Below are 72089 nucleotides of genomic sequence, written 5' to 3' on the forward strand. Positions count from 1 at the left end.
GGTAGTTAAAGAGATGTAATGTCCCTTCCCATATTTATTTGTCCACATATCAGTTGTGATGCACACCTTGTGACTAATGCCATTGCATAGTGCACAACTTATTCGTTGCACATCCTGTTGGTGCAGAGCTAGAATATCCAGCCCAGAAAAGTAGTGGCGCCACTGCGGTAAGTTTTTTAAAGCTGTCTGCAATAGTAGCTTCAAGCGCCAACAATTTTGGTCACAGGACTATTGAGTGAGATGAGACAAACTCCTGCTTCTTGTTTGGGGGAATATAAAGCTGAACACTTTCTGTTGTGGGGAGACAGGTGGCCTTGTCACTCGGCAGGCAGTGGTAGAGGCATAGACATCTGTAGTTGAAGAGGCAGTCCCAGGTGTTTCCATGTGCAAATAACATGTGTTTTGTCTTCTGAAAATTGCTTGCAAAAATGCTTTACCGGGGAGATCCCCTGGGCATGGAGGGTGGTAGCAGGTGACGTTGTGCCTATGGACTGCCTGATGTGCCTTTGTACCCTTCTATTGGCTACCGAGGGCTTTGTGACCACCACCTCTTCCTTGAAACTATCATTGCCTTTGATCCGTCATCATCACGCCTCAGATCTGCTTTGACCAAGTTCTTACCACTACCACCTTGTTAGTCTCTACATTGCACAAAGTCAGAGAAGTTGGTCTCATCATCATGGTAGATGTAAAGCAATGATATGCAGTCCACATCCTCATCCACCAACACAAGTTGTTGGGTATCTGGGAACTTTATTTTTGCTGGTGGATGCCCATGAAATCCCAGGAAATTTATCATAAAGCATTAGTGACTGCTTCATGACCTGTGGCTGAGATATTCTTGCTGTTTTGAACCAGGTTGAGGTCGAGGGCTCTGCACAGAAGAGTTGGAGTGGGATGCAGACAATCCGATGGAACTTGAGGCACTCTTTGCAATACAATTGACCAATGTCTCAACTTTGTCTGGCCTTTCCAATCTGAGAATACCACACAGTACTTCACACTACCTTGAAAAGGACAATTATTTAAAATTTCTTTCTGCCCCACACTGTCCTTATAGCTGCCTCCTTTTCCACAAACAGTGCTGGTCAGATTGGCACATCAATACCCATACCGTTTTTCTAGTGCAGTGACATTTTAGAATTTTTTTTATTTATTTGATTACTTATTTTGTTTTTTATTTGCTATGTTATTATTTTAAGTAATTTTCCTAGGCATTTTTGTCACATCCTCTTCCATGTTATTACAACTATTTTCAGCCCTCTACACCATAATACCTCCATTTTTGGTATCAAATTTCGGCCCTCAGTGACTTCATTGGGGTTAATATTTGGAGGCAAGTTTCGGGTCAAGTCCAGGTTCAGAACCAAATTTTTCACATTGTTCAGAGAATCTCGACAAACTCGAAATTCGACCAACCCACTAATGATTACTAAGGACTAAAAAAAACTCTGAAGCCTTTTATACACAGGTGTATTATGAAAATTTCTAAAGCTTAGCTTTCGTTTAAAAAAAATAAAAAAAAAGTCCAGTCTATCTGCATAGGGAATTACGCTGTTCATGGTCATTCTATGGATTGCATATTTCTATTGCTAGTTGCTCTCATCTATACAGGTCTTATTTCTGACCTGCTGCTGTTGTGGGGCTGATGGGTAGACATCTAGGTACTTCAAACCTCATTTCTGTATTGATCTATCTAATCTGACCCACAGAGAACTTTAGTCTTGTTGTATGTAAGATGGACTTTACTGTAATTAAATAGATGTAGAAGCAAGGAGGGAGTAAGATAGCATCAAATAATTGTAGAATGACCACATATGTGATAAAAAACTACAAGCAATCCAAAAATTAAGGGGAAGGCAGTGCTACTTTTATTTAATAATGCAGGAAAGTTTGTTTTAGCAATTATATGGTGTTTCTTATAATATGTAGTGTCTATGAAATAACAACTCATTTTCCAATTACATTAAAGTTCATTAAAAAGTACATATTTTACAGTGATAATTTGTACCTATTTAGAAATATGTCATAAGCTTGTGATTACATTGTAACATATACCCAACATTATTACAATACAGTTCATATATATATTAAAACATGTACATATATAATTAATATCCCCATGAGCTGGGCTTGAATGAAACCTAAAGTGTACCATTAGGAGATGCTATTCCACAAGGAAAATACTGTAGAGACATATTTTCTCTTTTTAGTTTTCTAGTTGTCTTGTTTCTTTTTTGTCTAGTTTCTTAGTCTAATTATTTAGTCTAAATCTCCCTGTATTAAATTGCATCTATGGCAGTTAGTCTAAGGCAGTGGTGGCGAACCTATGGCACTGGTTCCAGAGGTGGCACTCGGAGCCCTTTCTGTGGGCACTCAGGCCTTCACTCCAACACAGAGTTTGGGTTTTGAGTTTTGGTTGTATCTTGGGTGCTCTGTCTCCAATAGGATCGCCATCACTGGTCTAAGGCTTCATTCACACGCGGTATGCCCGCCGTGCTGGCATACCGCTGTGTGCTGGAGAGGAGGAGGTGACCCCTCCTCCCCCTATAGGAAATAGCGGCGCACGGCCGGACACCAGGGAAAAGATAGAGCATGTTCTATCTTTTCCTGCTGTGGAATCATACCGCCGCCGGGCGGCCATTGCGGTCTATGGGGACGTACATGCGGCCGCAAATTTGCGGCCACATAGACGTCCCCGCAGACAGCCGCAGAATGAGCCCTAACATTGCTCCCTAGTGTGGAGAATGCAAGGTTTTTTTTTAAAACAACAAAATTTTTGCACAAAAGTCTCACAGTCAGCTTTCTGAAAAATCTCCCCCTTTCTTGCTTTTAGTTACTGTATATTGTCTGCAAATTGCAGCCAAAATACAGTTTAATGACAGTTTTCTTTGTTTAAAAATAAAAATGTCTTTCCCAAAAAAAAATGCACTCAGCATGTTTAGTCTATTTGTTAAAATTTGCACAACTTTTGATGTATCTTAATAAAGCATTTTAGATTCAAAATATTTTTTTCATGCATTTTTCATGCATTTCTGTCTAAAATGAACTTTTAAATTTTTTTAACCTGAATCTTTTTACAAGGTGGTGAAGTTAGACAGGTCAGTGCTGTGTAGCATTTGCGCTTTTTTGCAATCTTTTAAAAAGTCCCACTTGGCGAATATATCTAACTTTAGTCTAAACACCTGGATTTGTTAGATAAATGCAACGAATCCATAAAAAAACAGTGCACCACGAGTTGTGGTGCGGATGTGGCAACGTCACAAAAAGGTCACAAAAACGGTACTGTGCAAAAATCTGCAACTTTTTTGTTCTAACATTTAGAAGAAAGGTAGTGATAAAACTCCCCCGTGGTGTATTTGCCATTATAACGCACAGGTAGGTGGAAATCCAGGATAGTAGAGTTCAATCCAAAGTGTTATCCAAAATGGGTGTGTAGAGAAGAAGAATGAGCAGATACAAGTGACATTTGAGCTTGGCAACCAGGAATAAACATTTTTGCAATTAGTTTTTTGTCCAATAAGTACAAACCTAGCTTGAAAAGGATGCAATGGATGAAATGGCTATAGTGAGGCAGCTCTTCAATCTGTTGTAGACCAGTTCTTTTATAGACATTAACAATAGTTTAATGCATTGAAAAATATTACTGTTTTCATGGTTTACCATTTGTATATTTTTCAAATGCAGTTACCAAGGCAATATCCTCTCCCAGGATGACCTGCTACTATACTTTAGTCCTTGTAACTTACACCTTACACATATTACACTAATGTAATTTGGAATTGGACTCTCACATTGGAATATGGATATTAATTTGAATATTTAATTCTTTAAATAGAAACCACATTTCCTCACACAATATGGTTTCTGTTAGGAATTATTTGGAAATAATTACACTTTCTTGACACTTTCCGTTATGAACTTAACATCCTTGTCAGCAAGGGGAGGAAACACTTTCATGTATGAAACATTTCTACCAAGGGAATTAAAGGTTGTGGCAGCTTCTATCCCTGGTATTGTTTCCATTTCATTCTTGAAAGCATAGGCCACTGATCTGTTCTCCAAGCGATGAATCATCTTTCTTTTAACTGGCTCTTATGGTTCAAATGACTTTCCCTTGTAGCCAGATCTATGAAGTGTTGCTGCTGAATCTGTCAAAGCATCTCGGGATTATGTGAGTGCTAAAGAACAGCATTGAGTACTATTCTGAAATCTTGCATAAAATACATTTTTATATATTCTTTTATTATAAAAGAAACTGTGTAGATATTTTATTGGAAATCAGAACAAAACAATTTTAGAAACATTTTCTTAATCTGAATAAAAAATTATTTTTTTATCAAGGGCAGTCAATTCTTACCACCTTCCATGGAGAAAAAACATCATTTCTTATCTAGAAATGCCCTCTTGTTTCACTTTATTTTTTTAATAACTTTGTATCAATCAAGTTTATAATTCACATCCCTCATTGTACTAACTTTAGATTACTGGAGTCCAAAGTAATCTTGATTCTATAATGCTACCAGGGTGGTTCCTGGAGTCCCTCCATGGTGCAGATTCACAGGCTGTTACAGTGTGTAAGGATCACTTCCCCCTCCCAATACGTGCTGAAACTTTCTCTGCCGAGACTACATCAGACAGAGGGAGGGGGAAGTGCCAAGCAGAAACACAGGGGAGGCTCTGGTACCTGCCCAAGTAGGCTTTAAAGCTAACTAGCATAATTTTAAAAGCTGATTTTAGAAGAAAGGAGGCCATGGATAACACATATAAAAAGATTCCCGCAGTCATAGTGCCTGGATATATGAGTAAGTGTCTCTGGTTTATCCTTGCTTGATTTTGATGGTAGATTTCCTTTAAGGACACCTGGCTTACTGACTAGACGAACATATGCTCACCCGCGCCGTAGTGCTGCTCATCCCTCCCCTCTCCATTGAGAAGCGAGTGGCCAGCACTGTAATAGGGTAAATGTAGGACATGTCCTATTTTTTTCCGTGCACGGTCATGGTGCCGTGAGACAACGTGTGTTCACCGCACCGTGACCGGGTGCCATAGGTGTTGCAAGTGGCATTTAAACTACTGCGGCTGTGCATGCACTGGCGCTTACACACCAGCAGCACACCACCATTTGATAGTTGTCACTTCCAGCAGCATTTAAAGAGTTAAAGAGTTTATAAGTTGAGCCAAACCCGGCCATGAACTTCTAATGAATTTCAGGGTTGGGGCCAGGGGACCCAAACTCAAAAAGTTCGGATTTGCAGAGCCACATTAGTGATCATCATAGTGCAGTGCAGTATTACCACTGTCAGCCATTGCATATGCCTTACTATGCTGCCATGAAGACAGAGAGGGACTTAAAGGGGGTTGGGTGTTTATTAATAGCATGGATGACAGGGATATAAATCACAGTGGCATACAAGGGGTTCTTATTCACACTCAGTGGGGTTCCACTTAAAGCTGGCATGACACTTTTTGAGAACTCCTTACAAGCCATGTTTCTCCAATCCTAAATATTCCTTTAATGACAAAAACTATGATTAAAACAAATTTATCATGATCACTGCCTGGCTAGTGGTTTTAATGACATTTCAATCTGTTTAACAAATGTTACCCATTACGACTATATATTATACATATATCTATAGATCTCCTAGGACATATTTGAAAAAATTCTAAAATAATTGTAAAGATACCATCAACATCCATAAAGTAAATGTAGAAGGCAGCTATGAGCTTGTACTTAATATTTCATCCTCCAATTTATACAAAGAGAAAGCAACGTTGGGTATTTCATTCACTCAGTTAATCAAGATATGAATTATTTCCCCAGATTGCTCCCTATGGTCTCTGTCCAGTGTTTGACTTCCCCAAGCTGTCACGAGCTGTCATGTGAGACAACTGTATGGTATATCTTTACACAAAGGTAGTATTTCTGTTCCTGGAAAGTATGTTTCCCATTTACATTTTATACTGCTGTAAAATACAATGAAGTCAAGATGCAGTATATTTGGAGCCTCAGCACCATCCCATGAGCTTTGTATTGTGTTGTGCTAAACTGATGTTCTTCTCACTAACCTTCACTTAGGTCCATCACACAACTATCTGTAGTTTTGACCATACAAAGCTACATTAGTAGGCATCAGTCCTGGAGATCTGTGTAATACTGTGAGTTGTTTTCTTTTATCACTCAACGTTGAAAGTGACACAGATTTTTGGAGACATCCTCTCTATGGGCATATAGTCATTTTAGATTGTTGGAGATCAATGGGATAGGAGGCAGAAGATATCCTTAGTGTTTTCAAGGTCATCAGAGACTGAATACTATGATCCATAGGTCACTGTGGATTAGATTTTAAGGATATGCATTTAAGCATATGTTTAATGTACACAAAGGACTTTCCTTACATAGACACCATCTTCACACAATGGAACACTTATATTTAACAGACAACTATAGGTCTTAAGTTCATTTCCTAAATTCACTTCAAATTTGCAGCTGTTGTATCACCTAAGGATGAAGCATCTCTCAACCAGAAAGCTGGAGATTCCCATCACAGCAGTCCAGGTTTCCTCTTTTCCTGTTATTTAAAAATGTCATTTTAATTGTTTTACACATGTTTATTGGTGTGTCATATATGGGGATATAATGATATGGTATAACTATTCTACTGTATAATCACATTCACATTGATAATAGGATACGAATTGTTTTATATTAAGAAATACTCTGATTTTTACAAACTCCTATGGGAACAATGATGTTGAGTGTGTCCTTTTTTTCGTCTTGCAGGAGACCACATAAAGATATCTACCACCAAGATAAAGGACTGTAAACAAAGCACACTGACATTCTGATGTGTGTCCCCTCTGGCAGGATCTGCTCTTCTCTCTTAGCTTCTTATACCTGTCTTTTAAAATGATGTGTTAATGGAGCTTGGAGCCCCTCAGGCTCATTTTGAACTTAAAATCCAAGGGCATAAGAAGCTTAACCCCTTAACGCTCTGCGCCGTAGCTCTACGGCGCAGAGGTATAAGGGATGTATGAAGAGGGCTCACGGGCTGAGTCCTCTTCATACAGAGGTGGGGGTTTTTGCATTTTGCACAAAACCCCCACCGCTAATAACCGCGGTCGGTGCCTGCACCGATCGCGGCTATTAACCCCCTAAACGCCGCCGGCAAAGTCGCCGGCGGCGTGTAAAAGACGGCGGCGCGCGGGCGCCGCCATCTTTTTTTCGATCGCCACGCCCCCGAACGTCATCGGGGGGCGGCGATCGGTTGCCATGGTAGCCTCGTGTCTTCTTTTGACACGAGGCTATCTGGCAGCTGCATATTCGTTACAATGAGCCAGTGGCTCATTGTAATGAATGTGCTGCAAAAATGCCATATATTGCAATACTGTAGTATTGCAGTATATGGTAGCAGCGATCTGACTATCTAGGGTTAATGTACCCTAGATGGTCTAAAAGATAGTGAAAAAAAAAAGAAAAAAAAAAGTTTAAAAAATAAAAAAAATCAATAAAATATTAAAAGTTCAAATCACCCCCCTTTCCCTAGAACGGATATAAAACATAACAAACAGTAAAAATCACAAACATATTAGGTATCGCCGCGTCCCAAAATGCCCGATCTATCAAAATATAAAAACGGTTACGGCCGGCGGTGACCTCCGAGGCGGGAAATGGCGCCCAAATGTCCGAAATGCGACTTTTACACCTTTTTACATAACATAAAAAATGAAATAAAAAATGATCAAAATGTCGCACAGACCTAAAAATGGTAGCAATGAAAACGTCGCCTCATTTCGCAAAAAATGACCCCTCACACATCTCCGTGCGCCAAAGTATGAAAAAGTTATTAGCGTCAGAAGATGGCAAAAAAAAATTTTTCTTTTTTGTACACATTCGTTTAATTTTTGAAAATGTATTAAAACACAATAAAACCTGTATAAATTTGGTATCACCGCGATCGCACCGAACCAAAGAATAAAGTAGGCATGTTATTTGGAGCGAAGAGTGAAAGTCGTAAAAACTGAGCCCACAAGAACGTGACGCACGTGCGGTTTTTTTTCAATTTTTCCACATTTGGAATTTTTTTTCAGCTTCGCAGTACACGGCATGTTAAAATAAATAACATTGCGGGAAAGTAAAATTCGTTACGCACAAAATAAGCCCTCACACAGGTCTGTACACGGAAAAATGAAAAAGTTAGGGATTTTTGAAGTTGGAGAGCGAGAAATGAGGCGAAAAACCCTCCGTCCTTAAGGGGTTAAAGAAGAGCAGCTCCTGCCAGAGGCGGTACACACCAGTATGTCTGTGTGTTTGGTTTACAATCCTAGATCCTGGTGGTAGATTTCCTTTAAGGGTACTGAGTCTCTTGCCACCCTCTCCTTGGGTAGGTAGTGAGGAATGTTGGGTGGGATAAGAAATATTAATGCTGTTTTGTAATTTGGATGCATATATGATGTCTATATTTATTAAAAATCTTTGAATAAAGTTTCTTTTTAAAAAAAGGGAGATACACTTAGTCATAACCTTGTTAGGAAGTTATTTGGAAATATGCGTTGCACTGCTTAACCCCTTATCTCTGTACATGTCTTCCAGGTTAATACCCAGACCATTTTTAAGTTTTTTTCAGTCAATGTTTTCTACAAGCTCTAACTTTTTTATTTTTATGTCACTGTAGCTGTATGGGGTCTTGTTTTTTTTTCAGGACAAAATGTAATTTTTAATAGCAGAACTTTGAGTTCCATGTATCTTCCTGGTAAAATTTTATTAACCCTTTGTGTGCTGCATACTTAGACACAAACGTGAATCTGATATAAACATATTTACATATATTTATATAACCGCCTTCCAACTTTTGAAACTTTTTGTAAATTTGGCTGTGTGAAGGCTTACTTTTTGCAAAAAGACCTCTAGATTTTATCCATACACACTAGGGGTTCATAAAGCGTTTTTGTGTAATAGATGATTAAAAAAGAAAGGTTTTAGGGCACTATCAGTATTATAAAAGGAGATTTTTGAAGTTCATCATCAAGAGGGCAAGCAACCAGAATAAACTTCAGGCTGAGAGAGGCTTGAGAAAGGCTCTAAATTGTAAGTGACGGAAGTGAGAATAAAAGTAACCTTTTTCTTGGATTGAAACCTTGGAGTGTTTCCATTTTTGTTGATACTATTCCTATGGATGGGCTTTGTATGAGTTCTGGCCTTTTTCGGAACATTTTTTGCACATGTGCCGCTTGTTTTTATATTATATATATATATATATATATATATATATATATATAATGATATATACAATAAACTATAGAAATTTACGGTTACATTAGAAATAGTGGATGCAGAGACCTTGCAAACTGCTAGAAAGTGAATATTTCCAACTCTTGCAAATACTTGGCATATAGTAAATACTTATAGAGCATAAAACCATAAAACACACTAGGGTTTTTAAATGTCAGAATGTAGGTAGGTTTAAGGAGCAGTGAGAGCTATAATTTTAATTGTATTCAACATTTTTAAAAGAACATATTTTTTTTATCTTATTTTTTTACTTATGGCTCAGGGGCCTGAGTGTCCCCCTAATGCTGAATGTCACATTGCGCTTCCCTTTGCAGGTAGCTTCAGGGGACTCGATGGATAAAAACAATTAGTGTCATTTACCACTTCAATCTTCTCCTTTTCTCATACACTTCACTCTATCTAATGATGTTCAGAGAATATAGGCAGCGGCAGGCTCATCTTGGTGACAGAGCACCAGTTTTGTGAGAGCTTGGAGGTTTTTACTTGGTCTGTCAGCCCAAATAATGGCAAATATCACTGCTAGTGTGATTCTTTTCACCTGTAATTAGGTTTTCACAGCAACCCCAGTTATAGTAGAAAAGTAAAATGTAAAAAAAAAATAAAAAAACAAAGTTCCAAAATATATATTCTGACCCTTCTTAGAATGTAAGAATAAAAAACTGAATGAAAAAAAGAATAGTGTATAACCCAAAAATGTGTTTTCCCCTTCCATTACTAATAACACTGCGTATGACACCTAATTACCCTAAAACATACATGAATAGAGGGAAAGTAAATGAAACTTCTTCTCTCCAGGGTCCCCTGCAGCTGCCTGCGGGTGTGGGTACGGCATTCTTCTGCTTGCTGAGTGTATATAGATCTCTCTGCTCAGTGTATAAAGATGTATATTTGACGCAGAGATCCCAGTATTTATCTATATTAATCATGGGAATAATAAATGTGAATTAGAACATTTTGTAGATATGTAAAATTATTTGGTCAGAGATGGTTGGAGGAATATATAGAGCCATTGTTATCTGGAGGATTCATTTGGCTCACATGGGGGAGGAGGAAATGGAGGAGACCCCCTTTACTATCAGAAAGGGGATCACATCGTCAGTGCCCCCTTTTATACTACTGAAAAGTGGAGAAAGTCATTGGTCCACATTTTTCAAAAGCAGTGAAAACTGTTTTGTCAAACACTTCATGATAAATGGGGCGCACGGTCTGACTCTGCATCTAAACTCCCCTTACAGTGCAGAGTTTTGTGTTGGGTATAGTGTAGCTGGGAGATAAATGTGTCATGGACACTTTATAAACACATGTGCAAGCAGTTTCCACTGCAATGGATGTGCAAAGTCAGAAAAAAACTGTTGTAGGAACTGTAATAAATGTGGCCCATTGCCTTTATCTGAGTGCACTAATCGGCATTCAGCATTCCTTATCACATTTCATATCCAAAAACTATTTGTTTCTTTGTGCAATCACTCCAGCAGCTGTGGTCGTATCCAAAGAAAATAAACTTGTTTTTAAGAGACCATATGGCTACATTTATGGGATATTAATAAGATTATATTTCAGAAGGAAAAGACTATGGGTATGGGGTGAATGTGTCCTACTGATCATGTCATCTCTTCACTGGCAGTGGGGAAGAATTGATGATTGACTGATAAACACCAGCCAATTACTTGAGCCCAAGTCTCATAGACTGTAAGCTCTTGTGAGCAGGGCCCTCACCCTTATTGTTCCATATGACTGTTTGTACTCTGTAATGTATTATTCTATGTGTATATGTCCCCACATGATTTGTAAAGCGCTACCGGATAAGATGGCGATATATAAATAAAGAATATCATCATAAAAAAACAAGACATACAGGGAAATAAAAAAATGACTAATTATAAATGTCTTCCCTTTTTTTCACTTGCCACCATTTTTGAGATCTTTGCCTTAACGGGCTTTCAAGGAATTCAGGAAAAGCCCACAAGGTTCAAGGCAAGCATAAGTGTAAAATAGTATATTCAGCATCAGACAGGGGTACCTAGGGCCCAACAGTAGAATTTATTCTGGGGGGCCCACCTATTGCATTATATAAATGCCAGCACACAAGCACCAGATCAATTTAGATGTTGCAGGTGACTTTACCAGCAGCAAGACTTGCATTCGGTCACTGTCCATTTAGAACAGGGGTCTCAAACTCGCGGCCCGCGGGCCAACTGCGGCCCGCGGGACAACATTTTGCGGCCCCCACCTGGAAAAGCACCGCCCGCCGTGTATTCACGGCGGCGGTCGGGTCGCGCTGCATGGAGAGGGCTCACGGGCTGAGCCCTCTCTATAGCCGGTAAGTCTTTGCTGCATATTGCAGCAAAGGCTTACCAGTAACACCCGCAATCGGTGCCAGCACCGATCGCGGGTGCTTTCACAGCGATGGCTGCCGGCAATGCTGCCGGCAGCCTCAAAAAGATAGCGGCGCATGGGCGCCGCCATCTTACCTGGGATCGCCGCTCCCCTTGACGTCATCGGGGGGGGGCGGCGATCTGTCTCCATGGTAGCCTCGGGTCTTCCGAAGACCCGAGGCTATTTCGTTTTAACCCCTTCATTACAATGTGCTGATAGCACATTGTAATGAATGAGGAGGAAAATCCCCATATACTGCCATGCTGTAGTATGGCAGTATATGATAGGATCGATCAGACAACCTAGGGTTAAAGTACCCTAGGGAGTCTGAAAAATAGTATAAATAAAAATAAAAAAGTTAAAAAAAAAAAATTATAATAAAAAAACATTAAATTTCAAATCACCCCCCTTTCCCTAGAACTGACATAAATATAAATAAACAGTAAAAATCATAAACACATCAGGTATCTACACGTCCGAAAATGCCCGATCTATCAAAATATGATAACGTTTTTTACAATGCGATTAACCCCGTTACGGAAAATAGCGACCAAAGTCGAAAATGGCACTTTTTTGCCATTTTGAAAAATATAAGAAAATCTATAAAAAGTGATCAAAAGGTCGTACAGTCCTAAAAATGATATCATTGAACATATTATTAAATTTCGCAAAAAATGACACCACCCACAGCTCCGTACACCAAAGTATAAAAAAGTTATTAGCGCCAGAAGTTGGCAAAATCAAAAAAAATAATTTTTGTACAGGAGGTTTTAATTTTTGTAAATGTATGAAAACATTATAAAACCTATACAAATTTGGTATCCCCTTAATCGTACCGACCCAAAGAATAAAGTAGACATGTCATTTGGGGCGCTCAGTGAAAGACGTAATATCCAAGCCCACAAGAAAATGGCACGAATGCATTTTCATTGCATTTGGAATTTTTTTCCCGCTTCCGAGTACATGGCATGTAATATTTAATACCATCATTATGAAGTGCAATTTGTTACGCAGAAAACAAGCCCTCACACAGCTCTTTACGTGTAAAAATAAAAAAGTTATAGATTTTTGAAGGTGGGGAGTGAAAAATGGACATGAAAAAACAGGAAAGGGCCCGTAACCGGTTAATCCCCTTCCCTCCGGTACTTGAAGAAGATGAAGTCGCCGCTCTGAACGCACTTGGTGCAGGTCAGAGCGGCGACTTCATCTTCTTCGATGGGAGGGACACGGGGAGGCAAGTACCGGGGGGGAGGGGGTGATGGAGTGTCCCTGACTGGGCTCAGTGCGGTAGGAGCTTGGGACCCCTCGGTGCACAGGACACGTTCATAGAGAAAACACGTCTCCCCGCTCGGGGCTTTCCTTGCGCTGGGAGACGCCATGACATTTGAATCTGAATAATGATATTTTGTAAGCGCATTTTGTGTGGAAAACTTGATGCGGCCCAGCCTTACCCAGAATCTACCTCCAGCGGCCCCCAGGTAAATTGAGTTTGAGACCCCTGATTTAGAACATCCATTTGCAGTCAAGATGTAACTTAAAGTCTGATGTCTTGAGATGTTTCTTCAGTATTGCCAGAAAATGTTCTTTCCTTATGATGCCATCTATTTTGGGAATTGCACCAGTCCATCCTGCAGCAAACCCTCCCCCACCCCTGCAACATGATGCTGCTCCCCCCCCCCTGTGTTTTACCGTTGTGATGATGTTCTCAGGCTTGCAAGCGTCTCCCTTTATTTCCAAATGTAACAATGGTAATTTTGGCCAAACTGTTCAACTTTAGTTTTGTCAGACTAAAGGACATGTCTCCAAAAATCTACTTCTTTGTTCCTGTGTGCATTTTCAAACATTTAAGAGAACCTGTCATCAAGAAGAACATTTTTACATGATGACAGGTTCAAATAGCCTCTGGCATATTGATTTAAAAATGCCTTTTTTGTATATCTGAATAATTTCAATGCTTTTTAATCATTTCTTTAACACTACTTGGCTCCCTGCCAGCAGTGTGTGGTGAGTCCTGGTGAGGGGAGTTCAAAGAAGAATTGCATACGGCAGAGAGCTGACATAAGTGGGGGTGGGAGCAGTGGAGTGACTGAGGGAAGGGGAGGGAGATGAGTGAGGAGGAGGGAGGAGGCAGCAAGGAGAAGAGTGCCATTTGAACTGCCAAACCTCCACCTCCCTCCCCCCCAGACTCACCACATGAAATCAACATGCCAAAGGCTACTGGAACCTGTCATCATATAAAGAAGTCTACCTGTCTACATATTGAGAAGTAAGGGGGGAGCAAAGTGAAACATGCTACCATGAATTAGAGGTCTCAGATAACCACTTACATGCCTCAGGGGTTTCTCTGGCAGGAATATTTTATACCTTAAGGGGAGCTTTTAAGAAATATAATTATGGGTACAGTTGCCAGTAAGCTACAAGCACCTATGACTTGGTTGACAAGTGAAAAACTGATGACAGGTTCTCTTTAAGGTACTCATGATTATAACATTTATTTTTTAGTTTATTTATTCAACAATAATGTTGACTTTTTCTGGAAAGAAAATTTTGTGCTGATATAATAACAGCCTTTCCTCTCATTTGCACACAAATACAAGTTGAAGTTTTCATATTTGATAAACACTGCCATGAACTATCCCCATGATTGCCAACCTTTTGAGTTTGGTGTGTAATTATTTGTTTAAAATAATGAGCATAACTTGGGTGGTGTGGCACTTTTACAAAAAATCTATAATTTTGTGATGTTTGTAGCTCTAATAACAAAAAGTTCTGTTCACCCACTATTGCAGAGCAGTAACTGTGGTGAGTATAGCCCCGATCCCCTGATGATGCTGGTGCTCCGGCGAAACATGTCAGGGGGGCTCGTGTTTGGTTTTTAGAGAATCATAGTTGTGGCTGTTAATGAGTAGGGTCGCTGCAGAGATCCACTATTCCAGACAATACGATTGAGTAGATATTCATCCTGTGATATTTACATACGAAAAATAGCAGCCCAACATGTGAGTTGAGTGTGATTATTTAATCATTTAATAAAAGTTACGTTTGAGGTAATATTAAAGTAGCAATTAAAAAGGACTGGAATTATTTAGGAACACAACAAAGACATTTCTGACCAATAAGGCTTTTTTTCTGTCTTAGGACAGTTTTGAAAATTCGGTATACTGTATGTTGCCTTGGCAGTCCAAAAGGGCTATCACAGGAGGAAATTATTGTGGTGAGTATAGTGTTATATAAACCTATTTTGTCTACCTAGATAAGTAGACAGACCCAGGACATAAACACATAATGCAACTATAATTCAACAATACTTTATTGAGTTAAACATACAAAAACCATAAAAGAATTTTTTCAAATAAAACATGTGCAGCCACAGATGGTGGTAGGCAGATAGAGGAGTAACACCATTGGACACAAAGGGAGAAAATTACTGCATTGCAAATTTTATAGGGATAAAGTGTATCAGGTATTTGTGTACCGTTAAGGTCCTTCAATATAATTGTAACAACATATTGCACTTGCCCCAATAAAGTTTTAAGGTGAACAGGGTCTCTTACCCATGATCAAGCAGCGGATTCCCAAGTCCAGGGTGACTCCCGCCCCGACGCACGTTTCGGCCCGAATGAGTATAGTGGCAGCAGGAAGAGATTTTGGTAGCTGCTTTAACATAAAGGAGGTAAGGAGCACACATATCTGAGATGACTCTCCTATCCCACCCTAAGGCACCTTACACACTTGCGTTGCAGATCACATCAGAGTTTGATCAGGGAGCGATCAGGGTTTGGTCAGTGAAAAACTGACATTTTTCATCAGAGTTCAATCAGTTTTGTTCAGTGTCTCAGTTTTTCATGCGCGTTTTCAATGGAATTTCAATGCGTTTCTCATGCGCAGGAAATGCGCGTGAAAAGGACTCAGGACTGAGGTCTATCTTTTCTATGGAAATAGATGTGTGATAAATGCATTGCACTTGCATAGGACTTGCAGATGTCTCAGAGTGCAATGCGTTTTTGATGCATCTCCATAGACTTGTATGGTGCCTTTTTCACGCGTTTGACTTGCAAAAGTAGAGCATGTCGAGATTTAAACACGCGTTAAAAAAACGCACGTGTGTGCGTGAAAATAATGCGAGTCTGAAAAAGTCTGTTAATTACAATGGGTCAGAGTGCAATGCAAGTTCTGCACGTCAAAGTCACTGGAATGGACTTTGGTCCAGTCATCTGCCGCTCACAAAGAAACTGGGGGACACAGTCCTAGTCTTCCCAGCTGTCTGTGTGCTCACAATAAATATAGCCTGTGTGTGAGCTCTGACTTCACTGCCCAAGTAACTGCCTTTAGTAACGGAGGTATGATGGTTGCAGGTCACAATGCGCTCTCATCCCCGGGTGCTGACACTGAAGCCAGAGCAGACAGCATCAGCATCTGGAGGTGGGGAAACTCCACTGCTGAGAGCAGAGTGTGAACACTAGCCCATGTATGCGATATTTTTTTTAAGAAAAGTTTGAAGAAGCTAAGATGTCATTATTTTATACATGAAAAAAACGGAAATTTCATAAGTCACGACACTAAATGAAAGTTATCATGCTTGTAAACATTCATATAGGACTTCCATAGCTTTTTTTCTTATCTCTTTGTAATATCATGTCCTTACCACCAGAAACATTAGTATATCTGTATAGACCACTACCCTCTCCATCAGATAAGCAGGAAATTATTTTTATGAGAAGCATTGGGCAACACCGGAAGAGTAGGGAATTTATTTAGGTAGGAATAGCAGTGCTTTGGTTGCTGAGAGCAAAACTTTGGTGCCCCAACAGCCTCATTAGTGTATCCATTAAACTGGGAATAACTTGATAATAGCATAAGGAACAGAGATTATAAAGGTATTTTTGATTTTCAGTAATCATGTTGTATCCTTGTGCCTGTAAAAATTTAGACAAGCACAATGTATAAATTTGCACATCTAGACCTGTAATTCTTAGTAGGTTATATATGTCTGAAAGTTTACCTGGGTCACAATGAAAAGGGTTGATGTCATAACTTTTGCATAAACTATTCAGCAGTTTGGGTTCGCTCAGCTGAGCAGCACGTCGCAGTGTATGCTCTTCAGAGGGGTGCTTAGTCAGTAGCCTCTCCCAGCTGGGATTGTACAGGTAACGACCCTCAGCAAAATCCTTTAGTTGATATCTTAGAACTCTTGTAGTGTTTATTAAAGCTTAAAGCATATTTCAGCCCTTGACATGGGCCTTCGTCAGGCATTTAGCTGGGATTGTGTGTGCTTCTGGGGCTGTGTTCAGTTACTGTATATATTCCTCTTTGACCCATATAAAGCTGCCTTTTAGACTCTGTTTTGCTGTGATACTGACATTATGCTGGTAGCTTTGACTATTTTTCTGTCTTGCAATTTTGTAATCTGCTGACATCTTGGTTTTGACCTGGCTTGTTTGTCTGTCTATTGTACATGTATTTTGGATAAAGTGCTTAGCACAGGGCAGGGCTCACACTTATTCTCTGTCCTGTCAGTTCTGCCACAAATCAAGAGAAGAGGGAATAAATGTGTTCTCCTTGAGGGTGGACCCATTGGTACTCCAGAGTTACTAAAGTACAAGTGGCCAGAGATCCAGCAATCACACATCCCGAGGGTAAGTTATCAATGTAAGTTGTGGGATAATTTCTTTGCTTTCAAAGGAAGTTCTGGGTGGGACTTTGCCTATATGTTTGGTGTTTACTTATAGAAAATATAAAGGGTATAATTTTTTTGGTTATTTTTTTAATAAATGCAATTGCCACAGACAACATGCAGAACCTCATTGCTTGGTGGCACTTTTATGTTATGGCAGCTGGGAATCTGTCAAAGGCGGGTGGAAGTGATGTTCAATTCAGATTTACAATAACTGGAGCAGGTTATGGTTAAAATATACATCAGTCCCTGGCTAGTTTCAGTCACTTGGCATGTGACACAATTATTCAGAGCCTTGAACCTCATACTAATTTAGGCACATCAGACCCAGATTTCATGAATCACCCCCAATGTATCTTGCATACTCTGTTATTTTTCCAATTGGCTTTATTCTCAATTTTTCTCCAGTTTTTTAGTACATCACAAAGACTATTAGATGATGCCATTAAGAAGAGTCATATATCCTGCAAAAAAGAGGCAAACTTATTGCGTGAACAATGGTTTGCTTTGAACCACACATCCTTGCAATATGGAAAGGAGCTTTGGTGCTAGAATAGATTGCTGGTATTTTAACAACAGGGAGTATGTTAATAAAATTGTTAAGTATGTTAAGAAGATTTTGTGTCATTATTTATATTTTTGCCTTCTATGTAGCGTCACATAAAGCAATGACCTGCATTTTACAGTCCCCAGTACTTAGGGACTCAAATGCACACTATGGTTGAAAAGTTCAGGACACACATGTTTCAAATGTAAACATTATATTAGCAATTTCTCTTCCATTTTCATTACTTGTCATTTACAAACCCCAAAATTCCATTCATTTCTGTTTTAATTAATCAGTGTTACAAAATGTACTTGTCAAAAATAGCAACATTGTCTATTTGCAGCTGGTTTATGTTATAGGGTCTGGTTAGTACAAGTGACAGCTGGGGATGACACCGTATTTATATTGGTAAAAGTTAAAGGGGTCCTCATTTTCACTAAAGACAGGTTGCAGAAGCCCATCACACCTGTGCTGCAGGTGCCTTCTCGAAGCATTTACATTAGCAGAGCCCAACCCCGAGGACTACACCGAGGATTCTGTCAGGGTGCAAGGTAAGTTATGAAAATGAAGTCCCTTGTGACAGGTTCCCTTTAAGCTTTCTGTGTACAATTGATTCCTACAGAAGTCATCTAATAGTCTGTCACAAGGTCATTATATGTTATTTTTACACTGAGCATTTTTTGCAACTTTGTGGCTTCGTTGCAAATAAGAAAATATTGTGTAAATATAGTTTTCATATAAATATACGATGCATACAGTGACTAAAATGCAACATGTTGTCGTAACCACACCAATAGGTCCTTATATAACAAAGTTTCTAATTTCAGACTAATTTAGTACTTAATGTGAAACAGAATCAGTCCCATATTAATATTACTTGCCTTCCAAAAGCCGTGACTATTTTTGCTATACAGAACAGTAAAAGGTTTTGTTTTCTGAGAGATAAAATCTATCATTTTTAATGTCACAATTAATATCTTGTGTGACGTCCTTAAAGACGAAAAAAATTAAAATGTAGGGGAAATTAGGGAAAAAACTGCAGCTGAATTTCCATATAGGTTCTCTGCTTTATTGTAAGATAATGGTTTGATTGGTATTATTTTGGAGTGCTAAAGGGCTAAAATGGCATTTAAAAAAAGGTACAGTAACATAACATTTGCTTAACAAGGTGGCTACAGACATGAAAAAAATGCATTTTATTTATTCTATTTTTTTGTACACATTGTATAGTTACTTATGTGAAAAGATGGCAATGATAGGGGTTTTATTTTTATTATTTTTTAAAACTTTATTTTAACTCTTTTTCACCCTCACTCTCATACAATATATTGCAGTGCACTGCAATGTATTGTAACTGCCAGTTTACCCTTGCAGCAGGGACTAGGCTGTGTGTAACAGTCAATCCCCTGCTGCTGATACTAATGCAGGAAATAATGTTGTGTAATGGTTTAATCTGGGGCACAAGGAGGGAAATGGGTGAACAAGCAGATTTTTTTCTTTAAATAAATAAATTATGAAGTTTACTATTAACAACTGCCCTGTTTTTCCTGCAAAAAATATATATTTTTTAAAGGTGAGGTAAGCAAATTTTCTTTTATCTATTGACCTTTCACATGAACTTGAACACCCTCTCTAAGTAGGTCATAACTTTGGAGTACAAACATCTGGCAAACAGATGGGTAAGCAACCAGTCAGAAAAGGAATATAAAGTATTAAAGTAAAAAAAACTGCAACTGGTTCATTATGAATAAATGTTAAACCATGAATTATACTGGACAATGTGGAGAAAGTTTTTTATGAAACATTTATTACTACGGTAACTTGTAGATTGAAGTGTGTAAACTGTTATCTGATTCTTAGGTCTGTAGTCGACCTCAGTCTGCTCATTTATGCCATCTGCGTATCTATGATAATCTGTTTGAAATTTGCATTTAAAAGGACATTTACAAATACTATGGCATTTTCATCCTGTTTTCCTATGGAAAAAAATCTTAACTCCACATGTAGAAGTTGGCTCTATTATTGTTTCAGCTATGGATTTTTTTTTGCAAAAGATTCCTATCTGTTATTTCTCATCTCTCTATCTTCTCTTACTTATCCATCCACATGTCTATTGATCATCAAAACTGGTGGTCATGGTCACAAGGTTAACAAATTCTTGAATGAGCACTTACTTTTGGTCCGCCTCCTATCTGGACCTTATTACATTATTTATATTTAAACAACTAGAACACATCCTGGAATTCTGTCCCTATCTTTTTCTCTATGATCAAAGGTTATATAAAGCACATCCATAAATACCTATAGCCACAGTGGCCCTTTTCTGTTTGCATGTTTTTACGGAGACATTTAATATTCCATATAATGGGAAGATGGAAAAAAATTCGAAAATACAGTAAAATTGATGAAAAAAAACCCTTTGTGCCATTCTCTTTACGAGCTTGCTTTTATACTACCATATTTTTTGGACTATAAGGCGCACATAAAAACCTACGATTTTCTTAGAAATCCAAAGTGCGCCTTATAGTCCTTATATATGAAACAAGCTCTGGGCCACGCCAGCAATATCCTGCCAACACCCTGCACACACTGTAGACGGGCACAATACCCCACATCAGTGTCCTGGTACCGCGATAACAACATCATGCCCCTCCGTGCATCGGAACAGGGCAGTAGCAGGAAGAGACCAGAGCCGCGGCTGCAACCCTGCATGGCCGGCAGAACCAGAGGGGGACTCGGCTGTGACTGAAGGAGGCAAGGCGAAGGAGGGCAGCGGACCCTACTTACATAGGTGCCTGCTACCGGAGACAGCCCCTTCACAGCAAATCTCCAGCGGGAACTGCAGACCACGCAGGGCACAAACAATAGGCGTCATAGCACGAAACAACTTCTTCATCTGCCGCGTGCACGGACCCCCTTCTAGCCTGGTGTCATCTCTCTGTGTGAACGCTCACCTCTGCTCCCTATGTCCTTCCTGCTGCTTGGGAAGGATGGTGCCGAATACGTTCCGCGGCTATTCGGGGTATCTCTCACCTAGGTATGCACTCGGGGTGCTGACAGTTGGCGGGTCACTGCTGTGGAGAGACGCCTTATAATCTGGTGCGCTGTGCTGCCCACTGGCAAATGTTATGCAGGTTAAATGATGTTCTTAATTTGTCCATTATGTAACAGATGTTTATTTGCAGGCGCCATCTAATGGCCAAAGTTAATAACTACTTACATTCTGTTTTCCCCACCCACTAGCAGATACAAAGGATTGTGGGTAGGAGAAGGGCAGTTCCCTTCATGTCTACACAGAGAGAAGACCTATATTCAACCATCTTAACCCTTGTTGTAGTATAGCCGGTAAGGAGACTGTATATAAGAATCTATAGCTACTAGCAGTTATAGGACCACTCTGTATAAAGTCTCTTATATGATGTAATGTATAGATCTGTAATTGCACTGTAATTGCACAGATAGGCCCAACCTCATGGTCCGCCATGTTTGGTCCCAGACTGTATATGTATCAGCTTGTTTCTTGTTATATGCTAATGTAATGTATGTAACATGCTCCTGTTATATTATTGTACTATTCTAATAGATTGTACATTCCTGTTTTTCTTCAGTTTCACCCTAATCCTACATCAGTTTAATAAAGCTACGGACTTTCAACCAGTCTCATTTGTTGAACTGTAGGAAGGCGTTTAACTGCCTGTCGAGCTCCGCATAGACCCCGGGGGTACGTGAAGTGGGGGCAGGACAGTGAAACGGCTGCTGGAAACAAGCGGGAAAGATTTAGACTACACAGAGGTCTGCTACTGTCTACGCAGTCACCTGCAAACAGGCAACACAGCAATCTCTAAACGGTCAAAGCATGTCACAAAGCCAAGCGTCTTCTATCAAGACAAGATCACGGGCCAGTTCCTCAAAAGCATCTACCACTAGCAATGCAGCCGCCATCGCCCGCGCAAAAGCGGAAGCAGCGAGGACACGGGCTACCTTTGCTGAACAAGAGATGCAGTTGAAATTACAACAGGCTTCCTTAGAAGCAGAGAGGGCACGACAACAAGCCTCTTTAGAAGCAGAGAGGGCACGACAACAAGCCTCCTTAGAAGCAGAGAGGGCACAAGAACAGGCTTCTCTGGACTTAGAAAGAGCACGCCTGGAAGCAACACTTGAGAAGCTGACAATTGAGAGGGAAGCCGCAGCTGCCATGGCGGAAGCAGAAGTCTTAGAGGCAGCCGCGTTCTCCCACAGCGAGAGCAGCAGACACAGTAGCATGCCTGATCTGGAACAAGAACCCCAGGATACACTAGAACGCACTTCAGAATATGTCCTTCAACATCCTGCGTGTACTCCTCAGACTACACATGAAACAAAGGTTACCAACTGCGAGTCAAGTCCAAGACATCATATTTTGCGTCAAGAAGCGGACCTCAGACCACAGTTCTGCAAGCAAGAGAATGACACAGCTCAAGTCAACTTCCCTGCCTACCAGAGAACCCAAGCTTCACCCCAGCATCCAGGAAGTTACTACACTCCCAGACAGTGTGGCACTGTGAAACCTAAAGAAGAGACTTCTGACAGGTATGGCTACACACCACACTCTCACCAAGGCAACCATTTGCCAACCTGTCTCAGCACAAACCAAGCCACAATAGACTTTGCTAAGTTCTTTGCTCGACGTGAGCTTGTCATCAAAGGACTTGTAAAGTTCAATGATCGCCCTGAGAACTATAGGGCTTGGCGATCCTCATTCCAGAGCCTAATAAGAGACTTAGACCTGTCTTCTAGGGAAGAGCTAGATTTACTGGTGAAATGGCTTGGAGATGAATCTGCTGAGCATGCTAAGAGGATCAGAGCCATTAACATAAACTATCCAGAAACAGGCTTAAAGATGATATGGGATAGACTCGATGAGTGTTATGGCTCAGCAGAGGTTATAGAAAATTCATTATTCAAAAGAATTGATGACTTCCCTAGAATAGCTAGCAAGGGCTACCAAAAACTTAGGGAACTAAGTGATCTGTTAACTGAACTACAGGTTGCCAAAGCAGAAGGAGATTTAATGGGACTTGCATTTCTTGACACAGCCAGAGGTGTCAACCCTATAGTGCAAAAACTACCTCACAACCTACAAGAGAAGTGGGTCAATCATGGTTTCAAGTACAAGGAAATCCATGATGTACAGTTTCCACCCTTCAGTGTATTCGTGGAATTTATTACTCAGCAAGCAAAAATCAGAAATGATCCCAGTTTCGATTTTACTCTATCCTGTGCCACTCCATCTGGTCTTAAACAACATAAAACTCCGGTAGCAGTTCACAAAACTAATGTTTCTTCTAAAAGTAATTCTTACAGGCCTTCAAGCTCCTCCCACCAGGATGGAAGATCCACGGACCCAAGTAAGCAGTGTCCCCTGCACAAGAAGCCACATTCCCTACTGAAATGCAGAGGCTTCAGAGAGAAGTCCATGGAGGACCGCAAAGCTTTCCTCAGGGAGAACAAAATCTGTTACAAGTGCTGCTTAGCAACATCACACTTCGCAAAGGACTGTAAGGTCAGTGTTAAATGTACAGAATGTGACAGCACAGATCACAACTCAGCTTTACACCCTGGGCCACCACCGTGGGCCTTGTCTCATATAGAAAGTGGCCAGGAACAAGGAGGAGAGGAGGGAAATACTGAAACAGAGACACCAGACGTTATTTCTCAATGCACTGAGGTCTGCAAAGGACTTGTAGGTGGCAGGTCCTGCTCCAAAATCTGTCTTGTCAGAGTTTACCCAACGGGCTGCAAAGACAAAGCCTTCAAAGTATATGCCATTCTTGATGACCAAAGTAATAAATCTCTGGCTAGATCTACTTTCTTTGACATTTTCAACATTAAGGGACCCAGCTCTCCCTACTCCCTAAAGACTTGTGCAGGCACTGTTGAGACGGCGGGGAGAAGAGCTACTGGGTACACAATAGAGTCTATAGATGGTCGCACCTGCCTGACTTTACCAACCATAATCGAGTGTAACCAGATCCCTGATAACAGGTCTGAAATCCCTACACCAGATGTTGCAAAACACCAACCCCATTTGAAGCATATAGCTCATCTCATACCAAAGTTAGATCCTCAAGCTCAGATAATTCTGCTCCTTGGAAGAGATATCTTGCAAGTTCACAAGCCTAGACATCAAATTAATGGTCCTCACAATGCTCCATTTGCCCAGAAACTTGACCTAGGGTGGGTGATTGTAGGTGATGTTTGTATAGGTGGTGTACACAGACCCACTTCGGTGAACAACATGCTTACCAGCACATTAGAGAATGGACGCCCTTCTCTCTTTCAACCATGTTACAGTAACATCTTCATAAAAGAGCTTCCACACAGCATTCCTCTACCCTGTCATATCACTAGCAACCTTTGTGACAACCATACTTGTACTAGTGACCATGACCACTTAGGATGCACAGTCTTCCAGAGAACAAAGGAAGACAATCAACTGGCAATGTCCTTTGAGGATAGACTGTTCTTAGAAATAATGGAGCAAGGAATAGTTAAAGACGAATCAAATAGCTGGATAGCACCTCTTCCCTTCAGACCCAAAAGGCAGTGTTTGCCTAACAATCGAGAACAAGTTTATAAACGCTTTGCTTCCCTTAGACGGAATCTTCAGAAAAAGCCTGATATGAAAGACCACTTCTTTACATTTATGGAAAGAGTATTTGAGAACTCCCATGCAGAGATAGCTCCAACCTTAAAGGATTCAGAGGAATGCTGGTATCTACCTATTTTTGGAGTTTACCACCCAAAGAAACCAGGACAGATAAGAGTAGTATTCGACTCTAGCGCCAAATTTGAGGGTGTTTCCTTAAATGATGTCCTACTGCCAGGTCCAGACCTCAACAACCGACTCCTTGGAGTGCTTCTCAGATTTCGCAGAGACTCTGTTGCATTTATGGCTGACATACAACAAATGTTCCACTGCTTTCTTGTTAAAGAGGAACACCGAAATTTCCTTAGGTTCTTTTGGTTCAAGGACAACAACCCCTTGGAAGAACCCATCGAGTATCGCATGCGTGTGCACATTTTTGGTAACAGCCCTTCCCCATCAGTGGCTATATATGGACTTAAACATTCAGCCAGGGAGGGTGAGAAAGAATATGGTTCAGACGTTACACAGTTTGTCAAAAAGGACTTTTATGTGGATGACTGTTTAAAATCGCTACCTACAAATGAGTCTGCAATCAGTCTTCTTAAGAGAGCTCAAGAAATGCTTGCTAATTCAAACCTGAGACTCCATAAAATTGCCTCCAACAGCAAAACATTGATGGAAGCATTTCCCTCTCATGATTACAGCAATGATTTAAAGGACTTAAGTACTGACACTTTTCCAATGCAACGTAGTCTTGGACTGCTCTGGGACTTAAAGTCTGACACCTTTACCTTCCGAGTCAGCGAGGAAGAGAAACCCTTTACTCGGAGAGGAGTACTATCTGCTATAAACAGCTTGTATGATCCTTTAGGGTTTGCAGCTCCTGTTATCATCCAAGGTAAAGCAATACTTAGAGATTTGACTCATGATGCCTCTGACTGGGATGAACAACTTCCCAATGAAAAGAAAGCACTGTGGGTAGAGTGGAAGGACTCTCTAACAAATCTCTCTCATCTACATGTTGCACGCTCATATGCCCCTGTGCCATCTACAGAGGTTCAGCTACAAAGACTTTATGTGTTTTCTGATGCTTCTATCAAAGCCATTGCTGCTGTGGCCTATCTTAAAACAGTAGACATTAAAGGACAATGTCATATAGGCTTCGTCATGGGCAAAGCAAAACTTGCACCACTTCCTGAGCACACTATACCGAGACTAGAACTTTGTGCTGCAGTATTAGCAGTTGAGCTAGCTGAGATGATCGCAACAGAGATGCATTTGGAGATAAAAGATGCTGTGTTTTACACAGACAGCAAGGTAGTCTTGGGATATATCTACAACGAAAGCCGACGCTTCTATGTGTATGTCAACAACAGGGTTCTACGAATCAGGAGGTCAACTTTGCCAAAACAGTGGCATTTTGTTCCTACTGATCAAAATCCTGCAGACCAAGCAACTAGATCTGTTGCTGCCAACCGCCTCAAAGACACTACATGGTTTACAGGTCCTGCCTTTCTATACAGCTCAGAACACGGCACTACGGATCTTAAAACATTTGAACTTGTGGATGCTGACAAGGATGCAGAAATCCGTCCCAAGGTGTCGACACTACACACAGTGACTTCAGACAATTACCTTAAGTCTCACCGATTCAGCAGGTTCTCAACCTGGAAATCACTTGTTCGTGCTATCACTCTCTTAACCCACATAGCTCGTTCTTTCAAAAATACCAAGCTTGCTAATGTTAAGGAGTGTAAAGGCTGGCACCTCTGCAAAATGTTCTTCAGACCAGTAACTGAACTAATCTTATTGCTGTCATCTGAGGACTCTTGTGGTGGCATCGATTGACGCCAGGCGGGGAGTGTGCTGCCCACTGGCAAATGTTATGCAGGTTAAATGATGTTCTTAATTTGTCCATTATGTAACAGATGTTTATTTGCAGGCGCCATCTAATGGCCAAAGTTAATAACTACTTACATTCTGTTTTCCCCACCCACTAGCAGATACAAAGGATTGTGGGTAGGAGAAGGGCAGTTCCCTTCATGTCTACACAGAGAGAAGACCTATATTCAACCATCTTAACCCTTGTTGTAGTATAGCCGGTAAGGAGACTGTATATAAGAATCTATAGCTACTAGCAGTTATAGGACCACTCTGTATAAAGTCTCTTATATGATGTAATGTATAGATCTGTAATTGCACTGTAATTGCACAGATAGGCCCAACCTCATGGTCCGCCATGTTTGGTCCCAGACTGTATATGTATCAGCTTGTTTCTTGTTATATGCTAATGTAATGTATGTAACATGCTCCTGTTATATTATTGTACTATTCTAATAGATTGTACATTCCTGTTTTTCTTCAGTTTCACCCTAATCCTACATCAGTTTAATAAAGCTACGGACTTTCAACCAGTCTCATTTGTTGAACTGTAGGAAGGCGTTTAACTGCCTGTCGAGCTCCGCATAGACCCCGGGGGTACGTGAAGTGGGGGCAGGACATGCGCCTTATATATGCACCTAGACATCGTAGCTGGCCTATATTCATAATGCGCCTTGTAGTCCGGTGCACCTTATCATGCGAAAAATACGGTATTTGTGTACAGTCTCCTTTATTCTTTGGGTCAGTACAATTGTAAGAATATCAAATTTTTATATATTTTTAAATAGTTTTTAATGTTTAAGCTTAAAAAAAGAAAACAACTTTGCATTTGACCTTTTCTACTTTTGTAAGGTGTCATTTTTTGTAGAGAAGATAATGGGGCACATTTACTAAGGTCCGCAGCCGCGAATCCGCCGGGTTTTTCCCGAATATTTCTGCTTTGCGCTGTCTTTCACGGGAATGTGGCGCACGCGATCGATTTTTGGCGCAATCGCGCCGACTTTCACGCGACAGAAATCGGGGGGCGTGGCCACCGGACAACCTGAAGGATTCGGAAAAACCACAGAATTTAAAAAGCCATTTGTGTCGCAAGATCAAGCACTCACATACACCAGAAAAAAGCAGAACTCCGGCGGACCTCGGCGCAGCAGCGACACCTGGTGAATATCGGCGCACGGACCTTAGTGAATCCCGGCAGAACCCGAATCAGCGTCAGAGAACCCGCCGCTGGATCGCGACTGGACCGGGTAAGTAAATGTGCCCCAATGTGTTAATTGATACTAATTGATACTGGGCCTGAATGCTTTTGTGATCACTTTCTATTTAATTTTTATAGGTGTAGAAATTGCAGTAGTTGAGAATTTTTTTCCATTGAAGAATTACTACAAGGGGAAGCTTAAAGAAAATCTACCATCAAAATCAAGCATGATAACTGAGGGACACTCATAGATCCACAAACTGTGACTGAAGGGCTCTGGTGGTTTCCAGAGCCCTTTTGCGGTGTAGCTTCACAGGCTATTACAATAAGCAGAGCAGGTCAGAGAGAGGAGGGAGAGAGCAGGTGGTTAGATGAAACATATTCTTCTCATCTCATCAACAGCATGTGAATCTGCAGCACTGAGGGGCTATTTTAACACCCCCAGAGCCCTTTATGCACATTATCATCATTTTAAAAGTTGATTTTAAAAGGATGGAGGCCATGTATAACATAATTGGATTACCCCAATCACGGTTCCTGGATTAATGAGGAAGTGTACCCAGTTTAGCATGCTTGATTTTGATGGTAGATTTTCTTCAACATGTCAACGATTATGCTTATTTTTTATTTGTATTTAAGAAAGTTGACTTATTTTAACTTAAATGATTTCTTTTTTTTAACTCTTTTTAATAAAAATTTTTATAGGGCCCTTAAGGTGTTTGATGACTATAGGTTTTGATTTCTCATTTAATATTCTGCAATACAACTGTGATGTTATGGGGTTGGGTTTCTTCTAAAAATTCCAGCCAAATCTTAAAACAGCATGATGGCTTTTTTGCTTTTTACCATTAACATTATATGACACCACATGTGTTTACCATGTAGTGTTGTATAAATATTTGTTTGCAATGTCTTTCGTAATAACTCTTCATCAGGCAAGTAGAATTGGGGGTATCAAACAAGATGAGTCAAATAATGTCAAGTAGTCAAAGCACCATTCTCATAATCTTGAGATCCATGGCGGGTAAATAGCTTTTTCTTGGAGGAGCAAATGTGACTTTGTTTGAAATGTGACCTAATTTCAAGAGTAAGTTGCCTATTGACCTTCCAGAATTGAGTACCAGTTCCCTCTTTAGAGATCAAAGGGTGAAAATCAGGGATGACTTCCCTGACTGTGACTAAAAGACAAAATTATTATTTGGCATAGATGGCAAAAGTGTTCATTTTTAGAATTTATTATTCTGATCTTATTGTCTTACACTTCCCTTATAAAAGTGAAAAAGGCAAGTTATTCATTTGCCCCAGAAAGTCATTTATGACTTCCAGAAAATTTCACAGATGTTGGGCGAATAAAAAATTTCAATATGTACAAAAAGCATTTAATAAATTAGAATTAAGACACCTACTGCTTCTGTAGTTATGATTCCATAAAAAAGCATTGAACAGGTATCTGAATGTTCATGTTTTGCATATGAAAACATAAAGCAATCATTTCATCCTGTCTATATCAGAACTTCTGTAGAAAGAATTTCCTTGCAATCTTGTAGAAGTTTTTCTTTCACCTCAATAAACTCTCAGAAGATACACAATTTTTAGAGAATTGTATTCAATGGTTTATAAAAAGAAAAAAGAAGCCCTAACTGGTTTATAAATGTAAAATAATCACTGCAGGACAATTCTCTGTATAAAGTGTGGCCTAGAAGATAAAATCTAATCTATCCTTTCATGTGACAGCAGATCAGAGAATACAACGGTGACATTCCTGATTCATTTCAGATCCTCAATAATGAGCATATGGAACAGCAAGTGTGGTCTAAGATTTGTTTCCAGCACAAGTTATTCATTTATAAAATAAATAATCTATGGAATTCATTTTTACTTCTCTCAAGGCCTCCAGCGTCAATGATGGAATTGTTGTCTAATCTGCAGTGCTTGGTTTAGATACACAATTGAAAGTTTTCAGTCTGCTTTTGTGTATGTTTCTGCTTAGTATAGAAGAATTCATGTCTTCCAGGACTGGTAGTAGTGTGGGAAAGTGACAAATTTTCTTATGGCCTTGTTTTTACCAATTTCGATTTATTCTTTAGGTTAATATGATCACAAAGACACCAAATTCATATAGGGGCACATTTACTAAAATGCAAAAGTAGCAGAAAATGCACCATCCAGCCGTAATCAGCGGTAAAGTGGCATTGCGATTATAGAAGGAGAGACGGGACTTCTAAGATGCACATTGACAGTGCTGCTTAGCCTAGTAGCTGCAGCAGTTCATATCAATCGAAGGAAAAGATAAGTAAGCGGCACCCACCAAAGTCTTGTGCAGGAAACTTTATTCATATGGTGCTGTACATGAAAGGTAAGGGGCCTGGCAATGGGACATTTCACGCTTAATTAGTGCATTCTCAAGCCATATGGTAGAACCGGTTTTTCATGAATCTGGCACCCTCTGCACTGCCCCAGCAGAGTGCACCAACTTTTTTTTGGTGCACCTTTAACATGGGGCGTACAACTCGCTTCTGTCAGACTCTGAATTTTATATGTGTTGCACGCTCCGACTGATTTTTATTTTTTCATTTTTCACTTTTAATTAGTTCTTATTACTTTTTAAGGTACCAAATGTCAAAGTCCGATGTGTGCATTGCTATCAAATTAGATTATGGAATAATATAGAACAGACCCTCAGAATTTCTGGTGTATCCAAAGACCTCACTTTGAAACTGCTATTGATATTCACCATATCAGGCTCCTTACATTATAATCATTTACTACTAGAATAAAATCCAGTAATCAAGACCAGGATTGATGTTAGAGCTTGTACACTATAAGGCAGTGAATGTGAACCTTTTAGTACCAAGTGCCCAAATTATTCCTAAAAACCCACTTATTTATCACAAAGTGCCAACAAGGCAATTTAATCAGAAACTTTGGTTTTTAAAGACACCAATACGGTAGAAAGTAAAAGAAATTCTGAATCTCATTGTAGCTTACCACAAGGTCCCCCATGAACGGGAAGAATCGTTGGGCGGAAGCTCCAATGATGATCCAGCCCTGTCCACACTACCTTGATTCTTCTAAAGTCCCGGAAAGTGTTGGTTTAAATAGCACTGAATGTGGCACATCCTGGGTTACCCAGGACTGCAGGAGGAGGCCTAAGGTCACTCAACTTGTCTTTCAAGCTGTATTTTGGGGCAAAAGGCCTGGTTGCCTACAGAGATGACTCTGAGTGCCACCCCTGGCACATGTGCCATAGGTTTGCCACCACTGCTCTAAGGTAAACATGTATCCTAGTTTTTTTTCTTTGGTGTATAATTGAGATTTTTGGTAGGTCTTTTTTACAACTTATGTATGATAATATATTTTTTCTTCTGATACATGTTTTTTCTATCATAGCAGTTGCAACCTTTGGCCTTTTTTTCAGACTTTTTGTTGGAAATGTCGGAAATCCTCATGTGCACAAGTCATGGGAGAGGGGATATATACAGGAGTAGACACTAAGTGAAATTTTGGATTTGAGGCCTGCATTTTTCAGCACTCTAGTCACACCCCAGTGAGATGGCGATATATGAGGGTGTGGTCACACGAAGCGCTTGTGATGCATTTTTAAAAGCATTGCAGCGTGTATATCTCTAAAAACTCTGATGCTAAGAGGAGAGAAAGAGGGTCTAAACTTCTGAAATATAAGAGCTTATAATCTGGTATGTTTATTTAGACATGTTAGACGAGTTGGGAGGTCTGCAAATGTAGTGATAGTGGCCTGGGTAGTGGATGGGAAAGGGAGGGGCGGCTAGGAGGATGGAATACACATGCAATGGGAGGGAGGGGGTTATCAGTTATCATTTCTACTTGTTACTTTAGGGAATAGAGTTCATTAATTACATCCGTTCACATAGGTAACTTTCCTGATAATGAGTCAAATCTGGATATGGAAGGGCTGATTGTCCAAAACCCTAACGGGCTTTGTGACTGGGTGGACTAAAAGAGGAACTGTGTAAGGGTTGAGGCGCTGTTCGACTGACCACTCCTCTAACTGAGCCTTGCTGTTTTCCATATGCAGAACAAGGTGAGGACTATTTGTATAAATCATGTAAGAGATCTCTCCGCCGCTTGATGGACTCATTATATTCCAAAACAAGAGTTTATCCATAAACAAGAGTGTTTTGTTACGTAACATTATGCAAAATTTTTGTTGCCATTATTATGTAAAGTGTATGATATAATGTTCTACCATACTTGTATTTGAATTTTGATTTGAATATTGAAAACTAGAGATGGGCGAATTGATTCTAATGAAGTGGAATTTGGTCCAAATTTCTGGGAAAATTTGATTTGTCACAAATCCGAAGTATACAGTGATTCGTGGGAACAAAGTTTTTTTCCTCCTTTATTACCAAAATGGGCAAGGGCACAACGTGTTACATGGGGCAGAGAACTCTAGGAAGAAGAAAGGAACACCCTCGATCACATGTGCAGACCTGTAAGCCAATCAGCGACCGACAGGCTTATGTGATGTCCCAAAGCCCTATAAAAACAGGCAGCCATTTCCAATTGCGGCATTTCACACTGCATGAGCTGTCTCCAGCGCCTAGCTGTTTGTACTGTATTGTGCTGTAGCGATTTTGTGGGGATCCGTATACCCCAAATAGCAGTTCTTTTTTGTTGCTGAAGTGAATAGGAAGAAATCTGTGTAAAATCCACATTGCGCATTAGACAGTGAAGCAGGCAACAAGTCGCTACTGTGGCTGTGAGTCAACAGGGTGGCAGAACCGCGAGGACGGGAGCCAAACACCCGCGGGGTTCATAACCCGCTTCGCAAATCCAAGTAAGCAGTGGCACAGGGGCTCAGCGTGGCAGCGGCATTAGTAGTCACTCAGTGCAGAGTGTTGGCGGTAAAATCAACAACAACTGGTTTGCCTGGGTGAACGAAGTCACACACGGGAGGAATTGCTCCGAGTCATGCAACAAGAAATCAATCTGTGGCTTTCTCCGCGACAACTGCAAATCGGAACCATGGTGACAGACAATGGGAAGAACATGGTGTCTGCACTGCACTGAGGAGGGATGGTCCATGCACCCTGCATTGCATGTTTGTTCAATCTGGTCGTCAACAGGTTCCTGAAGTCTTCCATCCATCTGCAAGACATTCTAAAATGGATAGGAAACTGTGCATGCACTTAACCCATTCTTACAAAGCCAAGCACACCCTCTCGATCTGCAGTGGAAGAACAGCCTTTCCCAACATAGGCTGATATGCAATGTTTACCCGTTGGAATTCTAGCCTCCATATGTTAAGCCATTAATGATTTTTTGATGGTTCAAGGGGACAGGGGTACTCCCCTGTGTAACTTTGCTGTCAGCCACTGGCTGACACCTGCCGTTTGCTCAGGCCATTTGAAGAGGCCACGTTATTTGTTAGTCGCCAGGACTGCGGCATGAATAACATCATTCCACTGCTTCATGTCCTGGAACTCATGCTGCAAAATCTGTCAGGTCAGGGCACTGGAGAAGTGGCGACTACATCTCATGGCCACATGAGTCCGGTGGGGGCTGAACTGGAGGAGGAGGAGGACAATGGAGCACAAGCAGAGTCTGGTGACTCTGTGGTTTTTCTACTCAGGTGACAGGAGAGGGGGAGCAGGAGCATCCGTAGGAGGTAGAAGATGGGGCAGATGACCCAGAAGCACTGTGGCAGTATACAGTGGAGATGGAGGCCAGGAGTCCCTCAGTGTCATTTGCGCAGATGGCCCGCAGCATGCTGCTTGACTAGTGACAGTTGAATAGTCAATATCCAGCATAGGGATGAGTTTTTGGCTCACAACTGGCATACTATAGAGAAATACTGTGCAGACAATTGGACACTGCCTATGTGCGCCCTTGTGCATCCTCTGTTAGGTCTGACCAGGGGATTCCCGGCAGTCATTGCTCACGTACTACTGCCATGGGTACTGTGGGGAGATGGGGGAAGGTAGGAGCAGTAAAAGCTCCATCAGCAGCAGCTTAATTCTGGAGTCCTTAATGAGCAGCTTCCTTCACCTGCCTAGTGAGGAGGGTAGCTTCCACCAGCAGCAGGACATGGAACAGACAGGTGGTGGCCTACTTGGACAGCACTCTACCACCCCAGGTAGAGGATCCTCTTGACTACAGGGCAGCCAAACTTGATGTGTGGCCGCAACATGCAGAGTTTGCAGCAGAGAAGCTGTCCTGCCCGGTCAGTATTGTGGCATCAGAGTGGGTGTTCAGGGCGGCGGGGGCCATTGTTACCCCAAGGAGAACCCCCTTGTCCACCCGTAATGTGGAGAGACTGACCTTTGTCAAGATGAATCAGCGTCGATTAGCCAGGATTTCAACACAGCAATGCCTTATGCATCAGATTAGCTCAGCCATGATGTCTCTCCCAAATGTTGAGAAATGAGTCTACTTACCTGCCTCAGCCACTATTCTGATACTACCACCTGCCTGATGCCATTCATCTGCGGCCAGTTGCTCCATCTGCCTCCCACCATCTTTACCAGGGACTGGAATTGTCACCCACCTCCACACTTTGTCATTGTGCCACTTTCTGACCTCCTTCTGCCAGCACCTCCACAATTTGTCATTGTGGCACACTATGGCCTACCATGTTGCTGCCAGCTCCAGAATTTGTCATTGTGCCACTCTGCTATTTATGCTGCTGCCAACTGACTGCTGTCTCCCTGGAACACCCTGTGATTTCCATAATACTGTTTTCACCCTCCACCACTCTATGACGTTGCCACTATGCTTGGTTTTCCCCTTCATTTCATCTGTCTGAAGGAATGAAAAGCTTCAGGTTTAATAGCTAAAAGCAGGAGTGGATACAGAACACAGAGGACATGCAAATATCCCATTTTCTAGTCATCTCTGTTCTGGATCAACTCCTGTTTGTTTTTGGCTTCACCAATACTGATGGATTATTGACTGATTGAAAGTGGACACTGACGGATGAAAAGAACGGCAAAACAATCAGTGATGTCAGTGCAAAATTACTGCCGACACCCTCTCCACTCTTTTGGGGGTTTCTACATGTATCAGCGTTTAACAGAACAGGTTTTGTTGCAGCATTAGAAGATCACATTCACTGAAAGCAAAAGCTATTTCAATCCAAAACAGGCCAAATTACATGATAACATAGGAATTCTTTCTTTGATATCACTATCACAATTTTTGCATCCATTGATCTTGTGAGTTTCTTGTAGAGTTTCTGCTTGAATTTCTTTGCATGATGTCAGAATAACCTCCCAGAGCTGCTGTTTTGATATGAACTGCCTCCCACCCTCATTGATCTTTTTCTTGATTATAGGGTTAGGGGTATGGATAGGGATAGAGTTAGGGTTAGTGGGCCCAGACATACATGAAGACTAATTTTCAAACAGTCTTGTTTACCAATGAGTATCGTGCAACCCTGGATGGTTCAAATGGATGGAGTAGTGGATGGTTGGTGGATGGCCACCATGTTCCAACAAATCTGAAAGCAAGGAGGGGGCAGAGTCATGTTTTGGGCCTGAATCATGGGGGAGCGCTGGTAGGCCCCTTTGGGGTTCTAGAAGGTGTTCTAACAGCAAAATTCTGCTCTGGGGGTGGGGCGCTGTCAGCCATAGTCTCGTGTGGGGGAGGGGCGCTGTCCGATATATTGTAGTCTGTAGGTTGTAGTTTATGAGGAGGTGTAAAAAGGTTTATCACCACTTGCATGATTGCTAGAACTGCCTCCATTTGCTATTTAAGTACAGGAAATACTTTTGTAATAGTTTTCTTGTATAAACAGAGGTCTATTAACACTATATATGCCTAGGAGATATTTATTTGTAGAAAAATTACATCTCCTCGGCAAAAAATACTCCTCAAAACTGGTAAGAGGAATATTATTACCCTTCTGGAAAAATGTTAGTATAACCTCTGATTAGAATCTTTCAGCACATATTTTTAAAACGTAAGAGAGATAAACTGAAATGTGACGCATAGAAAAGCAGATGTAGCTGTACGTTAAATGTAAGAATGTCTGAATTTCAGAGTTTCCTGTCAATAAATCATGAAATCTTTGTCTGAAGAACACTTGGATGCCTGCTGTGTGCAAATCCCTTACCTGATGCAATTTCAAATCCTTTTTTGTGGGAAATGCAATGCACTTGTCATGCCAGGTTAGCAAAAGATTAAAGGATTTTCTGTTTTTCACCTTACAACTTATCTTTGCTTTGCCATTTAAAAGGTTTAACATTTAACATTATAGATTTACACATTCTTGAGATCTGACATATGATTTTGGTGGGGTAGTGATTGGAGTGGGATTCTTACTTAGTATTACAGTGTTATACTAAATTCTAGAAGAAAGAAAAGGCAAAATGGATAGCACCAATGTCATTCAAGAACTTTACTCGGAAGCCACTTATGAGTCAACAATTAACGTGTACAAAGGTAATGGTGAATGAGAGTGATGTTAACCACAGTATTATTTTTTTTGACAAGTATAACAAAAGGATTGTTTTTGACCTTGAAAAAGGAGGCATGGTTTAGCAAGAAAAAAGTCAATGTGCTAAAATTTTTGCAAAATGGGCAACATTGAAGATTTGTTGGAAAAAGCATAATGGCGCAGATTTACTTACCTGGTCCTGGTGCGTTCTCCGACGAGGATGAAGTCCGGCGCGATTCTTCAAGATCGTACGTCCATTTTCCTGCATACGTCGCTTCCCTACTGAAGTCCGCAGGAGTTCATCTTCTTCCAGGTGTATGTGAGTGCATTGTCTTGGGACACAATTTGAATTGTAAATCCCGCGCTTAGTCCGAATCAGTTGGGTTGCCGTCGGCCACACCCCCTGATTTGTGTCGCATGCAAGTCAGCGCGATTGCACCAAAATTCGATCGCGTGCGCCAAAAACCCCACTTAAATGCGGCGCAAATAGTCAGGAAACCCGCCGTAAATGCGCCGTTCTGACCATTAGTAAATGTGCCCCAATGTTTTGAGACTAGGCACCAGTCCTGTTAATTTAACTGAAAGAAAATACTAAAGTATTATTTCCCAGCGCAGACGCTTCTTAAATACCTGTGCAAGCCGTTTTAGCCCTGAAAAAGATCCGGCAAACGTGCAGCACGAACCTTAGTAAATAAGCCCTAATATGTACACTTCGAAAATAGATATTTCCCAGTTCTAACAATATTAGAACCTACCTTTTAACCAACGCTGTACTGAGGAGAACCAACCAGATCAAACAGTGCTGTCTACAGTTGGGAGTCTGTTCCTTCTGGAATAGATATACTGATTAAGCTTGTTTTTTAGACTTCTTGTAGGTCATACTTGGTGCTAAGGGGGCTGCCTTTCAAGGTGCAAAAAGGAGGCATTGTTTTCCATTTAACACCTTGGAAAACATATTTGCATTCTTCCCAGAATTCCCTAGTGGAGCGTCTATGGCTATAAGTCTCCACGTGCCTTTAAGGTGGAATTAATTGACAATCTCTCACCTTAAGCAGGAGCAGTCTTGTTCTCTTCTCCTCTGTGCACCAACTGTGCACTCAGTCTCTGTGCACCGGAGTAAAGAAGAAGACTGCTGCTGCATTGGGGCACCAGGTAAAAGTAGTAAATGTTTTTTTTTCCACAACAATACTGCCATTCATCAGGGGAGAAGGATGTGCTGGTCCACTAGTGTGTGACTACTGGCTATCATGTGGAGGCACTGTGTCTACTGGCTGCCATGTGGGGGATCTGTGACTTCACAGTACTGTGTGGGGGCATCTGTGACTACCTTTGTAGTTGTCCTGTTACTACTGCCTACTGTGTGGTGGCAGTGTGACTATTGTAGGGGCACATACTGGCCATTCCGGTGATACCTTTATACAATTATAAAATGACATTCAACCCTTTTAGGGCAACCATGGGGCTGAAGTGGCCCCCAATTAAACACCCCTCATTTATTATATGAAAACCTTACGTCTATAAATGTAAAGACAGTGAGCTATTCACTTAATTGAAACATAGAAACCAATTTCATCTAGTTATGAACATAATAGCGGGTCATGCTTTAGTGCTTGGGACATGTATCTTGTATATTTTTATAACAGAAAGTAAATATATGAATGTTCGGGTTTAGTATCTAACAAGTGTACAGATCTGGCTTAGTTTGTCAGGTTCAGCATCTGTAATGTGAGAATTTCACAGCGCCCTATAAGCAACCCTGGCAATGTTGTGCTGTCTCTGGGGGTGAGAGATAATTAAATTTCCATTCAATTGTGTTTACATTCTGTGTATTTGCCATACTTGGTGCTAAAAAGGGTCAAAGTCTGTAGACTCAGGTGTTCTGGTCTTGAGGATACAAAATGTTGCACCTCCCAAAAGGCAAAGCTAAGACTTACAGACTTATTTCACTTAGGACCTAGAATATGAGCCTAAACTCAGGTTAACTCTCTGCTGCGCTTGATTAATGATTAAAATGTTTTGGAGATCAACAGCTGTCCTGAAAAATACAAGGAGAGGATTGTTAGATTTAATGAAAGCAGAGTAAAATATGTTCATCTGCAACATCTTGTTTTATGTGATAAATTCGGTCATTAAAGTTGGAATGCATGCACCATTAAAAAACCAACAGGGCAACAATAAAAAGTATGTACCATCTGTTCAAATTATGGTATATAAGGTCTAAGCCAAAAAGTTTGTTTGTTCTTTTTGCTACGAATTTTATATATTAATATTTTTAAAGGTGCTTTTTTATTTTCTGAAAGAACATTTGTCAAGGACTCTAAGCAGGTATTTGTATTCAATCATTGGAGGAATCAAGTGTATGAATAGTTTAATCAAAGTAATGATTCTGTCTGTGTGTTTGTGAAACAAAGTCAGTGCGGCAAAGAAATACTGCAAGTGTGGAAGTTGGAAGTCAAAGAGTAACAAAACTTCATTTTAGAGTATTACCATGACTTACAAACGATCCACAACCTGTTCCCTCCAGGTAATTCTGACCTATGTCAGAAGCTGCGCTGCTCGGCAAAACTACACCAGGCTCGACCTGGCATAGATTTGCATAAAAACTTGTGAACAAATGTTTCCAGGTCTTTAGAAATGCCCTGTGCCGGCCACTCTGCCAGCCGCATCTTCCCATCCACACTCCATGACTAACAAAATGCATCAGACTGTTCTCCATCTTTAAATGTAACCTGAAAACCCATATATTTAGAATAACCTACAATACTTAATCAGGTTCAGACTGGGGGGGCCTAGGGACCATTGGTGAAATACATTCTGAGGGCCTACCAACCGCTGCATGGAAGTATTACTTGTATATTCTTAAGCCGCATTTACAGAATTCATTTTTATTGCGTCTGAAAGGCGCAACAAATGCATCAGGCAAAACACATCCCAAAACACATCAGTATTAATGATGGTAAAAACACGGATTTATTTTGAGGAGCATTTTTTTCCCATGTGTTTGAAACATGTATGCAAACACATAGGGGCAGATTTACTTACCCGGTCCATTCCCGATCCAGCGGCGCGTTCTCTGCGCTGGATCCGGGTCCGGCCGGGATTTATTAAGGCAGTTCCTCCAATGTCCACCAGGCTGCGCTGAACGCACTGGAATACACCGAGCCGGGCTGAGTGAAGGTAAGTGCAAGCTCCGCGACACATTTTTTTTTAAAATGCGGCAGTTTTTGCGAATCTGTCGGGTTTTCGTTTGGCCACGCCCCCCGATTTCCGTCGCGTGCATGCCAGCGCCGATGCGCCAAAATCCCAGGGCAATTCAGGGGAAATCAGTGCAAATCAGAAATATTCGGGTAACACGTCAGGAAAACGCGAATCGGGCCCTTAGTAAATGACCCCCATAATGTCAACGCAGCCTAAGACCATTTGCACAAATTGTGATTGAATTGGCTTTTAAAATGCATTTTAGGTGCATCTGGTGAATCTCCTCCCTGAAAGCAGACTTCTTCCGGAGCTCAGATTTGTTTAGACCTAAATGCTTGTGTTGGATAAGAAGTAACATACCTTGCTGCTACTTACCCAGAACAAGCATTTAAGTCTAATTATGTCTGCGTTTCGGGAGGAGTCAGCATTTAGGGAGGATATTCTCCAGATGTACCTAATATGTAATTTAGTGTTGTGAACATGGATGTCCAGCATTAGGTAGGACTAATTAAAAGAAATAAATGCCTCTGCCAGCTCCTATTGTGGCTCCTCAACTCCCACTCATATTGTGGCCTCTCATCTCCCCATCATATTGGACCTCTCACCTCCTGCTGACATTGTGGCCTGTCATCTTCCCCTCATATTGCGGCCTGTCACCCCCCCCTACATTGTGGACCCCCCCCCATCTCCTCATATTGTGGCCTCTGATCCCCTCACATAGTTTGGCGCCTCATCTTCTCATCTTGTGGCTTCTCTCATCTCTCCCTCATATTGTAACCTCTCATCTCCCCCTCATAGTGTGATCTCTCTCATCTCCTCCTCGTATTGTGGCTCCGCTGATTGTCTCCTTATATTATGGCCCCTCTCATCTCCTATCCATATTGAGGCTCCTTTCATCTCCTCCTCACATTGTGACCCTTTATATCTCCTCCTCATATTGTGGACCCGCTCATCTATCCCTTATATTGTAGCCCACATGCATACCCCAATATTGCAGGCCCCCTCTCATACACCTATATTGTGGGCCTATTCTCATATCCCCATATTGTGGGCCCCCTCTCATATCCCCCAATAGAGTGGGCCTCCTCTCATACCATCGATATTGTGGGCCCGCTCTCATAACCCCCCATATTGTAGACCCCCTCTCATACCCTCCATTTTATAGACAACCTTTCATATCCCACCATATTGTAGGCCCGCTCTTATATCCCCCCCCCATATTGTAGGCCTGCTCTCATATCCCCCATATTGTAGGCTCCCCCTTACCCCCCATATCGTGGGCCCCCTCTCGTACCCCCCTTATTGTGGGTGTCCTCTCATATCCACCCATATTGGGAACCTGCACATGGAGGGCCCAACTGTTCACCTGTGGGCCAGTCCGAGTCTGCATTTAATAACCCTATTCAATAATGATGCTGCTAGATCCATCCAGCTGTATGCTCTCTATGACTTCTGTGCCTCGTTCATGCTCTAGAATTCTCTAACAAAATGTTAGCTGTTCCCCACCTTCACACTAGAAAAACCCATATTTTTAGAATAACCTACAACACTAAATAACCCCACTCCTATGCTCCCTCACCTAGTGAAGGATCCTCCTCTAATAACCCAACTCAATAACAATGCTGCTAGATCCATCCATGTCAGACTGTTCCCCACTTTCAAATGTAACCGGACTACCCCACATGTAAAATAATCTACAGCACTCACTAACTCCACTCCTATGCTCCCCCACCTAGTGAAGGATCCTCCTCTTTAGTTGGGTCATGTAATCTCTTTTGAGCTGCTAGGAATTATATGTATTTCTGCTCTCTAAAAAAGATTGATCGTTAAGATGGTTATGTTCAGAAACATGTTTGCGTATGATCCCAGGGACATTGGATAAACACATATTGCTTATTCATTTTATATTAGTAATTTATTTTTAAGTAATATATGATGGTTATACAGATTCTTAACAACACTATTAATAGCACCATTATGCAGGTATCATTCCTAATACATAGAAAATTGCTGATCCTATAAATATGCAGTATCTGCTTCCAAAAGTAGTAAATATAAAAGGTGAAGGTCTAAGCAGCCAGCCATATTATTCCATCTTCCAATAAATAATACAATTTAGCTATGCCATTAATATTAAAAGCTAAAATTGTCAAAAGTAAATTGAACTGCTGTCATGTAATGGGACCACAGGGAGGTTGCTTAAATGATGTACATGTAAGATAGATGGATTATTTGAGTAAGTTTCAGATATTCCTTGTAGACTGATACACAGATGTTGATAGTGCTCCAACATAAGTCACAAACATACATGGTTAGTGTTACATCATGTGTTTTATAGAAAGGGATAATAGCAAAGTGCATAGGAAATAAGATGTAAAATCTATATCACATCATTTTAATTCATCATTTTTCTCAGAAATATCTCTCCTGTTACTATAGGGAAAAGGAGTGATAATTGATAACAGAACAGTTTGACTATTGTCTTTATTATTGTGTATTACTTTTATATATGACAGTTTCTATATTTGATAATTACACAATCACATAAAAACACTTTGGTCTAGTTCTGTGCTAGGGGTTAATGTATTTTACATTGCTACATTTTGTGTAGGCATTTCTTTAACTTTTAAAGGATGCACACCTTTTCTATTTTTCTTTTTCTGTATTTTACTTCAATGTTCCAAAAGCCACAATGTTTTATTTCTCCTGTTGCGAGAGCTTACCAGTGTGTGCTTTCTGCAGGTCATATTGTACATCCTAATGACACCATTTAATATTCACTGGAAAATGTAGATGTGCCATTACAGGTTTTGTTTTTATGGCTTTAACATTGCGGTCCATTTATTTTTTGGTTAACTTGGATCACAGAGATGCAAAGTTTATATAGCTTGGTTATGTTTCTATACCTTTCACATAATTTAAATTAAAATAATTATCAGTTTCACAATATCCTGTATGCTGTTTTTAATGCTGCAAGATGCACCTATCTGACCTTACCTGCTTGCCTTTCCTTACCTAAACAGTAAATGACAACTGTCCATGTTCCATACCAGCACTTATTCTGCTGCCTTTCATGGGTAGAGGATGATGCTAAAGCCCAAAAAAACTACATTTTAATTCATGCAATTTATGGAACTGCATTCCTGCAGCCAAAAAACTAAAAAAGGTCAATACCCCTCCAAAGATCCACTGATATAAACTGACCGATTCTCATCTCTGTGAGTAAGATTGCCAAATGCTAATCGCTTAAAGTACAGAGAGCTTTCTGTATCAGTATAAAAATAACACTCTTCTGCCTCTAGAGCAACCAATGCCTTAGAAAAACCATAACAGACTAAAAAAACATTTTCAGACTAAAATGGGATTTTTAGGACAAAAAAATGCCAAAATAATGTACATGTAATGTAAAGGACATTACCCTGGATTACCCAGGATTACCCTGCTGAAGTTACTTGCCTTGACGCCTATATTTATCATTCTATTTATTTATCATTTTATTTTTAGGAGACTATATTGTTCTAACTCTAAAATTTGGATCTTTCAGGTTTGTTATTATACTATATCCCACATAAGGCAATGTAGTTTAGGTTTTAACTTTTGTCACTATATTTATACATTGGCTACTATTGTTGTAGTAGACAAATTGGAGATACAGCGTTTCGGACGCTACATATTTCGTCCTTAGACGAAATTTTAGTTTCAAGAATATGGACGGACCTCAATTTCCTTCTGCTTAAATTGTTATTTTTAGATACGAGGCCAAATTATATGTTTATGCTGTCCCAGTAGGAAATGGTGATCTTGGGAATAATATTGGGTGAGAAGCACCCCAGGAGACCTATCCTACTAAGGTGGACTGGTGGTTAGTTACGGGTGAAAAAGTATAAAGCATAGCTGCGAGATATAGAATAGCAGTGGACATGGTGCGGTTTTAAAAAGTACTCCCTAAAAATACTTTGTTATGACACAAATATGGAGGGATGGAGACAGCCAGAGGGGCTGCAACTCTAGGTCATGCATGGTGGTGGTGCATAACAAACAGCAAGTTATGGATTAACTGTGCCATCCAACCAATTTGTCTAAGGTTGTTATCCCTGAACCCCCTCCATTTTACATCCTTGTAGGCAAGAATTCAGGCAATGTAGAAAGTCAAATATGGATTTATAAAATAAAAAAGAGTCTTAAAAACAAAATAGTAGCTAAGAAGATCTGCATAATTAAGTATATGCTAATTAGACAATAGTCATAGTTTTGTTTGGAATAGCCAAGAGGATTGTGTATAAAATGATGGCAGTTGCCCGATCAAAGTTATAGCGGATGTTGAGATGTGGAGCCTGAAAGTTCAAAACATTGTTACCCTTTTGCTTGTAAGTATATATAAAACAGTTATTCATCAAAATGCAAGCCTAGTAACATATTTTAGAAAAAACTATTGTTCTAGCAGCATTGTGATTATATAAACAAGTCCAAAATGTTACATGACCATAACTTTCCTAAAACTTCTAAATCCATCATAACTATCACCCATAACAACACGAGGATTAAACAAAGCTACAGTTTCCAAGAATCTTCATGTATAGATGTAACTTAACTTCAGTGCATGAATAGTCATTACAGCGTGCTCCATCATTTCTCATTTCAGTAAATGGATTGAGCTAGAAATTTATAGTGTGAGTCTCCAATGAACTGTGCATCCCATAAAAAACATAGTTTTAACATTTTGTTTTTACATTAGTTTTTTTTTGTTTTGAACCGAAAAATTGGCCTGGAAAACTGTGCATGGAACGCCTTATATTTTTTTTCAGCCTGCTATTGACATTAACTATTGATACTAACTTAACATATGGATTTGTTTTAGGTAACATTTAACAAATGGTCATTGTTGAACTGAACCACAAGAGTACCATTGGATCTTCAGGTGGACCCAGAGTCTAATACTGAGCTATAGAGAACCAGGAAGGATAAACCAATCTGGAGACTACTAATTTAAATAAGCCCAATCCAACACTAGAACCAAATAGCTGAATCTATGTTCATACTGTACACTGTAATTATTATAAATGTTTTTGAAAGGGTTGCATAGACAAGCTCTCTCCCTGGTTCTAATATTGGGCAAGTACACAGTTGCACCTTGGACTAGACATCAATAACAGTACTCTATTTCCTGCATAGGCCCTTAAAGTGTCTTTGGATTGGGCAGTCCAGCAGAAGTAGGCCCTAGTGAACAGGGCTGATTCTAGCCTTTTTGCTGCCTGAGGTGAGAATTGAAATTCCAGCTGAAACTGTTTATTCCTAATACCCTACTCTATTCCTATTGAGTCATTCCCCAGTTTGTTGATAACCATAATGTTTCCCATCAGACCCAAATAAATGAAAATTGCTTTCATCACTAAAATGAACTGTGGACCACTTCTCCTCTGCCCACACAACATGCTTAGCAAAGGTTAGTCTAGCCTTTTGATTGTTCCTGCTAATTAGATGTTTGGTCACTGCAGAGTGGGCTTTCAGTCCAAATGCTCTTAAACGTTGAGACACTGTATAAAGTCACAGATTCTTACCCTTTTCACTGTTGAACTGCCAAGCAATTCCAGCTGCATTGTTGAAACAATTACCCATGGAGATTATCCACATTATCCTGTCCTCTCTTGCATTTGTCTTTCGAGGACGAGCAGCATTCTTTTGGGACCTTGAATGAGTGTCATGTTGTAGAAATTGTAGATATTCTAGAAATCACAGACTTGGAGTTACCAACTTCTATTGCAATGGATGATAGGTTCGCTCCTTTGGCCTTCATCTGGACAACCTGCTGCCGCAGAATTTCAGTCATCTAGGAATGTCACATTATTTTTGCAGTGAAGTTAGGGAAAAATGGGATAGCAGCATTTCACAGATATAAGTCCAACCTGTCTCTATCAGTCCTGTTGCCCACAATTTCAGTTTCCCCTAGGCATGACCCAGTAACTTCTCACTTAGGGTCGGTTGGTGGCCATCTTGGATTTCTGTGTGAGATTTTGGAGCTGAGTTTCTGTCTGTCTATGCTGTGTGGCTGTTGCCAAGCCCCCTGCCCAGAGCTCAGAGAACTGACTGATCACATCCTGTCAGCACATGGTGAGCAGAGTCATGCTCTGCTCACATGGTGAGGCTGCAAACTACAAGGAGATAAGTGATCCGGGAGGCAGGCACATGTCTGAGATGTAGCAGAGCTGTGTGTGTAATAGGCATCTAATGGATCTCATGATCTGTGAGATTTAGTAAAGCTGTGTGTGCAATAGACATCTCATCATCTCTGATCTGTCTCATCTCTATGCGTCAGTGTGTTAGCACAGAAGCCAGATGAAAGTGCATATAAACTTTAGAATGTGACAACCCTGTCACCCCACAGAACTAGATAGATAATACAGTAATGTGTCTGCTTAGATAGGCCCCACCCACACCCAGGAACAATGAGCAGCATAGAGAGTGATAGGAGAATTTTCTTTCGTGGGAAAGCCCCTTAATTATCCAATGACCTGGCCCTTTTTAGTTTTTTCACTTCCATTTTTCACTCCCCACCTTCAAAAATCTATAACTTTTTTTTTCACGTAAAGAGCTCTGTGATGGCTTGTTTTCTGTGTAACAAATTGCACTTCATAGTGATGGTATTTATTTTTCCATGTGGTGTACTGGTATACGGGAAAAAAAATTCCAAATACAGTGAAAATGGTGAAAAAGACGTATTTGTTTCCTTGTGGGCTTGGATTTTGTGCCCAAAACCTCTTGTACAATTTTTTTTTTATTTTGCCATGTTCTGGCGCTGATAACTTTTTAATACTTCAGTGTACGGAGATGTGGGTGGTGTCATTTTTTTGTGACTTTTGATGATGTTTTCATTGCTATTATTTTTAGGACTTTACTACCTTTTGATCACCTTTTATTGATTTTGATTATATTGATTATATTTTGATAGATTGGGCATTTTCGGATGCGGCAAAATCTAATGTGTTTATGATTTATACTGTTTATTAATATTTTTATCAGTTCTAGGGAAAGGGGGGGATGATTTGAATTTTTAGGTTTTTATATTATAATTTTTTAAAAACTTTTTAAATTTATAATTAACTTATTTTTACTATTTTCAGACTCCCTAGGTTTCTTTAACCCTAGTTTGTCTGATCAATTCTAACATATGCTGCCATACTACAGTATGGCAGTATATGGGGATTTTCCTCCCTATTAATTACAATGTGCTGATAGCACATTGTAATGATAGGGTTAATACGAGTCAGCCTCGGGTCTTCGGAAGACTCAAGGCTGTCATGGCGACGGATTGCCACTCACCGATGATGTCACGGGGTGCGACGATCCTTGGAGATTGTCGGCGGTGATCGGCCAGTGTTACCGGTAAGTCTTTGCTGCAATATGCAGCAGTGACTTACCAGCTATGGAGAGGGCTCATCCAATGTGCTAGTTTTTATAGTTTAAATAGCAATGTAATATATACATTAACTCCTTCCTGCGAGGAATGGAATGTGGGATATGCATTTTTTAAATTTAAACGTTAACACAGTTCACCATAATGTGTAAAAAAATTATTCTTTAGGTCATTGTCATTAAAGGGCACCTACCACCACAAATCTACCTATAAAGGTAGATTGGGTGGTAGGTGGATCAATGGGACGTGAGGATAGCCCTTTTAAGGGCTTATCCTCACATCCACACACTTTTTTGATAACTTTTATTACACATATATTCAAATTTACTTATGCGGCTACTGGGGCGTGGAGTAGCCGCATCTGAGGTTACACGAGGCGGCTACTTTACGCCCCGGTAGCCACTTTACCCCTCCTACTCACCCATCTTCGGCGCGCAGCTCCGCGTAGCTGCGCGCCCTCATCCGGCGATCCTGCCGTCTGCGCATGCGCAGAAGAGCAGGCCCGCGCCTGCGCGGTCACTGCTCCGAAACAGGCACGGGCCTGCTCTTCTGCGCATGCGCAGACGGCAGTATCGCCGGACGAGGGCGCGCAGCTACGCGGAGCTGCGCGCCGAAGATGGGTGAGTAGGAGGGGTAAAGTGGCTACCGGGGCGTGGAGTAGCCGCCTCGTGTAACCTCAGATGCGGCTACTCCACGCCCCAGTAGTCGCATAAGTAAATTTGAATATATGTGTAATAAAAGTTATCAAAAAAGTGTTTGGACGTGAGGATTAGCCCTTAAAAGGGCTATCCTCACGTCCCATTGATCCACCTACCACCCAATCTACCTTTATAGGTAGATTTGTGGTGGTAGGTTTCCTTTAAGAAGACACCAAACCTGTACAAGTTTTCTTCCATTTAATGACCTTTTGAAAAAAAACTCATTTGCTTAGGCCCCTTTCACACTTGCGTTTTTCACGCGCGTTTTCTGCGCGTGCTTTTGACGCGCAGAACTTGCATTGCACTCTGACCTATTGTAACCAATGGGTCTTTTCAGACTTGCATTTTTTTTCACATGCGCTTTTTTTTTAATGCACGTTTAAATCTCGACATGCTCTACTTTTGCAAGTCACACACGTGAAAAACGCACCATACAAGTCTATGGAGATGCATCAAAAATGCATTGCACTCTGAGACACTTGCAAGTGCAATGCGTTTTTCACGCATCAATTGCCATAGAAAAGATAGAGCTGAGTCCTGAGTCAATTTCACGCGCATTTGCTGCGCGTGAAAAACGCATTGAAATTGCATTGAAAACGTGCATGAAAAACTGAGACACTGAACAAACTCTGACTGAAAACTGATTGCACTCTGATGCAAAATGCGTGTTTTTCACTGACCAAACCCTGATCGCACCCTGATCAAACTCTGACGTCATCTGCAACGCAAGTGTGGAAAGGGCCTTATCCATTGACAAATTTGGTAAGCTATAACTTTTTAATTTTAAATGAAAACAGCATTATTAGAGCTTCTTCATTGATAAGATAACGGGTAGATTGGTACTTTTTGTTGTATTTCTTACGTTTTTATATCTTTTTATTCCATTTTCTGGGATTTAAGAAGTAATTTTTAAACAGTTGTTTCTTATACCCTTCACAGTATGGGTGCAATAACACAATGGGGCACATTTACTTACCCAGCTGTCGGAGTTCACCCGAAGTGCAGTGTCCGATGACAATGTACTGTGCTGTAATTCACACATTTTGGACGATTTCCTGCATGTGTCCCTTCCCTGCTCAGGTCCGCCAGAGTTCACCATCTTCTTCCCGATGTATGTAAGTGCATTGGATGCGACACAATTTAAATATTACAGTCCTGCTCAGTCAGAATCAGTCGGATCGCCCCCTGATTTCTGTCACAAGAAAGCCGATGCCGCTGCACCAAAATCCGATTACGTGCGACACAATCCCCTTCTAAATCCTGAAAATTTCCTAAATCCAACGAAAGTGGTATATGGGGAACCCTTAGTAAATAAGCCCCAATATCTTCTTACCCAAGGTCGCTACTGATACAGCAATACCCATTTTGTGTTTTCTCTTAAATTAATATAATTACATATGTAGAAACAGGCAATTTATTTGGTGTATTTAAATTTTTATTATTAATTTATATATTACATGTTTACATGTATTTTAATAATTTTAAAGCAATACCACAATCACTCATATAATGAACAGCAGTTCTGCTGTAGTACATTATATTTGTCAATTATTTGCTGACAGTTTGCCTATTAGACCCCGTTTCTGATAATTTTTTAAGAGGAATATGGCCAATATTAAAACATTTATTCACACACAGGTCAAATTCCATCCTGCTGCCATTCTTCTCTTCTGGCTTTTCTGTGCAAGGATGCAGTAAAGTGAGACGTCATCATACTGTTATCATACAGAGTGGTGCAGACAGAAGAGTCTGTGCTGCACAGCTTTCCTTATCAAAGGCATTTCTAGGTGGCAAATAACTCATTTTATATTCTACTGTCCCCCTCAGTGTTCTGCTATCTGCTACCTGAGGTAAGATGCTCATCTCGCCCTATGACAGAATCTGCCCTGCCCATGAACCATTAAGCTCATTTTTATAAAGATATGGATGAAATTTGATTTAAAAATTACTGATTGCTGGGAAACATGAAAGGCATCATCAAATATTTGGGGAAATACACTGGAAAGCTAAAAAGAATCCAATTAATGAAAAAATACAGTTGACTTAGTTTTATGATTTTCATTGTGCGATCCCAACAACATATGTCCTTCTATGTTTGAATCAGTAAAATCATAAGAACCTAAAAAGAATTTGATGTGTTGGCTAGAGGCAATGTGGTGGCGCCCATGTGATGCTGTGGTCAACTTGTCTGCAGCAATTGCAGCAGTAAACAGCAGGTATTTACTTTATGTAGGGCATCTGCCCTACCAGGGCCAGCGCTATGGGTAGGCAAAGTGGGCAAAGTGGGCCCTCTGAAAGGGGAGAATGTCTTCTTTCAAATGAATTTTGAATTTTGTTTCTAGGTGCTATGGATCCAGAGATATTCAGGTTTAGAGTGAGAATATCAGGTGCCAATCTTGTACATAAAAATCACTGCCAACGGCAGTTTAACAGTTAATAGCTCAGTTTTCCTGAAACTTAGAAACACAATTTAAATTCATATAAAAGAGGAGACTCTCTTCCTTCATAGGAAAAAAGAAGTGGGGTTCTATGCGTCACAGAGCCAGAGATATAGCCCCCTGAAGTGTAGCCCCCTCCAGATTCTTAGCCATCAGGCTGCAGGGAGCATTTGCTGGACACAGGAGCTGCTGCACCTCACAGATAATGGAAATATTCACTTTATATGTTACTACATTTTGAGAAGGGATAATATCAACTAATGTTCATGTTTTCAACCCTTCTCTATGCAGAACTATCTACGAACACACTTTATCTCTTATTGCCCTTTATTTCGTGGTACTTTTTTTTTTTGCGAAAATTGACTGATACTATGAACATTCGATCCTCTTCGCCTAATGCCCCTATTATATATTAACAACAGAACCCAGAACATGTCTATAAAGTTATATTAACACCAACAACACACACGTTCTGGAATAAAGTTTTTTATCGCACACATCTAAACGTGACTTTTATTATCTTTTATCTCATTAGCTTGGTTTATGGATATATAGTTATTTATTTGTTGTTCCATTATGTAAGGAGCGTACAATGATAGATCTGTGAGACGCTCGGTGCAATTTTCTGCAAAAATAGTTTGGCATCCCATGTGGATTTAACGTTTCCTTTGCTGCATATTTTGGTGAATATACACATAAGGGGTATGTGTGATCTCCTCTCATCTTACTGATTTGTGAAAGTATATTTTCTTTATATAAGTATCTGGATTTGTACATATTTTAGAGGAAAATTTGAATGTTAATTGCCAAATGCATCGCTTGGTTGTCTGCTTTCAAAATTCTATAGGTTTTATGGCCCCTCTACTTTTTATTCTGTTTTATTGCTATATTTTGCAGGTTGTGACGGTCTTAAAATTTCTAGCTGAAAAGCAGATATCTAGTTATCACAGTTTTAGTGATATTATGTGGATTTATTTATGTGAACATATCAATATCAATTTGTGAACTCTACACATGTCCATCTATTACATTTAGGAAACGTGAAGGTAAATATATTCTGTTTGGAGCACATTTGTTGCTTAAGTACTTTTATAAAATGTTTCAGTTTGAATCAAAATTGCATGATGGCGCCTATGTCTATAAACTCTTTAATGAAATTTTGAAAATGGGGGCAAGTGTCTGCTCTCAGAAAAAATACGGTTTGTTGGGTTTACTTTAATTCTTTTTTCTGTAATTTCTTTTATTTTTAAACGTCAAAATTATAAAAATTGCTCTGGCCAATAACAAAATATCCAGAAATGCCGGGTGGTGAAAGGGTTAATACCCCTCGGTTGAATTCCTGGGTGAAGATGCTTATCATCCAACTCCTGTCCATATATCTATCATCTATCTTTCTAGTTATCATCTCCTATAATCTAACCATTTATATATCTCACTTTTTCTCTATTTTTCGATCAATCTTTTATTTCTCTTCTACTTTATCCCTCATATCTTTCTACTGTATATATCATCTACTTTATAGCTGCATCTAGAAATCTCTATCATATTTCATATTTATCTTCTATCATAATAATTATAATCAATAATTCCTTTATTTATATAGTGCACGTATTAAGCAGTACTGCACAGAGCTTGACAGATCAGTCCCTGTCCCCATGGGGCTCACAATCTATTCAACATACTAGTAATGTTTTGGAGTGCGGGAGGAAACCGGAGGACCCGGAGTAAACACATGCAAACACAGAGTGAGCATACAAATTCTTGGAAGATGTTGAAAAGCGCTGCAAGACTGTAGTGCTAACCACTGAGCCACCGTGCTGTCCATCAATCTCCCTATCATCTATCTATCTCCTATAAAATTCTCCCATATTACAGTTTGTTTTACCATACTAAATGGAGCCTCTTGCTGACTGACTGGTTATAAAATAGTTTTATTTTGGGGCCCCACTTTTAGTTTTGCCAGGGGCCCCACTTTGTCTAGAACTGGCCCTGTGCCCTACATAGAGAGGGCTCATCTTAAATGGCACCATGGCAAACTCATGGGCCTCTCCAATATTTTAATATATTGGGGTAGATTGGGTGTTAAATGTATGTTTGATTGTGTATTATATATTTCATTTTACTAAACAGCAAATCTTTTTGCCAAAAGTGACAATGTAATCCTGGATTGTAAGGTAATGTGTTTTACAGCCCATCCAGTAACTATGGGGGTCATAGAATCTTTAAAAAATCTTTATAACACACCTATGTTTTAAGTGGAAAAAATCTGTTTGGATTTTTTTACCTAGAAGCTAAATTTCTCACCAAATTACACTCCCATTATGTATTGTGAATATCCTATATTTTAAGCAAAGGTTAATGTGTAGTTCCAGTTGGGAGGTTTTCTAGACTACTTCCAATGCAATTTGATTACTGCTCATGATATCTGCTCAGGAAGCAGGGTCTGTTTCTGGCTGTTTCCATTTATAAAGGAATGTATCCACAGATGATTTAAAATCCCTCAAGCACATTTCCATCTTTGCAAATGTTTCTTAAAGGAAATCTACCATAAAAAATCATGATAAACCAGGGACTCTTACTCTTAGATCCAAGCACCATGACTGTGGTAATCTTCTTATATATCCTTTGCATGGCCTTCTTCCTTTTAAAATTCTACTAATGAGTCAAAAGCGCTATGTGGGGCGTTACCCTCTGTGTTTCAGTTTTACAGATTTTTACACGGAGCTCTCCCTCCTTCCACTGTATGAGATTACAGTAGGCAGAGGGAAGGCGGGTGCAGAGGGAGAGAGGGTGAGAGCCTGTGAAGCTACAGCATGTAGGGGCTCTGACACAATGGGGCAGATTTATCAAGCAGTCTGAAAGTCAGAATATTTCCAGTTGCCCATGGCAACCAATCACAGGTCAGCTTTCATTTCACCAGTGCTCATGAATATTTTAAAGGGGAGCTGTGATTGGTTGCCATGGGCAATTGGAAATATTCTGACTTTCAGACTGCTTGATAAATCTGCCCCAATGTCTCACCCTTCCCCTCATTAGCATCCTCAATGGGTTCCATTCTAGAAATTAAAGCCTGCCCCAAAGAATAATGTTAACAATCTTAAGTGTTGAAAGACAATGGTGGAAGTCAATCAATCAGTCAAATATATGTATTCCAAAATCAGTAGCAATAAACAGTATTGGGCAGGATGTTGCTCTAGTTTGAAAGTGTAGATGTCTTTAGATGTCTTTTCCACATCAGAGTTTTAACATCCTTTTCTTTTTTATGGTTCTTTTTGTGACTTTTTGTGGTGGATTGGTGGATTTGTGGTTTTCTGTGCCTAAGACACACTTCCTTCACATGAGTTGTTGTACGTGATTTTTCTCTAAATTACAGATGTTGAAGTCTTTAAATTGTTCAAAAAAATCCACTCCCTGCAGTCGTAACATAAGTTACGCAAAAATTCATTTAAAAAATGTTGTACAAAAACAACAGACTCAAATAAATCAAACAGATTGCAGATTGGGGGCCACAGGGGTAAGTATTGGGGCCATTTCTTTATAATATTTATTAATAACCTCAAACAGGGTTTACAAAGTAGAGTTTCAAAATTTGCAGATGCAGCTCTGTAATGTAATTATTACAGAGGAGGATAGTATAATATTACAGAGAAATTTGTGGAAGCTGGAGGCATGGGCTGACAAATGGCAAATGTGGTTTAATGTAAATAAATGTAAGGTACTGTACTTGGGTAGAGGAAATGAAAATTTTTATTACGTTTTAAGTGATAAATTTCTTGGTAAAACTGATGAAGAAAAAGACTTGGGGGTTTTGGTGAATAGTAAACTCAATTTTAGTGATCAGTGACAGGTATCTGCTGCTATAGCAAATAAAATTATGGGATATTTCAAGAGAGACATAGATTCTCATGATAAGGACGTCGTTTTGCCCTTATACAAATCAATAGTCAGACCACACATGGAATATTGTGTACAGTTTTCGGCACCAGTGTATAAAGGACATAGTAAAACTGGAATGGGTGTAGAGGAGAACAAAAAAAATATTTGGGGAATAGGTGGACTAAAATACAATAATAGATGATAAAACTCGAGGTTATTCATGTACACATATCTGAATGGTAAGTACAGAGATCAGCCCCCTGTAGTATATAGCCAGCCAGCCCCCTTAAGTATACAGACAGATAGCCCCCTTAATTATACAGCCAGCCAGTCCCTGTAAGTATACAGCCAGCCCCCTTTAGTATATAGCCAGCCCGAATTAAAAAATAAACTTACACACTCACTTTCCGGCATCCCCAATGCTTGTTGTGGGTCCTCTTCTGTCTTCTTTCCACTGTAACAGGCGTCAGAGACACGTCCATGCGATCTTCCAGCGCATACTATGACGTCACCAGACCACCTAGGATTGGAAAAAGTGCCCTCATGACCTCAACGATGAAAGCAGAGCCCATCTGTTGAGCAGCCAATTTGAGCTCTAGTTGGAACCATGTAACTACTTTATGAAGACAAAAATTGATGTAACTGCAATGATACATCTTCTCCCGTGTAACATGTTTTGCAAAATACAGTAAGTGCGCTCCATTTTGGCCCATTTTGCATACCAGAGAGTAGCTTCATTCACCGGTGTGATGCTGCTCCCACTTGAGTGGGTCACGTGTCTGGTTCATAGGCGCTACTTCCAGCTTACGAATGGGATGCTCGCGACCACATGCACCATGTAATACCAGGTAATTTTCATCATTTTATCCATCTGTGCTAGTTCATATTTATTGGCTGCTGTGGGTTTATAATCCCTTAAAGAGGACTTGTCACCAGATTTTACCTGCTGATAAAGGGTTGCAAGTCCTCCCCATATCACCTAAAATTAGCAGACATTGGGCCCCTATATGCTATTTAAACCGCCTTCCAAAATCCAAAACTGACAAAAAACAAAAAACAAGAGAGCTTGCAAATATAGAAAACAAATTCACTTTATTCAAAAATATCGCATACAATATAAGTAAACCACTTTCAGAAGGGATTCCTGAAAGTCGGAAATATAGGGGGAACAGATCAGTGTCGCAGATGGAAGTGCGACAGACACAAAGAACCTATGGCCCCCCTTACCTGTGTGTGCCCCAAAAACTGTGCCCAAAAATTTGTATCAGAAGATGTATAGTGTCCAAAAATAGGACTATGATAAAAGGCAGTGGACCTATGTGACACAATAACTATATATTCAACCGGAGGTACCATCCGGTGCCAATACACCAAGTCAGGAAACAAAGTAAAAAAACAGGCCGCACTTACCCTAAGGCATTGTATAAACGGCACAGAGGCAGACAGGGGGAGGGCCAGCAGGTACCTTAATTACAGCCATTTGTCTGATGTGCAAATTAGCTTTTCTGACTCATCTCTGGCAGCCTAAGAGAGTAGAAGAGTCAGAGATACCAGTGAACCCCATTATTCTGACTGACAGCTCTGTGTCTCTTCAAATCACTGCTCTTCCTCCTTGTACTTAGGGACCATCTTCTAATATTCAACTACAGAATGGGAAATTTTGGGGCTTGTTATTATTAAGGGTCCGTGGAACGCACTTTCGTTGGCTTCTAGAAAATTTTGTGATTTGCACCTGGATCGGATTTTGCCGCAATCCTGCTGACTTTCATGCAACAGAAATCGGAGGCAGGTCGTCGAACGATAACTATAAAATTGTGTCGCAAGACATGCACTTACATACACCGGGAACAAGAAGGTGAACTCCGGCAGACCTGAGCAGGAAAGATGCAGGAAATAGGGCGCAATGAGTAAATGTGCCCCAATGTGTCAATCTTTTTACATGGTGTTACATTCATGACATGTGACCAGAGACATCATCGCAGGTCTCTCAGCCTTCTAACAATAGCAAACTGTGCACCATGTATATGATTACATGAAATCACAGCAGCTTCCACGGAGGACGGAGAGGAGTAGAAGTCCATGGAGGCTGCTGTGGCTTCATGTGGTCAGATGTGCATGGGGTAGAGTTCGCTATTATTAAGAGGTTGAAACACCTGAGATGATGTCACTCTGGTCACATGACATAAACTGTGACTAGCAAGGAGGCATAAGGCATGGGGAGGAGTAGATGGGAGGGGCTGGCCGAGCAGGACACGCCCCTCTCTGATACCAGAGAATATAAGATAAAAGGTGATTTATGTAGATGTAAGCAAAACAATTTTTGGCTAAGAGAAGGGTGTCAGCCAGTTAATAGGGCTCTATAGGAACATGTCACAAGCTGTATATGTGCAAATGTGGTGACAGGTTTCCTTTAACCTGCTGTCTTGAAACAGGTTGCCTTGAAATAGGCAGGGACACTGAAACGCGCTGAAATTTGCCGGTTGCAATTGTTGTAGGTTGATTATCCATTATAGGTGTAGCCATAGTATCAGTATAATTGGTTCTTTTGCATATTTTGGTATTAAAAATACAGTTAATATAAGTAAAAATTTTATGCAAAATGCAAAAATTAGGGAATAAACATGGGACAGCCTAATTAACAGCCTAATTGCACGTTGAGTGAAATGTATAGATATAGGTGGGTCCCTGCTTCAGGGGCCTAGTTACAATGGCCAGGGAAAATAGTGAGAACGCTTTCACTAATATGTGTTGGCAACCTGAAGGAGGCTAGAAACCAGCCACAATGGCCAAGATTTATCAATAGCAGTGCAAACTGAACTATGATATGTGCAGTTTGCTTTTTCGAGTGTGCCAAGTGTGCAAGATTATTGAATACTGGCGCACTGTCTTCAATTATTTGAACACTCTGCACTGCTTGGGAAGTGTGCATCATCTTTTTTTAGGTGTGCTTTTAACATAGAGCGTGCAAAACAATTCTGTCGAGTCGCTGTATTAAACGTGTTTCAAACGCCTCTTTAGGTGCACATTTATCTTGTCTTGTTCATACACAAAACTGCCGCAGACAATTCTTAAAGAGGACCTGTCACCTCTAAAAACTGCACTAGGAGCTGCTTACTAAAGTACTAAATCATGGAGCTCGGGTACTCGAGTAGGAGGGCGGTCTGGGGCAGAGGCAGCACCTCGGACCGCTCCCTCATGAATACGCGCGGTCCGGTGTTTTCTATTGTACAGTGCTGCAGTGTTTGCTAGCATTATCAGAGGTTTCCAATATGCTAGCAGTGTAACACTGCGGTGTCTGTTGTAGCACTAAGAGCTGCTTACTTTAGTAACAAATACAAGCTGCTTACAAATACAAGCTCCAAAGACGTTCTTTGCAGTGCAAAGTACAACAGAAAACTGGCACGGCCATCTTCAGCAAATGTAGTTCACAGTTTGATTAATAGGCACAATGCTGAGAAAATGTATGCACAAAAACAAAGGTACAAATAAACAGAGAGCTGTTTATAGGAGGACATTCCTATTGTATATACATTTTCTGAAGTTTATTAGTAAAATATATTTTGGAAGATGAATGATATTTTTTTATACCATAAGAAGAATTTGAAAGAAATGTGAGTATGTTTATTCCTGGAGAGTAAATATATATTTTTGAGTCTGGATTGTTTTTTCCATCTTATGTCTGTATGCAAAAAGGCACTTTTTATCTGTCATTTTTGAGGATACACTACCTGTAATGAACACTCCAATAAACTGTATGTACTGTAGACATGCATACAGATGTAACATTCTGTTTAGTTGGCGCCACAGAACATATACAGTCCTACACTGCATTTACAACAGATCTAGAGGAGCAAAGAATTTACATAACACATATCAGATTCTGAAAAATGCCATTTCTATTTACATTTTTCTCATGTGAGTTTTGACAGTTTTACATTAGGCTGTATTATGCAGCCCAGTTCCTGCAAAAAACTTGGGAATTACCAATCTCAAAATATTTTTTCATTGTACCTACCGTATATTCCAGCGTATAAGATGACCTGGTGTATAAGACGACCCTCCTACTTTCCTGTTTAAAATATAGAGTTTAAGATATATTCGCCGTATAAGACTACCCCTTTTCCAACGCATACAAAACACCAGTAAAAAAAAAAAAAAAACTGATTTGAATTTAACATGGTCCTTTTTTAATGTAAATTCTTATGACATGCAGGTATATAGCAGGAAAACTGTCGCTCATAAACATAAGGCATACAACATTACCATTACAGCACAGCCCCCAGTAGTATACAGCACAGCCCCCAATAGTATACAGCACAGCCCCCAGTAGTATACAGCACAGCCCCCAGTAGTATACAGCACAGCCCAGCCCAGCATTAAAAAAAAAAAAAACTTATATACTCACCCTCCGGTGGCCCCGATGTGCTGCGCTGCTCCCCCGATGTCCGCGCTGTCTTCTTTCTTCTGCTGGCCGCCGCCATTGAACTTCCCCGGCAGGCGCCTAGTATGACGCGCAACTGCTGACGTCATACTAGGCGCCGCCCCGGGGAAAGACATGGCGGCGCCCAGCAGAAGAAAGAAGACGGCGCGGAAGACTGAAGACGAGCCGCGCAGACATCGGGGCCACCGGAGGGTGAGTATGCACCGCTATCGCTGTGAAAACACCCGCGATCGGTGCTAGCACCGATCGCGGGTGTTACCGGTAAGCCTTTGCTGCAATATGCAGCAAAGACTTACCGGCTATGGAGAGGGCTCAGCCCGTGAGCCCTCTCCATGCACCAGGACCCGACCGCCCGCCGTGTATAAGACGACCCCAGACTAGACAGAAGATTTTTCTGTCTTCAAAAGTCGTCTTATACGCCGGTATATACTGTCAATTGAAATTCTGGCATTTAAAGTTTTATAAGGTGAAGAGGCATATAGAGGTGATCTCTATATGACCAGGATGCATAAAATGTAAATACCTCTGTGTTATAAAATGTGAGTGTGATGTGTATATATGCATAATGGGGCACATTTACTAAGAGTCGCACTTTGCACTTTTGGCAGACCGTGCACGTTCTTCATACCAGCTTGCACAGGTATTTAAGAAGTGTCTGCACTGCAGTTGTGTCAAATGCGACTCTTTGCGCTGGCTTCCATTCGACACAAATTAGGGAGGCGCGCTGACGGACGGGCCAATAGATTCGGACCGCGTGCATTATTTAACTTTCAAATTGTGTTGCACGCCCTATGTTAAAGGTACACTAAAAAAAAAGATGGTGAACTCCGTCGGACTAGCGCGGGGAAGCGACACATTCATGATTTCTGGCGCGCGATCTTAGTGAATCGCAGCACGCAGCATAATAGACAGGCAATGCACTTTTAGTGAACTCGAGTGACCTTGTAATTAAATGTGCCCCAATGTTTTTTCATTTGTACATGTCCACTGTGTTTCTAAAGTGTACTTGTAATAGTCATATATGTGTTTGTATGTACATTATTTGTTTCTAATATGTGTGTAACCAGTATCTGTCAAGTTCACACAAGGTCTTGTGTTATTCATTATAGATTGGACACCCGCAACTGATGGTAAATGGAAGTTGTTCTATTTACCATCCATTTTTATTGACCTGCTTGTAACCAAGTTTACCTTCCATTAAAATTCAATTTATTCATAATAGCAAAAATAGGTACAGTCTATATAATTTTGTAAATTATATAATAAAGGAAAATAGCAACAAACAGGGGGTCATTTACTAATGGCCCGATTCGCGTATCCCGACGTGTTACCCAAATATTTCTGATTTGCGCCGATTTTCCCTGTATAGCCACGGGATTTTGGCGCACGCGATCGGATTGTGGTACATCGGCGCCGGCTTCCCCCCGACGGAAATCGGGGGGGGGCGTGGCCGAGCGAAAACCCGACGGATTTGGAAAAACCGCCGCATTTAAAACAATAAAAGTGTCGCTTGGGACGCGCTTACCTTCATTTGGTCCGGCTCGGTGAATTTCAGGGCATTCGGATGCTTTTCAGCGCAGCAGCGCCACCTGGTGGATGGCGGAGGAACTACCTTGATGAATCCCGGCCGGACCCGAATCCACCGCAGAGAACACGCCGCTGGATCGCGAACGGACCGGGTAAGTAAATCTGCCCCACAGTGTTGTGAACTGGACGTAAGACTGTACATCAGTCTTAAAGGTTACTCGCAGTTCATACCACCATTAAAGGATTTGTTTCTATAATTCATTATTTATGACAGCAAAAATTATACAGGCTGCAGCGCTATCTTTGCCAATAAAAATAATAGAAGTGTATAAAAGTTAAGCCAAGCAAAGTCAATCAAAGATGAGTTGAGACTTAATGGCTAACTGAAATATAAGATGTTACAATCAGGGTCGCATCTGCCATGAGGCAGGATGAAGATTCTGACTCAGATGGTAGATGACTGACCCTGAGGAGGGGGGCGGCAGATTTATCTTTAATAATCTGAGTTATTCAGGAACTCGACTGAATCACCCATCATCAGTACAGACCAGCCGCTGGCAAGTCCTTGTTGAGGGGCACTTGTTGATTGTAAGAGACAGTGAAGCATTGATATGCAGAGCGTGCAGACAAGAACCACTTGTCTGCACTGCTCTGAACACTAAGGAGATGGTTGGGTGCTGTGTTTGGTGTACAGTATATAATTAAACTGGGGAGGAGTTATATGTTGGGCCCTATTTTTGTTAAACTGTGGGTGGTTTATATGGGGGCAAGATGTTATTTAAACCTGGGGATGTATTTTGAAGGGAGGATATAACTTACCGTAATTGGTGAAATCTATATACAATTACAGTGAGTAATGAGTAAATTTCAGTGTGGCTGTATAAAAATAAAGAGCATGCAATATATAAATTCTTTAGGGATTATATTAATTTTTTAAGGTGGAACACTATAAAAAATAACTACTGTATATACTTGAGTATATGCTGACCCAAGTATAAGCCGAAGTAACTAATTTTAACACAAAAAACTGGGAAATCCTATTGACACCAGTATAAGCCCAGGGTGGGAAATGCATTGCTCATAGCACTCCCAGTATATAGCTTACCGACACCTGTAGTATGTAGCCTGCCTGCCCTTCCAGTATATAGCCTGCCAGCCCCTGTAGTATATAGCCTGTCAGGCCCATGAAGTATATAGCCTGCCAGCCCCTTTAGTATATAGCCTGCCAACCCCTGTAATATATAGCCTACCAGCCCCTTTAGTATAGAGCCTGCCAGCCCCTCTCGTATATAGCCTGTCAGCCCCTTAGTATATGGCCTGCCAGCCCCTGTAGTATATAGCCTGCCAGCCCCTGTAGTATATAGCCTGCCAGCCCCATAGTATATAGTCTGCCTGCCCTCTGTAGTATATAGCCTGCCAGCCCCCCAGTAGTAAAAAAGAAATTAGCACTGTATTCACCTTCCTACACCCCCCATAGGTCCTCTTCTTGCTTTGGATCCTCTTCGAGTCCTTTGGTCTTTTTAAGCTCCTCTTCAGGTCTTTCGGCTCGCTTTGGGTGTTCGCGCTCAGCCGGCACACACAATGAAATCAGCCGCTTTCCGACATCATTGTTTGTGAACCACAGGCATCATGAGTGGACCTGCAGAGGAGCAGAATGACCTGAAGAGGAGCCAAAGAGGAATGGAACAACCTAAAGAGGAGCAGAAAAGGAGCGGAAGGGCCCAAAGGGCTCGGAGAGGCACTGGAGCATCGGAAGCAAGAAGAGGACTTTAGAGAAGATTAGTAAGGCACTGTATAATAAATAATTAGGGGGGCCTTTTGTAAATGAATAGTAATATCTGGGGGCGTATATTAATTATTGTATACAATATATTACTGAGGTTGCCGTCACGTAATGTATTTCTTCTGTATTTTGATGTATGGGCATTTTGTAAGTAGCAACATGTGTTTTGTTTTTTTAATATTTAATACTAATGTTAAAAGGCAAAACATATTTTAATACTTATATAAACAAAGTTTAGTGATGTGTTTGATACAATATGATTGTTTGAGGTTTCAAAACACAATGTTAATGAACACAGCCTTATGCGGACTCTATATTAATTAATTAGGGGTACTGTATATGAAATATATCCAATAATTAATTAGGGGTGCAGTATTAGGGAGATCCAAGTGGTATTTTTACCTATGCAGTTTGGAGATATGTTGCATGGGCTGAAGACCTCTGGCTGTGAATTCAACAGTGATAAATCATGGCCGGAAGAAGATATAATGAAGTCGTCATCATCTGCTTTCTAGAATTACACAAATCTTTTTTCCAAATGTGGATTATAATGCTAAGAACAACCTCAAGAAAATGGCAAACTGCTCAAAAATGTGTGATTTTTTTGCACCAACATTTGAAATAAAAATAAAGATAATTTTCCCCTAATGTTCCCAGACCCATCCTTGTTATGCTACAGACCAAACATTAAATGGCAATTTCAGGTCTCAAAATGAGAGATCTATTCTGGAATCTAAGTTTTCAACCCTCTTTGACACCAAATGTAATGTATGAAGCAAATGTCAAATGCACTGAAATCCCAGTCGTATATTAGAACAAAAAATCAGCACTGGGGGCGTGTTGTATGAAAGGAGATAAGGTGTTTAGATGCTATAGGCTTAGTTTAAATGCATTACAACCCCTCTAATATTTTCCATGAAAAGGTTAATAAATTGTGCTCTGTGTTCTCAGGGCCCTTCTACACAGATAAACGGTATTGTTGATATTATCTGAGCCACGGAATGTACAGAGTGGCACCAGAAGCTTCTTAATAACCAACACTCTCTGTTTAGTTCTCTTGGTCAAGATGGCCACTGTAGAGGAATATATCACCAACAGTGGTGTATGTACTATAATTATTCTGGGGGTCCACATATAGGACATACAATTTATGAAGCACTAATGTATGCAATATGTGGTAGTAAGACCTCGTGCACATGTCTGTGTACATTGGCCATGACCTAGCCCATAGCTCTATAGCCTTCTATTGGGCACCAAATAAAGAATTGGTCCTATTCCTGCTTATATTGGGGTAGACATTTTTATCAAGAAACTGACAAGCCACATCTTGTTGTTTTTGACCTACTTTCACATATGGTTGTGAGCCTGAGGCATATGAGATGGGAAACTAATGTGCATGGTGGAGGGGGGTTCTGAAATTCCTTGTGGCATCCCTGCCCACCTGTATGCAATGTTTTTATATGTAAAAGTTTGGGAGAATCCCAGATGATTTTGAGCTGGTGATAAGTATAACTGCTGGCTAATAAGTCTCTGTGGTTCGTATTTATTAGTATAATGATGTACCACAATTCACGTATTGTGCTAAGTAAGTAGTGGCCTGGATTTTTGAGCCTTTGCTCAAATTGAAATTGAAGCAAATGCCAGCATATTCACTCTTTCCGCTTGCATGAAATATTTATGTGATATGGGCCAGCCACATTCCTGGACATAGCACCCCAGGGAAGAGTGGATGTTGATTGCTAGTTAAGCGTTCACTTAGTTTTATGTCTAGTGGTTCAATGGAGGGTCATGGAGAATTATGGCACACAACTAGTCAGCGTATAATTCTATAGTAGAAGAATTAATGTATCTTCCTCTTAGCTTGTATTCATCTCTAGTAGTCACATTCCTGTCCTTTTCATTCTCTTTCCTCATATATCCACTTCTCTTCCATAACATAGGGACTGGCAAAGAAGTGACTGTAAACATATCCAACAGCAATGAGCTGTGACCAGCAAGTTATAAAACTCAGCAGAGAGGAAACAGTAAGTGAAAATGTCAGTAGTAATTATTAGTCTCATGATGACAACTTAAGCAGTTTTTTTGTAATTTGCTCTTTTATTGCACATTAAATCATCTTATTTTATTGATTGTAGCCACAATATTTATCCACATGAAGAATAAATAACCATGACTTGTCAATGCCAAGAAATATATTTGCACCACTGAAAAAATAGGGCTATGTTACAAGATCACTTTAAGCACTAAGCATGAACATTAAATTTGTAATTGAATATAATTCCAGTCATTAGATATTTTTCCAGGAATTGAAACATGTTATCTGTTTGCAGATTTTTTGTGGGACATGTATCATTAGTCTGGGATTCAATGAGGGACATGCATTTTTATTATTGCTTGTTCTTTTCTTCCTTATTGTGACTTTTTGTGTTTTTGCGACTTTTGCTGTAGTTTTTCTAGTACACCTTGGTCTGCATCTTGTGTATCTTTATTTTTCAGATATTCTGTACAACTTTTTATTTATAAATGACTTTTCTTTTTTACTTTTGCAACATTTTAGGCGCAAATCTGTAACTGGTACATTGCAGGTGCAGAGGATGATTTTAACATGTGAATTGGAAATAGCTGGACTTGCTTTAAGGCTACATTCACATATGGCATTTACATTGCGTTCTTAAACGCATTAATTCAAATCAATTAAGACCATTACTTATCATCACCGTTGATTAACCCACCGAGCAGTCATTTATCCTCCCCATTTATCTCTTCTATTATACAATTGCTAGGTTGCCATTGTTTTGGCTCCAAGACACTACAAGTCACTACACATGAGCAACCTGTTACCAAGCCCCGCATAAAAAGCCTGCGCCATGCTTGGCATCTCAGTCTAATCTCCATGCACACAGGACTGACCCCGTGCCCCCACTATTTCTTTTATACAAGCATATATGTTCACATATTGATTCAGATCTTTCAGCTCTTTTATGCTTATCCTTCACCTGAAAATAGAACTTTTAAATTAAGCGTTGTCTAATAAATTATCTGCCTATCTATTGTTTTGAAAACGCCTAATGATTCCTACTATGTATTTATTTTCCCCATGAACCCATCTAAGTGTTATTATTTATTCATTTATTTCATGTATTTGCATCTGTATTTTTATGTATTCGTAAACTCCCTATTTGTCTAAATTCCTACTATAGTAACACCTTGCCATTTTATCAATTTCTCATCCTACTGTTATTATTTTATCCATTCACATGAAAAAAATTTCCACTTGAAAAAGGAGTATTGTACATCCCTGAAACGTGCTGTGGTTCTGTTTGATACAATTTTTTAAATAAAGTAATTCATATCTGTAACTGACGAATCGGATTTGGTGTACACCTTCCTATGAAGACTAAATACTCTGTGAATCTGTGCACTTTTTTTTTTTATTTTTTATTCCTCACTTGGAATAGATATACTGGTTTGGTTTTAATCCTGCCAAAAGGCTTCCTGAAGGTCATACTTGCTTGATGTCAAGGGAGCTGCCTTACAAGGTAGCTAAAAGAGGCATAGTTTTCCGTATCCCATCCTAAATCCTAGTGCAGCTGCGCCACAAAATGGTCGCGTATAACATAAATGTGGCGCAGACACTTCTTTAATACATGTGCAATAAGTTTGCACCTAAAAAACATACAAAGTCCAACGGAAAACTGGTACAAGGGCCTTAGTAAATGTGCCCCATTTTTGTAATATACTTCATATACAAATTCTGCTTAGGTTGTAAAAAAAAAAAGCCAGGAAGAGAGCAGAAAGAGTTAACTCTCACAGCTGTGTTACAAATAGGAGAGTAGAGAGAGACCTGTCTTCAATCCTGTAGACAGATTTGCCATAGCAACGTAGAAGTAGCATTGTAACTAAGGGGCAAATTGCAGTATGTTTCTTTACAAACTAAGTAGAATTTCTTAACCCTTTCAGGACCTGGCCCTTTTTTGTTTTTTCATTTTCATTTTTTACTCCCCATGATCAAAAATCCATAACTTTTTTATTTTTCCATGTACAGAGCTGTGTGACGGCTTATTTTCTGCGTAACAAATTGCACTTCATAGAGATGGTATTGAATATTCCATGCCGTGTACTAGGAAGCGGGAAAAAAATTCCAAATGCAGTGAAATTGGTAAAAAAACACATTTGTGCCGCCTTCTTGTGGGCTTGGATCTTACGGATTTCACTGTGCGCCCCAAATGACATGTCTACTTTATTCTTTGAGTCGGCACGATTACGGGGATACCAAATTTGTATAGGTTTTATAATGTTTTCATACATTTAAAAAAATTAAAACCTCCTGTACAAAATTTTTTTGGGGGATTTTGCCATCTTCTGGCGCTAATAACTTTTTTATACTTTGGTGTACTGAGCTGTGGGTGGTGTCGTTTTTTGCGGATTTTGATGACGTTTACAATGTTATCAATTTTAGGACTGTTCGACCTTGTGATCACTTTTTATAGAATTTTTTAATTTTTTTAAATGACAAAAAAAGTGGCATTTTCGACTTTGGGCGCGATTTTCCGTTACGGGATTAAATGCAGTGAAAAACCGTTATCATATTTTGATAGATCGGGCATTTTCGGACGCGGCGATACCTAGTGTGTTTATGATTTTTACTGTTTATTTATATTTATATCAGTTCTAGGGAAAGGGGGGTGATTTGAGTTTTTAGGGTTTTTTATTATAATTTTTTTTTTTTTAATTTTTTTTATTTTTATTTTTAGTACTTTTCAGACTCCCTAGGGTACTTTAACCCTAGGGGGTCTGCACGATCATATCATATACAGCCATACTACAGTATGGCAGTATATGGGGATTTTACTACTCATACATTACAATGTGCTGATAGCACATTGTAATGCATGGGTTAACCTGAAGTAGCCTCGGGTCTTCGCGAGACCCGAGGTTACCATGGCGACGGATCGCCGCTCCCCGATGACGTCACGGGGAGCGGCGATCCTCGAAAAGATGGCGGCGCCCACGCGCCGCCATCCTTTTGAAGCCGCTGGCAGCATTGCCGGCGGCGATCGAGGTGCTAGCACCGATCGCGGGTGTTACCGGTAAGCCTTTGCTGCAATATGCAGCAAAGACTTACCGGCTATGGAGAGGGCTCAGCGCGTGAGCCCTCTCCATGCACCCGCGGCCGACCCGTGAAAGGGTTAATGAAGTGTATTGGAACAATGTTCAAAACACTCCCCTCGCACAATCATCTGAAATGATGGTTACTCTTTAAGCCATTTTTAACAAGTTTGGCATGTCTTGTGAATTTTGCTTCATTATTGCCACATAATGGGGCTTATTAACTATCGGACTGTTCACCTTTTTCGGGGCTAAAACGGCTTGCTCAGGTATTAAAGAAATGTGTGCGCTGTGATTGTGGTGCATGCGCTCCTTTTGTGGCTGCAGTGGATTCCACGCAACACCAATTAGGGGGTGTGCCGTCGGACTGTCTAACTGATTTAGACTGAGGGTGGTATTTAACCAGTTCCTGACCGGCCCACGTGTATCATCGCCATGACAGCCTCGGGTCTTCCGGAGACGCGAGGCTGTCTCGTTTTAACCCATTCATTACAATGTGCTTTGGAAAATCCCCATATACTGCCATACTGTAGTATACATACTGTACTGTACCCTAGGGAGTCTGAAAAATAATAAAAGAAAAATAAAAAAAGTTTAAAAAATTTATTATAATTAAAAAAACCTAAACATTCAAATCATACCCCTTTCCCTAGAACTGATATAAATATGAATAAAAAGTAAAAATCATAAGCACATTAGGTATCGCCGCCTCTGAAAATGCTCAATGCTCAAAATATAATAATGTTTTTTCACTGCATTGGACACCTTAACGGAAAAAGTCGAAAATGGCATTTTTTTGCCACTTTGAAAAATATATAAAAATCAATAAAAAGTGATCAAAAGGTTATACAGTCCTAAAAATGATATAATTGAAAACATGATCAAAAGTTGCAAAAAATGACACCACCCACAGATGTGTACAACAAAGTATGGAAAAGTTATTAGCGCCAGAAAATGGCAAAATCAAAAAATAAATTTTTGTACAAGAGCTCTTCATTATTGTAAATGTATGAAAACATTATTAAACCTATACAAATCCCCGTAATCAATCCGACCCAAAGAATAAAGTAGAATGTTATTTCGGGCGCAAAGTGAAAGCCGTAAAATCCGACCCCACAAAAAAATGCCGCAAATGCATTTTTTCACCATTTTCACTGCATTTGGAATTTTTTTCCCGCTTACCAGTACAAGGCATGGAATATTAAATACCATCACTATGAAGTGCAATTTGTTATGCTAAAAACAAGGAATCACAGAGCTCTTTACGTGTAAAAATACAAAAGTTATAGATTTTTGAAGGTGGGGAGTGAAAAATGGAAATGAAAAAAACAAACAAGGGCCTGGTCCTTAACCGATTAACGTTTAAATTGTGTCTCAAACCCTAGCCCTAAGATGCACCACTAAAAAGATGATGAGCTCTGTTGGATCTGTTGAAGCGACACATGCATGATTTCGGGTGCACGATCTTAGTGAATCGCACGCAGCATTATAGTCGGACAATGCACTTTCTGTGAACTCCAGTGACCAGGAAAGTAAATGTGCCCCAATATTCTTTCCTCATGATGCCATCTATTTTTTATTCTGGCATTTGGCAAATTTAAATAATATATTGTAATAATATATTATAACATTGGGACAATAAGTATGTAATCCAAGTTGTAGAATGCTTTCATAAGCATTGTTTAACCCCTATGCGCACCTGGACCTTATAGTACGTCCCTGCGTGTAGAATTAATACCTTTAAAAAATGCACTAAAAAGTGAAAAAAAATGTTACACATTCTAAAATAAGACCACAAAAAAAACTCTTCTTACAAAAAATAAGTCCTTAACCGGATTCGTCAATCGAAAAATAAAAAAGTTCTGCATATGAAAAGATGGTGATGCTATAATGAACAAGATTTTCTCCAAATTAGTTTTTATTCAGTACAATAGAATAAAACACACAAAACCCCCACATATTTGGCATCGCTGCATCTGTGAAAATCTTCATAATAAAACTGAATCATTATTAGATCCGCAAAGTGAACCCCAGAAAAAAAGATAATTTTTAATTAATACCCTTTAAAAATGCTCTAAAAGGTGATTAAAAGAGTTACATACTCTAAAATAAGACCACTAAAAAGAGCAATCATTCTCGCAAGAAATAAGCCCTTAACCTGATTTATCAGCTGACAAATAAAAAAGTTATTCATATGAAAGACGTAATGCTAAAATTAACATTTTCGACAAATTACTTTTTATTCAGTAAAAATGGGAACAAAATTTAAAAAATCTATCTAAATGAGGTCTTTTCATAATCATGGAGATCCACGGAATAAAAATAATATACTATTTTTATGGTATGGTTAACGGTCAAACAAAATACACCAAAAAACTTCCTAAAAATTGATGATTTTCATTTCCTCCACCAACAAAGAGTTAATAAAATCTCACCAATTCTCCAGTCCATTGTCAGTCTTCCCTCACTCTCTTTGTTGATTATATCTGTTTATTTGTGTCTTTAGGAAAACATCCTAGAGGGCTTATATTGTTTCATACAAGATGGTCTCTGTCAGTTGATAAGACCCTGTTTATCTACTTTGTTAAAATTTGGATACCTTGCTAAAATGCTACATTTCACTTGTTTGTAGCGATTTGAATGATGTGTAAGCTGTAAAACTGAAAAACAAAAAAAAATATAGTTAGACAAAAAATCTCAACAATCAGCTATATGCCCCAAAATTATTTACCAGAAAAGTGCATCTCATGTGGCAAAAAAAATAAGCCCCTAAAGGTCCACATTAAAAATACAAAAAAAATTATAGCCTGTACAATGTGACATAGCAAATCTTCTCTGTATGGCGCCTCCTTCCCTTCTATGCCCGGCCGTGCGCCCATACTGCAGGTTACCACCACATATAGGGTATTGGTGTACTCGGGAGAAATTGGGTATGAAACTTTGTGGAGCCTTTTTTAATTTTATCGATTGCAAATGTTTAATTTTCCACCCAAAATGAATGTATTGTCAAAAAATATTTCAATTTGTAGACCGCGCCTCCATTTTGTTTTAACTCTAATAAAACACCCAATAGGTTAACAAACTTATTAAAAGTGGTTTTTCATACGTTGAGGGGTGTAGTTTTCATAATGGGGTATTTTACGAGTCTAGCTATTATTTAGGCCTCTTGCAGTCAATTAAAAGTTGAGCAGGTCCATCTAAATATGGGTTTTGCTGATTTTCTCAAAAAAATGGCACCCAAATTCTGAGCTTCATAACATTCTAGTAAAATCTGTGGAATCTTAAAAAACCATGGCAACATAAAGTAGACATTTGGGAAATGTAAGTTATGAATTGAGCAACGCCCTGGAAGAAGCCTTGCTGGCGAAACCCTGGGTCGGGCGGATAGGAAAGCCAGCGTCCCGTTATGTGAATTTGTGATATGCGCATTTTTAATGGACTCTTGTGAGTATGATGAACTGAACTAAATTTTAACTTTATTGGAACGGACCACACCATCTGCCTGCATATTTTCTTCCAGCTACAAATATAGTTAAAGGAGGAGAATGAGAGTGCGATGGTGCTAGTCTGAATGGTGACATACTTTCAGCAGGAGAAACTGAAGATTGGTGCTGTTCATCGACGTTTTAAGATAGAATAACAAGGGAGAATAAGAAATTATTTTCTCTATTTCTGTGAAGTTATGAATTTATTTGGGTGCATCAACAGTAGAATTTAGAACTTTGAAATTTTGTTTTTTTTCATAACTAAACACAAAAGATATCATCCAAATTTTTAAACAAATTTTTTGAAGTACAATGTGTCAAGAGAAAACAATCCCCTGGATATCTCATAGCGTTCCAAAGCTATAACCACTTATAGTGACACAGGTCAGATTTGAAAAATGGGACAGCGTCCTTAAGGCCAAAATAGGCTGAGTCCCGAAGGGATTAATAAAGTGACTGTGTATTTCTATTGGACTGATTGTTTTGGCAAATCTGTTGTGAACAGATCTCAAATAATCTCAAAACATCTTATGAACAATGTTCTTTGTTGGTTTGATATTCATTTTAGCACATTTGTTGTCAAGGGCCTTGTGCTAGAACATTTTGTGGATCAAATGTCTTAGTTATGTACATAAATTGTGGTACATAATGTTTAACAATGTTTTGTACCTTTCAGAATATTGCTATCTGTATATCTGGAATGGAGTAACCGATGGAATTAAAATGATATCCAAGTATATTTTCTATCACTGACAGAAACATGATCTGACATATTTCTGGCATAGAGGCAATGGACAAGCCAAACAGCATTATTACAACTTTATTCAGCAGACACATGCTCTCATAAAAGGGGTATGAGTCACTGTTGCTTTTGTGTAAAGTGTTCAAGTAATAAAATCTTGTGAAGTGTTCATCCGAAGGCTTACACTTTTACAACAGCCATCTAGAGTACCAGAAAATGCAAACTAGCATTAGACAGTCACTTTATTGGCCTGTTAAATGTCCTCTGAGATTAGGTAACTGCTCTGTTTCATATCAAGGTTGGAGGTACAGAAATTAACAACTTCCTTATCTCTCTGCATACTTAACTATGCTCCAGTCCAATGGGGACTGTTAAATAAGTAACTAATGAATTGTTATGTCAGGTCCGTGCAATTCAAACCAGTTGTTTCTAGGCATTTCAGAAAAGACCTGTCTGACATGGGTTGGTGGTCCAGATATTTAGCAATTCTACAGATGCTTGACATTAGATTTTGTATGCAATAATGTTGCTAAATCCTTCTGTTACACATACATAAAGTTATGTTAAATCCTCTGTGCTAAGAATTGGAACAATGGTAATAAAAACTACAAATATAGGATATCCAAAACCTGTCGATCTGTGATATATTGTATGATGAAAGTGACTGGAAATAGCAAAGGCTACTTGTAAGATTACTGGGCTGGTTAAACAAAAAATCCTTGCCTGTCTGCTATGACTGTCGAAGGGCTTGGAAAGCAAGCTACCATGGAAAGGAATTTGTGTAGCAGTCAGTTGTGTAGCATGGAGTGTAAAACAATGATACCTTCTGTATCTAAAAGTGATTTAAGTTACATTTTCTCAATTTTATATCCTTCAAGAGTTAATAAAGAGAAATAAATATTAAGCTAACTATGAATAAAGTTTTTACATTCATACCTGCAGAAAAAATTTAGTTATAGATCTTTATTTTCTCATTTATAGACAAATACAGCCCCCTCAATATCCCATAAATACAAATTGTTTGTATTAACTGCATAGATCCCGAAGTCAGAACACTTACAAGACCAGAATCAAACTCAAACATCAAATATTTTAGGTTCCTCACCTTCACCCTTCACATTTCTGGGTAGCTTGCAAGATAGTGAATATAGCAATATGTTTATATGCAGCATAGCTTTTGTACTTCAGAGAAATATGAACTTTTATTTTTATTTTATTTAAATGAAGCACAAGTGTTTTGGAGTCATCCCCAGAGCCCCTACAGGATCACCCCTGAAGCACTTCTGTACCACTTCCCTGCTCTTTCTGCGATCACCCTTGCTGTTGCCTGCAGTAAATCGGCAGCAGTGAGTATGAGCTGCCA

The 72089-nt window shown here is 39.9% G+C and overlaps 1 protein-coding gene across 1 annotated transcript; it reads left to right on the forward strand.

The window, feature by feature from the left end:
* The first annotated feature begins 22087 nt into the window (after positions 1–22087).
* On the forward strand, positions 22088–27012 carry LOC140122577 (uncharacterized). The gene is made up of 2 exons (XM_072143632.1): positions 22088–26622; positions 26886–27012. The coding sequence occupies exon 1, from the start codon at positions 22088–22090 to the stop codon at positions 26366–26368; it is 4281 nt and encodes a 1426-aa protein (XP_071999733.1). The 3' UTR covers positions 26369–26622; positions 26886–27012.
* The last annotated feature ends 45077 nt before the right edge of the window (positions 27013–72089 follow it).

This window comes from Engystomops pustulosus, chromosome 1, assembly GCF_040894005.1.
Source record: "Engystomops pustulosus chromosome 1, aEngPut4.maternal, whole genome shotgun sequence".
NCBI lineage: Eukaryota > Metazoa > Chordata > Amphibia > Anura > Leptodactylidae > Engystomops > Engystomops pustulosus.

Coding starts and splice junctions, on each gene's coding strand:
- LOC140122577 (XM_072143632.1), top strand. CDS start 22,088: ATGGCGGAAGCAGAAGTCTTAGAGGCAGCCGCGTTCTCCCACAGCGAG.